Source organism: Rattus rattus, chromosome 4, assembly GCF_011064425.1.
Source record: "Rattus rattus isolate New Zealand chromosome 4, Rrattus_CSIRO_v1, whole genome shotgun sequence".
In the NCBI taxonomy this organism is placed as follows: domain Eukaryota; kingdom Metazoa; phylum Chordata; class Mammalia; order Rodentia; family Muridae; genus Rattus; species Rattus rattus.
In genome coordinates, this window is record NC_046157.1 from 14,801,972 (window position 1) to 14,874,060 (window position 72,089).

The 72,089-nt window shown below is 46.8% G+C and overlaps 1 long non-coding RNA gene across 2 annotated transcripts; it reads right to left on the minus strand.

The window, feature by feature from the left end:
• Positions 1-9,436: 9,436 nt before the first annotated feature.
• LOC116898743 lies at positions 9,437-30,851 on the minus strand. Of its 2 annotated transcripts, none has more exons than XR_004387660.1 (3): positions 30,684-30,851; positions 12,265-12,431; positions 9,437-9,473 (listed from the first exon to the last, which is right to left on the minus strand). It is a non-coding gene; the product is annotated as an uncharacterized LOC116898743 (long non-coding RNA). The 2 variants fall into 2 exon arrangements; XR_004387659.1 differs by having other exon boundaries at positions 9,439-9,477.
• Positions 30,852-72,089: the final 41,238 nt, after the last annotated feature.

Consider the following 72,089-nt stretch of genomic DNA (forward strand, 5'->3'; position numbering starts at 1 on the left):
TCCACAATGAGCTAAATATATTCGGCTAATCCTGTTGGGCTACACAGCCTTCTAGGAAGCAGGTGAAACCTGTTCATGAGACTCAAACTGGTTCCATGCAGCTCAAGGACTATAGATTTTTAAAAGGAAAGAGAGAGGAAAATTGATGCAAGTAGATGGGAACTGAGCAGAGGTAGCATTCAGAAGGTAGAGGGAGGGCCCAGAGACTCCATGATAAAAGCACAGAACTGCAAGAGCCCCTCCCCCCACACGCAGTCCTCGAGGGTGAGGGAGAATCAAGTCCGTGGAAGTGCACTATGCGCTCTGGGGTTTAGTATAAAATCAGGAGGCAGTGAGGCAGTGCGTCTTCCACATGCAAGGCTGAGTCAGTGAACCTGGGCTGTACTAGTCCTCCGGTGAGTTTCCAGCCCCTCCCCCCACAAAAAGGCAGGGCCCAAGATTAATAAAGAATACACCCAAAGCATTCTGCATGCTTCTCAAGGCAGAAGGTGATTGTTACGAGCAAACCAAAGACTCTTGTGCCAAGAGCAACAAGTTAAAAATAAAATAGAAATGGGAGGGGGTGGGGAAGCTCATCAGAAACCAGAATGATCCTCCCCCTCCAGCAAATCCAGAGGGAAGGAGAATGGAGGTGCCCCGCAGGCATTCTCCCGTGGAGCTGGAGCCAGCAAGGCTGTCCTGGAAAATGCTTCTGTCTCGTACTGAGGAACCCCTGGAAACCTGTCAAGACAATATTAGGTGGAAGTAGATACTAACTGTGAAATTAAGTCCTCTGGGACTTGGAGATCTAGGCTCACCCCATGTATCTCAGAATCGGCTCCATGTGGTCCCGTCATATGGATAGGCGGCCCCTGCCCCATCACTTCAGACATCTTGATACAACTTTCCTACATTCAGCCAAATATTTTCCCTGGAGAGTAAAAGAAACGACAACAGGGAAGGTGAGAGAGACCTAACAGAATTAATGGCTCCTTGGGTACACGGAGAGGAGTCTGATGTTCCAAACCAAACATCCCTGTCCCCATGACCTTCTATCATCTGGGTTCCAGTTGCTTGCTCTCCTGGCTGAGATCCTGGAGGTATCTATGATCAGAATGAAGTTAGAAGTAACCGGAACCAGCGTCATTCAAACTGACACCACATGGTCACATTGCGGCTAAATCTGGGTCCTCATGTGCACAGGCTGATGGCAACACCCTTGGACGTATGGGAAGGAACGCCTGATACCACCCATCTCCTTGTCCCCAAAGCCACCTGAAAACATTACGTTGCTCCTAATGCAAACACACAGTGGACAGGGAGGATGACCAAGCACCAATAGCTGTCATCCCTCTCCAGAACCTCCCTTTGTTCTCCCCCCACCTCAACCCCCGTAGTCTGATTCTGACTGGGATGAGATGTAATTTCCTTAGAGCCTTTCTATCATCTCTGGTTCTCAGTTTGGACAGCTCTTCGCTCTCCGCAGGGAATCTGTATCCCATGGACACTCCTCATCCCCAAAGCAGGAGGCTTCACAGGTTCCGCTAAGAGGCACCAAGGAGGAAATATTACTTCCTGGTTAACAGATTGCGATCCCAACCACCGAAGTCGGCGATAGAATCAAGTTCCTCAACTACATACGGTATGATGGACTCATCCCTGGGCCTCCACAGCCCGTCCTACCATTCCCCTACTTCTCAGGAATTCCACCGGCATCTCAGAATGCAGCCATGGGCCAGATTCCTCAAAAAGACGAGCAGTCTGGAGGAATTAGGAAGTTGTAACTACATAAGAAATTGGCTCCCGAAACTGCTCCGCAGTGCTGGAGCACGCCTTTAATCCCAGTGCTCAGGAGGCAGAAGCAGGCGGATCTCTTCTATTGGGTTCTGGGCCAGTCTGGTCTACAGAGTGAATTAAAAAAAAACACAAAAACAAACAAACAAACAAAAAAACCCAACAAAACGGCTCCTCGCCTCATTGAGACATCAAACACTGCCTCGAAGGGCCTGTACTCAAGTATCTCATTTGAATCGAGACAATCCAGTGACAAAAACGGACCTGGCATTGTCTAGATGGGGAAACTGAGGCTCGGAGATGAGAATGCAAATTATCCCCCAATTAATATAACTAACCAGAAGAGGGGTCGACTAGAACTGAAGCCTCCAGTTGCTGTCTGATACTCTACACTAGCTCGCTTACAGTTATAGCCCCGCCCCCCTCCCCAAGTGATTTACGCATGCCTCAACAACCCAGTTAACAGGGGCTTCCAAACAGCCCTTGCCCTGTAGCTCTAGCCCTGAACCCATGATGGCGCAGTGACATCCTGCAAGATAAAGAGGCCCCAAAGAACAGACAGCCACACCCTGAGACACTCCAGGCACTGCTGACTCAGGAGGAACGTTCCCACGGGTGACCACAGCCTGCTCCAGGCTGTTGCCCAGGAGACAAAAGAATCAGCACAGAGCTGCCTGCCCTGCCCAGACTCTCAGGGCAATAGCTTAGCCCCCGAAGCTGGCAAGCGCTCACCACTTGGGTGTGACTCGGCAGGGTGCCCGGGCCCTGGCAAGCCCGTCCAGGTCTCCATTCCTGGTAACACACTCATGCATGTGGGAGAAGAGTCATCAGTCCAGCTGCAGCCCAATCTCAGCAGCTGATTGGAACACGGAATAGCAGAAATCTTCACCGGACTGGGCCCTTTTCCGGGAGGTTATTTGAATGTGAGCTTTAATGCCATTCTTTCATAGGGTTAAACAGCAGACTCGTAAATGCAGCTGTTTTCCAAACAAGCACGTCTTCTCATCCACCATGGGGAGACAGTCCTGTGGTCATCACTGAGTGCATGTGTGCAAAGAGAGATGGAAAGTCTCTGGAGAGGACCAAGCATCCTCAGTTCAAATCCCGTTCTCCTAGTTTTTTGTTTGTTTACTCATTTATTTATTTTTTATTGTACTTACTTGTTTGTTTTTGAGTCAGGGTTCTCTGTGTAGCTATGGCTGTCCTAGAACTCACTCTGTAGAGCGAGCTAGCCTCAAACTCACAAAGATCCGCCTGCCTCTGCCTCCTGAGTGCTGAGATAAGAGGCGTGGACCACCATTACCTGGGTCTCCTTTCTAATGGCTGCCTTAGGTACATAACCCGTTATCAATGTACTTGAGCTTGCCTCTTTCCTTCCGTCCTTCCTTCCGTCCTTCCTTCCTTCCTTCCTTCCTTTCTCTCTTCTCTCTTTATATCCCCCTCACTACTGCAGTGGAAGCTTATACACAGAATGTGGGGAAACTAAGGTCAGGGATAAAACCTACATCACTTCAGAAAGACAATTATTGATCTTCCCTCCTTATATCGACAGCACCAGGTAATCAATCAGCCAGCGACCCAACATGGGTCTGGTTCACCCTGAACCCGGGTGCTGAGCACACTCCTGTGCGAAGCCTGGAGTCTTCCAATAGCTGTTTCAGGCAGAGTTTAGGCAAAGACACAGCAAAAGAGAGGTTGGTTTGGCTTGCCTGCCCCTTGTAGCTCTCGGCTTTCTTGTCTGTGACTGGAGGAGGCTAATATCTAACTCACAGAGCTATGATAGTTAATAAGATGGTGTTGTCAAGGTTTGGAGAGTCTAATGGACCTTCACTGACAACTCGATTGGATTAAGGACATTAGTAAGGCTGTAAGATGCCTATGAGAGTATCCAGAGGGGATTCACAGAAGGAAAAAGACCTGTCCTTAATGTGAGTAGCACCGTCCCACAGTTTTGGGCCCTGGACTAAATAAAAGGAGAAAAAGGAGAAGGCCAGGCAAGTGCTAGGGTTTCTCTCCTCTGTCTCCCGGTCCACTGAGATGAGAGCAGGCAGCCTTTGAGTTCCTACACACCCTCCCCATCAAAACAGACTGTACCCTCAAACCATGAGCAAAAGAAACCTTTCTTCCTTAACTCCGTTCTTAACAGGTATTTTGTTACAGCAACAGAAGAGTAGCTAATACAGAAAATTGTTATCAGAGTGTGGGGTATTCGCCATTATAAACCTGGCCCTGCGGTTCTTAAGCCTTTAGAACTGGTTGACAGGAGGAGTGTGAAAGCATTTAGAGCCTTGGGATAGCAAAGCCCTAGCATGCTGTAAGCAGAGGTTAATGGACCATTTTGGTTGGAGTGTGGGACCCCAGATTCCACAGAGAAAGGCAACCCTCGCTCAGGAGGTTTCTCAGAAGAATAAGGGATCTATTGGGAATTGGACTAGAGGTGGTTCATTTTACATCTGGCAAATACTACGGATATGACTGGAACTTGTCCTGACATTCAGTACAGCATTGTTACTGCTCCTTACCTTCTATCAGATTTACAGGGAGAATTCAAAGGAGAAAGATGGTGAGGTAAGAAGTGTGAACCTGTGTGTGTGTGTGTGTGTGTGTGTGTGTGTGTGTGTGTGTGTACATGTGCACGCATGTGTGTATGTTTGTATCCTGGTGTGGAGTCAGAGAGCAACTTGTGGGAGTCAGTTCTGTTCTACCATGTACCCTCTGGGGATTGAACTCAGGTCCTCGGAGTTGGTGGCAAGCCTCTTTAACCACTGAGCCATCTCACTAAAAAGGTCCAGACAGACTGCGTTTGAAGGAGGACATCTGTACTTAGTGCTATTAAAGAGAAACCAGAGTTTGCAGGGAGAAAACAGAAAGGTTGGAAAGGTGCCTTGAGGGCAAGACCGCATTCAGGGAAAGTGTGTAACATGCAAACTCCTTTGAAAAAATGTTTCCATTTGAAAACAGATTGAACAGACAGCACCAAAGGCATTTTGCTGTGTCAGAGCCCCCTGGCAAAATGTTTTCCACATTCAGTCAGGAAGACACTCAGGGGCCACTGCAGCTGTGATTCAAGGGGGCAGGCAGCAAGAACTTAGTATCATTCACACAGTGACTGGTTTTTCATAAACGCAAAAAAGCAAGAATGAGGGGTCAAAGAGGCTTACACCAAAGTTCCCGGAAGTCCCTGAAGCCAGACACCATTCGGCATGGCTGGATCTATGGGGAGCTCCTGAGTTGCAGTGGGGACACCGTGTATCATGATATCGTTATATTATATAGTACATTATCTAAAACATGGGACATCACCAAGGAAAACTATAGACACTGAGTAGACACTCAACCACGGTCAAGATCTGAGCTGGGTGTTTCCAGACGCTTGACTCACTTTTCCAGAGAATTGACAGCAAGGGCTAACCCAGATTTGCAAAAGAAGCAAGATCAACTCATTGGATCAAAAGGACAGGAGATTACAGAAGGATGGCGAAAAAGAGGGACACTGAACCACACAAGTGACAGAACTCAAGGACCCCAATTATTGTTTGGGGCTTCTTTCCATGGGGTTCAAGAGACAAAGGAGTGGCTACCAAGTGGTCTAGTTTGGGTGGATTCTCCATTTTGACTGCTAAATTAGGTTATATAATACTTTCCTTACTTTGAATGTTCCTTCCCACAATATATCTGACTTAAATTATATGCACTTGCCACCATGTACAGGGATGAGACGGTAAATAGGGTACTATCCCCAAGAGGTTACAAGATGTGCCCTACTGTGCCCGAAGCCCAAACCAGCTCAAGGCAGACCAGCCCTTCCAGCATTAATACTGTGAGAATAGACTAGAATAGAAACTGTACAAATTTGATTATAACCAGGGAAGGAAAAACTTATGCTATTGCTCAGAGACAGGTTACCTGTAGCCCGGTGTGGAGGTGCGTTTCAAGAGGTTTTGAAGTTATTTAGAGGCGTTGTTTAGAGGCAGATGTGAACGTAGTATGTTCAGATGAAGGAACCAGGTTTTGCATTATCACAAGGAGGTGGTGTATATAACTGAAAACAAGATGGGGTCCCAAGCTAAACTATCCCCTGTGCTTGCCTGTCTCAGAGACAGTCCAAGAGAAATATGATATGTGCTATAGGAACACAGTGGGGAGACAGCGCTTCCGAATGCCGTCGGAGCCCAGATGATACCATCGCAAGCCCCAGATGCTGGATGCAGATCCACAGGGATTGTACCTTCCCCACTTGCCTTCAGGCTTGCTTTGTAGTTTTCCTAGTTCTTGCTCTTTTGGAATGGGGATATTCCCATTCCAAGATAGTAACTCTGTGCTTCTGTATACATAACTTATTATTTTATTTTAAAGTGGGCATGGCTAAAAGTTTGTCTCTATTTTTAATGGTATTGAAACTGTCAAAGACTGAGGAAAAGTTTGACGTTGGACTGAATATATTTTGCATTATCAGGTGACCACAAGCCCATGGAGATCAGGAGTTCAATGTTGTCTTAGTTTTCTTTCCTGTTGCTATGCTAAACATCATGATCGACATGCGGTTTGGGGAGGTAGGGATCTAATCTCATCTTACAGTTTAGGATCGTTCATCAAAGGAAGCTGTGGTAGGAACGCAGGGTAGGAACACAGAGCTAGGAACTGAAGCAGAGATTGTGGAAGAATCTGCTCAGGGGATGCTCCCCATAGTTTGCTCAGCTTGTTTTCTAGTACAATCTAGGACCGCCTTCCCAAGGGTAGCACTGCTCACAGGGAGTTGACCTCTCTCATACTTTCCCGGCCAGGATGGGCTTTAGCCTCAAGCCATAAGCCCAAAGAAATCCTTCCTTCATTCCACTGTGTCACAGCAGCAAAAAACGGTAACTAATACAGGTTCACACACACACACACACACACACACACACACACATGCACATGTGCACAGGCATGCGTGCACGCACACACACGTACTTGCACATATATGCACATGCACACACACAGGTACTCGCACATATGCACATGCACACACACACACACACACGTACTCGCACATATGCACATGCACACACACAAATACCGCCTCCCACTTCACCACCCCAACCCTTCCCCCTCCCCCACCATCACCACCACCTACACCACCCCGGCCAAGGCTCATGTACTGACTGAAGTCTTGGTCCCTGATGAAGCTCCTCACAGACAGAGCTTCTCGGAGTTACAAGATTGTGAGAGTTTTGCCTTTATCAATGTATGAATACATTGGTAGATTCAAAATTCGAACAGATTATAGAAAGCAATAGACCTGTGGAGAATGGGGATTTTTTTTTTTTTTTTTTTTGAGAAGAGGGTGACAGGGGGTGTGGCTTTGAAGGATATATCTTGTCTCCCGATTCCTTGTTCCCATGATGCATCTGCATAGTCTCTCTAGTATCCTGCTTCATCTCAGGGCCAAAGCAGGCAGTCTAGCCAACCTTGGACCAAAACTGCTGTGGTTAGTAACAGGTGGCCTTACCGAACCCCTCCCCCCCAATGAAGCAAGCCCTTGGGGGATAGGAGACATCATTATGGGGATGTGTCTGCTTAACTCTTTCCATTCCTCAGTAAGGTGGAAACTATTATGATTCTATTTTACAAGTAAGAAGCCAGCTCCAGAGTCGTTAAGCAAGTTTGCTAAGGTCTGAGTGCTAATTAGAAGCAAGCTCAAGGCCCAGAACAGGTGTGCTTGGACCCAGACCACCAAGGTCTTATTTACTGTGCAGAAAGATACAAACGGTCCGGAACCAGCACTCACCGGGGAAATTAGATGTGTTTCCTGCTTATCAAGTGCAAGACGCTTTGTCAGGCTTTACACATGTTGATGTAAGTAAACAAATTACTCTGGTTTAAATCAAAATGAGATTAGGCCTTTACCAAGTGTTGAAAGCCAGAGGAGGGCAAACAGCACTGCCCTTAGCTCTCTGCCCTCTCAGGGCTCCCCTCATACCTCTGGGGACTGGAGGCCTGGCAAGCTCCTGGCTTTTACAGGCAGCCTGAACTCTCGCTCTTCTCCTCACACTACCCGGTTCCCAGCATACATCAGTCATAAAAATGAGTCACATCCGAGAGTAAGGGGGAGGGGTTGTTTGTGTGTTTTTGTGTTGTTTTGTTTTAGTTTGGTTTGATTTCTTCCACCTTATTCAGCTAAATTTAGAACTATTGTCCTAATTCCCTTTCTGAACAACAACAAAACACAGAGAAACAAAACAAACAGTCAAAAAAAAAAATAAATAAAAACCTAATTTACTATCTTTAAGAAAACTAAAGTTTTGTTTTTTTTTTTTGTTTTTTTGTTTTTTTGTTTTTTTTTTTTTGACACAGGAGCTCAATGGAGTCAAATCCATGTAACTACGGGCAATGAGCTAGAATAATACAGTTCAGGCTACTAAACAAGAGGAGAAGAGACCCCAAGAGAAAGATGTTCAGTCGTCACTAAAACAAACAAAAAGTCGATTTAGAAAAACTATACTTAAAAAAAACAAAGAAATTGATCTAAATGCTTTTCTGGAAAAGTTGGGAAACAAAGTTTTCCAAAGTTATATAGATGTCAAAATAAAGGAGCTTGTCAGGGGGCTGGGACAACCCCCTGAAGAAATTGGGATTTTTTTTAATAAAAGATTTATTTGTTTATTTTGCATATATGAGTGTCCTATCTGCTTGTAAGCCTACACACCAGAAGAGGACGTCAGATCCAGTCCAGACGGTTGTGAGCCTCCATGTGGTTGCTACCTCTGGAAGAATAGACAGTGTTCGTAACCACCCTCCAGTCCTGAGCGTAGACGGGTCTTAAAAGAATACATTTTCACCCACAGTTATATGACCATGTGGAACCTGGAGGTTTAGGGGGCAGCTTAATTGATAGTGACCCCCTCTGGAGCATGGGTTAGTGGTGGCTTCCTTCTTTCTTCCTGCATTTATTTAAAGCTTTATTAATTAATTATTGTCATTATTTGGGGGGGGTGCCCGCAGAAGCCAGAAGAGAGGGTCAAATCCTGTACAGTTGTCAGTACAGGAGGCTGTGAACCATCTGAATTATACAGGGAATGTAACTGGTTTTGGTCCTTTTTATGCAAGAGCAGGAAGTACTCATAATCACCGAGCCATCTCTCACACATTTCGTTTAAAAATTGCATATGATGAGCCTATGTACACTTTATAATCTAGAAATATATGAAAGTTATTATTTTAGTTTAAAATTAGTACCAGGGGCTGGAGAGATGGCTCAGCCGTTAAAGGCTAGGCTCACAACCAAAAATATAAAATTAGTACCAGGGAAAGAAAATGTGTGAGTGTTAATACTCACTAATTTAAATCTATGTGAAAGTTTAAAAATTCTAATTGAACTGAAATAATAAAAGTCCTAGTTAAGAATAATCAAGAGGGCTGGAGAGATGGCTCTTCCAGAGGTCCTGAGTTCAATTCCCAGCAGTCACATGGTGGCTCACAACCATCTGTAATGGGATCTGATGCACTCTTCTGTGTGTCTGAAGATAGCTACAGTATACTCAGATAAACAAATAAATAAATCTTTTTTAAAATGTCTAAAAAAGAAAGAAAAGAATAATCGAGAAATTACCAGGCAGTGGTGGTTCATGCCTTGAATCTCAGCACTCATAGGCACCGTGAATTTGAGGCCAGCCCAGTTTACAGAGTGAGTTCCAGGACATCCAGAGCTATATGGAGAAATCCTGTCTTGGAAAAAAAAACCCAAGAAATTAATAAATAGACCATTAAGTTACACTTAGTCTAAATTTTGTAACAAAGTATTTGTAGTGAATGCATCAACAAGAAATTATCTTCCTGCTTGCATACATTTACAAAAAAAATGCATAAAAATTTCTCTCCCCTTTTAGGAACTGTTGTTTAACCTTGAGGAATGGAGCTAATTGTCACCTTTGAGAATCAAAGGGAAGTTACAAACAATAACCCTTCCCTCCAAAAAAAGAAACGAAATGCATGTACCCACACACAAATTAAGAAATAAACTTCAGTGTTTTCTGGTTCCTAACTCTCATCCATTTCGCCTTCCTGGGTCCCAAGAAACATAGTTGACTAAACTCTGTTTCATAAACTTTCCTCCTTCCCTCCCTCTCTCTCCAAGTTTCACTAAGAAGCATTTCAATAGCATAGATGAACAGAAAGCATAGGACAATGGATATTCATATGTTTAGCAAACTGTCTTAGGCTTTCCATTGCTGGGAAGAGTTGCACCGTGGCCAAGGCAACTCTTAGAAAGGAAGACCTTTAATTGGGGCTGGCTTACAGTTTCAGAGGTTCAGTCCTCTATCCTGGTGGGAAGCATGACACTGTGCAGCAGGCACGGTAATGGAAGACCAGAGAGCTCTACGTTTATCTAAAGGCCACCAGAAGAAAACCGTCTTCTACACTGGGCAATGCTTGAGCACAGGACCTCAAAGCTCACCCCCAGGAGCACAACCTCCAACCAGGAACACCTACTCCAACAAAGCTGTCCCTCCTAACAGTGCCACTTACCAAGCATATGCTAATCACCACACAAATCTTACACGGATTTAGCAATTCCATAGCCCTTTCCTATTCTTTTGTTTATTTATTGTTTACATAATTTGAGACAGGGTCTTGCTATGTAGCCCAGGTTAGCTTCACACTCAAAATGCCCTTAATCTGAGTGCTAGGATTAAAAGTGTACACCACCATACCCATCCGGCAGTTCTGTATATTTCTATTTTAGGTTGATCTATAATACATTTGCCTGAACATTTAAATATTGAAGACATTAGTGAACCAACCCATAAATACTTTAGTATGTGTTTCTAAAAATAAAAGTATTTTTCTTTCAAACGACAAGCCAATGACATTTAGGCATATCAACCATATTTCCATTATATCTGCAGCTGAGAATCCTTGTGGCACAACAAATACAAGAGTATGAAGAACCACAAATGATGTTCTGCAAAAAACAGAATTAAGTAGAACTCCGTCTTGTCTCTCTATGGGATACCAGGGCATCGACCACCTTCCCCAACACAGTACAGATCAGACATAACATTGAATCAAAGCCAAAGTGATTTTCTTGGTGGACAGCAGCTCTGGCCCACGTATCCTTGCAGGGTTATTCATGCTCTGACCTGGAAAGGGTGGCATACCACTGGACTCTAAGGGCAATGCAAATGCTCCTTTCCCAGGAACAGCATTGGAAGCCAATGACCTACAGCATGGTGTCCTAGATCCCAACCATTTATGTCTGTCACCTTCCTTGCTTTCACTACCAAATCCCCAAAACCCCCAGATGAGCAAATGGCTTGGCTGAACTCAACCGTAGATCTGGCTGTGCTATCATCAGCCCTTTTTTATGGACTGAACTTTGATTCAGTCTGTTGGCTCCCAAGGATGAGTTTGAGATGCCAGGAAACTACAGTGTCTCAAGATAAGAAGCATACGCCCTACCTCTGCCCCACAGTCCCCATATCAGCTCCTAACGCAACGCCTTTCAAGATACTCTCAGCCCTCTGAGCTTAGCTCTGTCTACAGACATTCTTTCCCTGTAAAATATACACATTTTAAAGGCTTGTTTTGTCTCAGCGACTTTTCTATTGCTATGATCTGACAGCCTTTAGAAGAAAGGGTGTGTTATGGCTTACAGGTTCAGAGGGTGGGAGTTCATGACCGTCATAGTTGGGTGCGTGGCAGCAAGTGGGCAAACATGGCACTGGAGCGGCAGCTGAGGGCTCACACCCTGATCCATAAAGCAAAGAACACACTGGGGATGGAACTGAATCTTTTGAAACCTCAAGGCTGTCCACAGGGACTTAATTTCTCCATCAAGACCAGACCTCCTAGCCCCTTCCAAATAGTTCCAACCAACTGGGAACCAAGTATTCAAACATAAGAGCTGTCTTAGGGCTTTATTACTGTGAAGAGATACAGCGGTCAAGGCAATTCTTATAAAGGCAAACATTGACTTGGGACTGGCTTTCGGTTTCAGAGGTTCAGTCACTGTCATCATGGTGGGAAGCATGACGGTGTGCGGGAAGACATGGTACTGGAAGAGCCTAGAGTTCTATTTTGACCCAAAAGCATCCAGGAGGAGACTCTGTCACATTGGCCAGACTTGAGCATATATATGAGACCTCAAAGTACTGCCTCCAGAGTGACACACTTCTTGTAACAAGGTCACACCTCCTAATAGTGCCACACGCCATGGGCCCAGCATATTCAAATCAACATAATAGCCTATGGGGATATTCTCATTCAAACCAGCACAGTTTGATAGGGGATTTGTGGAAGCCAGAAACATTAGACCTTCCTAGAGCTACTGCTATAGGCAGTGGTGAAACTCCAGATGTGGGTTCCAGGACCCAAGCTCAGATCCTTTGCAGTGAGCTTCTCAACCACAGAGACATCTCTCCAGCCCTGGCGCTGCTTTGACATTGTTATTTAATTATTTGTCTTTTTCACTAGACTGAGTCCCTCAAGAGCAAGGGACTTGCCTTTTTCTACCTTGCGTCCCCTATGGTGGGTTGAATGCAGGTTGAATTTCTGTGCGAGACTCAGCCCTTATTAAGTAACCTTAATAGGAGTAGAAGTGGTCTTCAGAGATGCAATTAAGTCTTCCCGGTCAAAATCATCTTGGTTTGCTAGGTGGCATTAAGTCCAATGACAAGTATCTGTCAAGACAAGAGATACACGCAGAGGAGACATTCAAGGAGGAGAAACCTGTGAAGACACTGGCAGAGGCCAGAGTGGCACCAGTCACAATAAGCCATAGAATGCTTGGAGCTGCCAGAAGCTGGAAAAGACAGAGAAGGCCCCCTGTCAGAGCCTAAGGAAGGAGTGTGGCTGCCAACACCTTCACTGCAGATTTCTGACCTTCAGAACTATTAAGGAATAGATAGATAGGTAGGTAGGTAGGTAGGTAGGTAGATAGATAGATAGATAGATAGATAGATAGATAGATAGATGATAGATAGATAATAGATAGATAGAAATAGATGGTAGATGATAGATGGATGATAGATAAATGGATGATAAATAAATGATAGAGATAGACTAGATAGATAGATAGATAGATAGATAGACAGACAGACATAGATAGAGATAGAGAGATAGACAGAGATAGTAGATAGAGATAGAGAGATAGATAGATATAGAAAGATAGATAGACAGATAGACATAGATAGATAGATAGAGAAAGATAAATAGACAGAGATAGATAGATAGATAGATAGACAGAGATAGATAGATAAAGATAAATAGACAGAGATAGATAGATAGACAGAGATAGATAGATAGACAGACAGACATAGATAGAGATAGAGAGTTAGACAGAGATAGATAGATAGAGATAGAGAGATAGACAGAGATAGTAGATAGAGATAGAGATAGATAGATATAGAAAGATAAATAGACAGAGATAGAGAGATAGAGAAAGATAAATAGACAGAGATAGATAGATAGAGAGATAGAGAAAGATAAATAGACAGAGATAGATAGATAGGTAGATAGACAGACAGACAGACAGACCGCAGATAGATGACTTTGTACCTCCCAAGGAAAACTAGAATGCCTGAGTTACACCAAGAAGCTAAAGTGCATCTGTCAGACTGAATAACTGAAAGAGCTGAGCCCATGGCTTTGCACCTTCTCCAGACCCCACAGAAAGGAAGGCATCCCCGAAGGCCGCCGGACTCTGGTTAACTAACACCTAAACCCCACTATTCTTGTGTCAGCTGAACAATTTGTTCCTTTTAATGAGGTGCTTTTACCTCTCTGCTTATCCATTGTCCTTCTCTCCCTGCTTTTACTGTAAGTGAATGGGTTGACTTTTGATATATTGCCAGAACACAGTAAATTATGAGTCTCTTTCTTTAAGGTTGGAAAGGTGGGGGGTGGGGGGGTTCTACTTCCCTATTCAGTTACTTCAGGCAAGGGTGGGAGCAGGTTTTGTGCCAGCAGCATCCTGATTTTGATTCAGGATGTGCAACCAAAGGCAAACAGTTCCTCTGTAAATTCAATCGCATAGGAAGAAGCAAAGGCCCAAACAAGAAAGGCCGGGCTCTCTTTGTGTGCACAGCCAAGGGGCCCTGGGAACCTGGCGAGGGATTGATGCCCCATCTTAAGCAAAAGCAAGACTCAAAAAGTGATCTTCTAGAAACTTCTGCGTGTATGTCACATAAGGCTGGGGCAGATCTGGCCTTACAGAACCACCCTCTGGACAATTTCAAACGTGCTGGCGTCCTTCCATAGGTTAAAAGGATGGAGGTTAACCAGAATTAAAGCATATTTGGTGCCTGTGCGTATGAGTGCGTGCATGCATGCATGTGTGCATGCGTGCATGCATGCATGTGTGCATGCGTGCATGCATGCATGTGTGCATGCGTGCAGGTTTGTACATGTGAGTGCAATGCCTACCTACAGATGCTGGAAGAGGGTCCTGAATCTATTGGAGCTGGAATTACAGATGGCTATGAGCTTCCATGGTATGGGAGCTGGGAATCAAACTTGGGTCCTCCATAAGATCTGTAAGAGCTCTGCCTGCTGAATCATCTCTCCACTCCTAAGTTTTTGTTTTTTCTTTGGTTGGTTCGTTGGTTTGGGTTGGGTTTTGTTGGTTGTGTTGGTTGATTAATTGGTTGTTTTTAATTATGTACAAAACATTCACTTTAAAAAAATTCACTTTTCTTTGGAAAAATTTCTGTACATAATTTCCATGGTGTTGTATCTACAAAGGGTGCAGGCGATGAGACCCATGGGCATTGCCCTTTTAGAGAATATAATGCAACTCAGAATGGAGAGATTTTGCTCAGTAAGTCATGACCCAACAACGGATTGAGCAATCAATTTAGCAAGAGGTACCAGAGTTTTGTTTATCCAAAGGAGAAGGTAGGGGATCGACCTGAGTACATTGCACATATTTTGTAGCAGTCTTACATGTCCGCCATTGCCTCTGGCTTAGGATAGAAAATGTACCTTCCATTCTTTGATTACCTAAAATGTGTAGCAGTGACTGCCTTAGGAAATCTGTTCCTTTAACCCAGAAAGCACCCTATCACATCACCCAATTCTTACAAGCTCTATTTCTTGTCCCATGGGGAAATTCACCAGGAACAATTTACCATGCACCTTGAGAGAGGGACTGACATGTAAAAGCCAGGAGTCATATATGTTCCTTCTGGTCATACCTAAAGATCAGGCCTTGGTCTTCATTGCTGTGCCTTGGCAGAACCTCACACAACCCTACCATCCTCGGTTTGTTGCCAGTTGCTGTGATAAATTACTCTGATAGGAGCAACTTAAGGAAGATTGAATTTATTTTAACTCCGGATTCCAGGTCCTAATCCATCATTATGAGGAAGTCAAGGCAGCTGGAAAAGCAGCTAGTCACACCCACAGTCAAGAACATAGGGAGAGGTGCTGGAGAGATGGCTCAGTGGTTAAGAGCACTGACTATTCTTCCGGAGTCCTGAGTTCAAATCCCAGCAACCACATGGTGGCTCACAACCATCTGTAATGAGATCCGATGCCCTCATCTGGTGTGTCTGAAGGCAATGACTGTATACTCATATATAATAAATAAATCTTAAAAAAAAAAAAAGAACATAGGGAGAGTATGAACAAGAACTTCATGCTCACTTTCTCAATTCTTATACAGTCCTGGACCCAAATCTAGGGAATGGTGCCGCCCACCATGGGCAGGTTTTTCCCATCTCAATCAATGTAATCAAGATAAGCCCCCACAGACATGCCCACAGGTCAACCTGATCCACACAACTCCTCACCGAGACTCTCTCCCCAGTTGTGGTTTGAATAAGAATGCTCCCATAAGCACAGGTACTTGAACTCTTGGTCCCCAATTAATGGTGCTGTTTGGAGAGGTGGTCACTGGGGTTGGACCTTGAGAGCTTGCACTTTAGCTCTACTTCCAGTTTGCTCTCAGCTTCATGTTTGTGGTTAAAGATTCGATCTCCGTTTTTCATTTAACTGCCTGCTGCCATGTTTCCTTCCTCTCCTGCCCCAACTCCATTCCAAACTCTCTCTGTCTCCGGAACCATCATCCCAAATACACTCTTTCCTTCTAGACGTTGCTTCAGTCATGGTACTTTATCACATGACAGAGAAATAACTAATACAGCAGGTAAGTTTAGATTGTGCCAAGCTCTCAAAAGTAAGCATCATACCCTCCCTCCCCACCCCACTCTTCCTTAGCTACAGAGGGTTTTTTGAGGGGGAGGCAAACTTTTTTTTTTTTCTTTTTTTTTTTTTTTTTTAAAAAGAGACAAGATCTCACTATGTAGTTCTCACTGGCCTGGAACTCTCAGTGTACATCAGTCTGGCTTCAAACCAGAAATCTACCTGCCTCTGCCCAGATGCAGGATTAAAGTGTGCACCACCATATCCAGCCTAGCCTTTTACAATTTCTGATCCAGACAACATACGGAGTTCGTAAATTAATTCTTCGAGGAGAGAAATGAACCACCTTGTTCCTATCACCATTAATCTTCTTTAGTTTTCTCTGCCAATGGTCCAATCTCCCTCACAGCCATTTGACCCAGGGGAAGGGTGTCCTGGTCTCCATTAAAGATTTTTCTCTCACTTCTCAGTTTACTGATTCTCATAGCCCCGCAATCCAATGTTCTGACAAATGCCCCACGTGTGCCCCATCCCCTGAACACCTGCCATGGATTTTTGGGCAGGCTTTCTGATGGTCCATGATTAAAGGCTAGACCTTCAGTGTTCTAATCGCAGGATTACAGCTGGGTTAGCCAAGCGGCATCGACTGGAGCACGTGCGTGGGCGCCACTGGACCCGGGCCTGAGTTTTGGTGTAACGCCGTGCTATCTATTGACGTCGAGCAAATTGCTTAACAGGCAAGCAAAGCAAACTTTGGAAATATCAGGATGAAGCAGATGCCCATCCACAAGGAGTTGTTGGTTGTTCACTCTCCTAAACGGCCAGGGCTACCTCAGGAATAGCCTTCAAAATGCCATTTTATTCTTTGGGTCCCCTCAGAAACCTGTGCTCGTCAAAGAAGAAGACACATAAAACGGAGGCCTCTCGGGAAAATAGAGCAAGTCTAACGGGCTAAGTGATTCTTGACAGCTTAGAACAGCAGAAAGATAAAGGGGAAGGGAGGGAGGAAAGCAGGAGAAAAATGCTAGCCCTGGGCATTTTTCAATATGATAATGATACGTCAATAGATAGCACGGCGTTACACCAAAACTCAGGCCCGGTTCCACTGGTGCCCACGCGCATGCTCCAGTCGATGCCGCTTGGCTAACCCAGCTGTAATCCTGCGATTAGAATCCTGAAGGTCTAGCCTGGGCTGTAGATTCCCTTACTGCTGCATGAGCACAGACCAGGAGAAAATAAGCCTTGTGGTTTTTGCCAGCGGTATGGTCTTGCTCGCTACAGCTGAAATCCATTCAGGCCAAAGGGCACGTGTAATGGGAAGCAACCATGCAATGGAGCCACTGCCCTGGGTATTCTCTCCTACCTGTTCTGGTTTGGATCTGAAACATCCCCCCCACAGGCTTGGGGGACGCTTGGTTTCCCAACCTGTAAACTTCTTTTGAAGGACTGTGGAGTCATTGTGAGTTTAGAGCCGGGCCAATGGAAGCTAACCTTGGAAAGCTATTCCCGCCCTCCCCCCCCCCCCCACAACACACACACACACACACACACACACACACACACACACACACACACTTTAGTTCTGGCTTGTGTTTTCTGTTTCGTGGGTCACCACCGTACTGGTTACTTTTCCGTGGCTGTGATAAGACACCACAACCAAAGGCAACTTGAGGAAGTGACCGTTTATTCCGGTTTATGATTCCAGAGGGATGAAAGCTGATGATGGGGCACGAGCAAACCAGCATCAGGCACGGTGGCAGGAGCGTACGCTGAGAGCAAAGAGCAAAGCAGAGAAGGCAAACTGGAAATGGCTGGAATCCTTAGCCGCTCAAAACCTGCCTCCAGTGACACACTTCCTCCAACAAGGCCACAAACTCCTCAACCTCCTCAAAGTGCTCCACCACTTGGGGACTAAGTATTTAAGTGTATGAGGTGAGCCTATGGGAGATATTATTCTTAGTCAGAGCAGCACAAGCACAGGGGAATAAGCCCTACCTCACATTTCTGCCACCATACCTCTATCATACCCACACGTTATGACCTCAGACTGGAGTCCGTCTGAAACCGTGAGCCCAGACACATCTTTCCTGCCTCCAGTCTTTCCTGTTAGATATTTTGCTAACAGACAGCAATACAAAACAACCAGGACACCACCCAAAGAAAGGACTCAACACCCAACAGCACCACAGCTGTGCTTGAGAAGATTCCATTTTATATATGGGGCTGGTTTTTCTGAGGGAGCATCAGGAAAATGCCACTAACTCTGTCACAGGGGCCTAGAGAGATGAGTCAGTGGTTAAGAGCACTGGCTGCTCTTCTAGAAGTTCCAGGTTCAATTCCCACATGGCAGCTCACAATTGTCTGTAACTCCTGTACACCCCCGCACAGACATGCAGTCAAATCACCAATGTGCATAATATAAAAAATAAAAATAAATCAGGTTTGTTGTAAAATGATTCTTTTTTTTTTTTTTTTTTTTTTGGTTCTTTTTTTTGGAGCTGGGGACCGAACCCAGGGCCTTGTGCTTTCTAGGCAAGCGCTCTACCACTGAGCTAAATCCCCAACCCCGTAAAATGATTCTTAAGCCCTTCACTGGTTTGTCTGTAGCAGGTTAATGAGAAAAATATTAGCATTGCCATTTTGTATGTGAAAGAAATGTGGACACATAATTCAGATAAAAAATATATGTCACTAAAATATATGCACAATTATTTATTAATGATCAAGAACATATGTAAAAACAAAACATATACACCCTGTCTTAGTCAGGGTTTCTATTCCTGCACGAACATCATAACCAAGAAGCAAGTTGGGGAGGAAAGGGTTTATTCAGCTTACACTTCCACATTGGTGTTTACCACCCAAGGAAATCAAGACTGGAATTCAAGCAGGTCAGGAAGCAGGAGCTGATGCAGAGGCCATGGAGGGATGTTGCTTACTGGCTTGCTTCCCTTGGTTTGCTCAGCTTGCTTGTAGAACCCAGGACTACCAACCCAGGGATGGTACCACCAACAATGGGCCCTCCCACCTTGTTCACTAATTGAGAAAATGTCTTACAGCTGGATCTCATGGAGGCATTTCCTCTAGGGAGGCTCCTTTCTCTGAGATAACTCCAACTTGTGTCAAGCTGACATACAAAACCAGCCAGTACACACCCTAATCACTTTTGTAACTATTGATTACAAAAGGAAGATCTAGTATAGAGATAGTATGTCATGTATTCCTCTCTACTGACAGGACATGAAAGGATAAACCTTTCTGAAGGCAATCTGGTGCTACAAACCCATACTTATAGCATCTCTACGCCCTTCTGATACTAATGTCAACCCTGCGACTATACCATGGGGAAATAACAGACGTGTAGACACGTATATAAAAATTCCCATCACAGTAGTTTTTATAACAACAATGAACAGCGACCTAATGGACTAACAGTAGACTGAGTATGCTTGGGTGATGTGTCAATATGGGGATGCATCTGAACGGTGTTTGGGAAATTGGTAATGGTCTGGGGACATGTAGGTTATACAACTAGGAGTGGGCTTAGAAAATCTCAATGTCGCCAAAAGGTAAAGAAAGGCTAGGCCGGAGGGAAGAAGGTGGACGTGGTACAAAAGAGATGGTTTCGTGACAGGAAAGAGACCCATGGAGTGTCACTGCGTGGAGTGTCAATGTTAGGTATCTTGACCACTTAGGGTAAAGGTGGTTACCTCAGCCAGGAAAGAGATAACACCAACAGAACTAAACACACATGCATATTCTCTCTCTCTCTCAAATTATATTAAAATATCTTTTTAAAATGGCCATAAAGTTGTGAATCAGAAAACATTAAGAGTTTCTCCAAGGGCTGGAGAGATGGCTCAGCGGTTAAGAGCACTGACTGCTCTTCCAGAGGTCCTGAGTTCAAATCCCAGCAACCACGTGGTGGCTCACAACCATCTGTAATGGGATCTGATGCCCTCCTCTGGTGTGTCTGAAGACAGTGACAGTGTACTCATATACATAAAATAAATAAAAGACAGTTACTATTAAAAAAAAAAAAAAGGGTTGGGGATTTAGCTCAGCGGTAGAGCGCTTGCCTAGGAAGCACAAGGCCCTGGGTTCGGTCCCCAGCTCCGAAAAAAAGAACCAAAAAAAAAAAAAAAAGAGTTTCTCCAAAAGGTAATTCCCATGAAACCAGGATGGGCACAGTTGGACACTGAACTCTTCTCTGAGTTTTCTGGTCACCAAGGGCAAGGCAATAAGGTCTTACTTTAAAGGATGCCACAAGCAGAAATGTGGTATTCCGTAATAATTAGCATGTCTCACACTCTGACTTTTTAAAGCTTCTATAAAATTCAGTAAATCAAGAACTTTCTTTTAGAAAAGCACTCTCCCAACATCAGCATTAATACACAAGCCCACAGAAACACGTCCACACAGAACGGCTCTCATGACGTCTTACATTGTGTTCTAGCTCAGAGAAGAACACATGTTTATCACATACAAGACTCGGGGGTTCAAGTTTCAATCGCTAGAAAAACATTCACAGCCAAATTCAACTAACTACAAAACAGGTGGTTAAGAGGTCTCAACCTGAGGGCTTTTTTCAAAACTGAAATTCAGGATTCTAGGCAAGGACGCAGCCAAAGAAATTCATAATGCTGCCCAAGAAATCTAAAATACTCATTTAAAGACGTGAAACTTGGAACCAGGAGAAAAGAGGCTTGCCCCAAACGTCTTTGGAAGCTCTTGCTTCAGTACCTACATCAGCATGCTGGGAGAGCACGCAAAGATTTCAAAGACAGGTTCCCGTGCGCTCCATTTGTGTGACTAGAAGATTCCTGACTTTCTTATCTGCAGTTCCAGGGCCGTGCTAGCTGGGAAACCAAGAATGGTTCATTTCTTAGCCATGTCAAGGTTCTTGCTTACTGTACTCAGTCTGTGCTGATGATCTACTCAGAGATAGAACGATTAAGGCTTGCCTCCTTCCTGGTTGTGTGCCTACATGCTGATGGGCGTGAGTGGATAATGGCTTCAACATCTGACAGCCATTGGTCACAGGGTTGAGTTAATAGGACCCTGGTAGGGAAAGGGGTTTGCTAGTAGAATTGGGCTTGAGTTTTGCTTTTGCTTTCTAATGTTTCTCCTTTCCATACTTAGCAAAACAAAACAACAGAACCACCTTAGCCTTAGTGAAGCAGGGCTCATTCATAACCACCTTCAGGCCTATAGCCTTCTCCTAAGCCTGATGATTCAACAGTCTGGACTCCATCAATTTCTTCCCTTGGGGGCCTTTGAAATAGCTATAATTAGCCCTTAGCTGGTCATTGGGATACAAGAGTGTCACACACAGGGGTCAAAGGATCATAACCTGGGGGAGGTCTGTCTTTGCATCAAGGACTACAGGTCCCTCAAGCAAAGACTGTTTCCTGCTAGCCTCTTGCATAAAGTTGGCCTGGTCTCCTCAGCTTCCAACCATGAAGCAGGCTCTGGCTTTACCGACCTTCAATGAACAAATGTCTGGGATTCCTCCCGGAGTGCTATGGGAAGGGACTCCGCTGATTGAGAGAACCTGGGGCTGGAGGAAGAGGGCCGGAACAATGAGCGGAGCAAACAGAGAAGAAACCAGGAAGGTCCCTGCTGGCGGAAGTGTGTGAACCCGCTCATCCTCACAGCTCCCCAAAGCGACACACTCAGTCTGCCTGGAGGTACACTGCCCCGTTCAGCAACATCACTCTGGTACCTGGACGTCAGTCATAACAGAACTATTTATGCCATGAAAATCAGTAAAAATCTACAAAGGAACACTCCCTCCTCTCCTCTTCCCTCTGCCCTGAGCCCTCTGTGGAACATTTCCCAGCACATAGCAGCATCTGCACACACACTGCATGTGACCACGCCATACCCTGTGAGGGGTGATGAGAGCAATGCCCCACCCCCTCCAGCTGCTGACAGCCCTTACAAACCCCTCTCCAGGAATTGCCTTAAGCTCCAAGGAATAGTCATATCCCCGGCCTGCTCCCTTCTCTGGGGCAATGTCCTTATCAACTAGTCGCTTCCGGGGTGGGACACACACACACACACACACACACACAGAGAGAGAGAGAGAGAGAGAGAGAGAGAGAGAGAGAGAGAGAGAGAGAGAGATCCATCCTGCATAGTAAAGGGAATTATGGCTGACTCTACCACAGCCAGCATTCCCTTCTGGCCTCCGCTGTGCTGTCGTAAGGGGGAGAGGGGAGACACGGTGGCACTGCCTCTCTCCTTTCCTCATGTGATTATGTTTCCTTGATATGGAAGGACGGCTGCGCTTCTTTTCACACCCGGCGTTCAACAGTGTCTTGAGCGAGTTTGAGGACAGGGCTTTCCTTGAGCCTTTCAAGTCCACCTAGCATGGAGATGCCAGTATCCGGGGAGCGAGGGAAGAAGGAGCAAGGCTGGGGGTCAGCCTGGGCTCCGTGGTGAGTTCAAGGTCAGCTTGGACCACAGAGTGAGCCTCTACCTCAGCAAGTAAATGAGAAACGCAGGAACAGACATCTGGCCCAACTCTCTAAGAGAGAGATTATCCTCCTCCTTGTTTATTCTTCCTCACCTGTTCCTATTTCTCTTTCTTCTGCAACTCCATATGGACATCTTAGGTCCCCCGATCCGGTTTCCTGGGCTTTGATCTCTTGATTTGGTTCCTATGACTGGGCTACTTTTACATTTGGTTTTCAAAGCCACTTCTTTTTAACTCACCCAACAGATTATTTTGGTTCAGGGTGCATCTGAGTTCTAGGATGCCTTTTAAATTTCTTGATAATTTTTTTTGCTGTTGTTGTTGTTGTTTTCTTTTGTTTGTTTTTTGATTTGTTTTGTTTCTTAACGTTCAGTGGCATTGTTTTCTTAGTGGTTTTCTCTTCTCTCCTGGCCTGATCCATGTGTTAGCTTCCAGGCAGTTCCACTAGGCTCCTCCAGGGGCTTAGGGAAGGCATTACCTGCTGTGGCCAGATGGGCTGTGTATAAAAGGCCTGTCCAGCACTCCAGCTCTCTTTCTCTGTGTCCCCACGTGCTCCCAGCCAGTCTCTTTCTCCTCATCTCTGTTCTGTCCTTCTCTGTGCCCATCCTCTTCTCTGCCCACATGGCTCTGTTCATGTCTGTCCATCTGTCTGTCTATGTGCACATAAGTCTACTCATCTGCCTCACCCTTTCTCACAAGCCCTCAGACCCTTCCCTTCCCCCAAATCAATCCCGTTATACCAGATCGGTTGCATGGTGTGATTTCTCAGGGGGACCCCTTGGCGTGGGCCCACCAGGTACCTCACCGCATTATATTTCATATCATGGAGACATCACTGCCCTCTGTGGCTCAGCCCCTGAAGTTCCAAAAGCCTGTCACTAAGAATGAGTCTTAGTCACTTTTCTGTTTCTATGATAAAACAACATGACCAAAACAACTTTTAAAATGTAGGTTTATCTTTATTACTTAAGAGTGTTTTTGCCCGCATGTGTGTCTATGCACCACATTCATGCTTGGCACCTCAAGAGCCTCCATGAGGGGGCTGGGAACCAAACCTGTGTCTTTCACAATACCTTTGCCCTTAAACACTGAGCAAACCCTCCAGCCCATGACCCAGACAACTTACAAAAGAAAGCCCTGGGCTTGTGATTTCAGAGGGTCAAGAGTCCACGATGACTGGGTGAAGATGTGGTGACCAGAACTTGTGAACGCTCACATCTTGATCCACAAGCAGAGAGCACGCTGGGGATAATGAGTCTTTTAAAACTCAAAGCTCACCCACAGTGAGACAACCCCTCCTCCAAAGATCGAGGTGTCACCTAAATCTTTACCAGACAAGTTCTGCCAACTGGCGACCAAGTATTCCAACAGATGAGCCCGCGGAGGCTGCTCTCATGCAAACCACCGCAGAGGGAATTGCTTCATGGGCTTTCGGTACCGTAGGAGCACACGGGGCCCCTCCAGTCGCCATGGAGACATCAGGATGAGGAGCTCTACTGTCTCTTTTAGTCCAGCTTCTTCTCAGCTGAGTTGGTGAGGGCAGTCCAACACGAATGTTGACTGGCCTTTCCCCTGGGGCCATGGATGTGAAAGGCCAAGCACAGGCCTCTGGCATCCAACCTCTGGTACCCAGAGAAGGGATCCCCATCCCAGCCATCTCTGTCCAGGCTCCATCAAACCTGGGATAGCCTTCTATAATGGTGTAAATATAAAAGGCTCCCCTCTCCTGGGCTTGTGTATTGAATGCAGGGTCCCCTGCTGGAGGCGCTGTTTTGGGAGCTGGGCCCTAGCTGGAGGAAGTGACTTTGCCTTTGACACTTAGGCCTCGTCCTTGGTCCCATTCTTTCTCTCTGCTTCCTGTCTACCACCAAGTGAACAGTTTCAGCCATAGGTTCCCATAATGCCCTGCCTCATCACAGACCCAGACCCACCAGACCCAGAACTGGGGACCGAAACGTCTTTATCTCTGAGCTAAAATAAATCTCCCCACTTCAGGTTTTCTGAAGTGTTTTGTCACAGCAACAAAAGGTCTAACATACCCTCACTTCTCCAGGGTCTACCTCCATTGGTCCCACCAGGAGAACTGGCTATCGGCAATGAGTCTACCACACTGGCGAAACCTAGGCAACCCCCTAAACGTCTTTTAATAGAAAGGACACACTGGCTCTGCTGGCCCTGGCTGAAATGATTTAACATGTGCTTTCCTCTGATTTCTTTGGGAGAAAAAAAAAGATCTTCAAAGTTGTAAGTGTTAAAGAAATACCCTGGGCTCACTGGATTTCCTTTAAAATTGCGTTTATGGGCCAGGAAGATAGCCAAGTGGGAAAAGCTGTACGCCTCTAAGTCCGACAAACTTAATTCAAACCTCAGGGCCCACAAAGTAGAAGGAAAGAACCAACTTGCCCTCTGACCTCCACATACATGTTGTGGTACAGTTGTGCGTGCACACGCAGATGATAAACAAACAAGCATGTCATTTTAAATTAAAATTGTGTGTATAAGGGAATAAAGTGGTTGAAAAGGCAGTGTATATGGGTGTGTTTTGTGTGTCTGTCTCCCACATCTACAGGCATATTAAATAAAAACAAAACCAAAAACGTGTGCATGGGTAAACACCACATTGCTATCATTGGATGCTATGTTTATAAATATCATATCTTTTTCTTATCTACATCATTTAATAGTTCCTATTGATGAGAGACAAAAATCATCATTCTGCCCAGGAGCTCACTCAGCAAAACACATTAGAAGGAGACCCTGTTCGACTCTCATGGACGTTTTCAGAATGGAGGAGATGGTTAATCAAAGCTTGGCATTTCCATCCCAGAGTCTAGAAAACGAGCTCCTGTCTTCTCAGTGGATTCACCAGGCTGATGGTAACCTGAGGAAGCAAAAGCCCAGAGTCACCTAGGAAGGACCCCACCTAGGATGGCCCTGAGCCAGGAACAAAGTTCAGAGGCAATGATCGCCCAAGTTGCTAGGTCTCCTCCCACCATCTAATAAGAGTACAAGTGTCCCGTGTGGTCTCTCAGAACAGAATGACTCCCTGGCTGTTTTGACTCCAGCACCAGGCAACGTTAAGTTACCTGGCACACAGGAGCTGCTCAGCAAACTCTGGCTGGCTAAATTCATTCTCTGCTCACTTGGTAACACAGCGTGTGTTAATAGACGGTTCTGCTGTGTTATGGCCGTCCTGGGGCTTGCAATAATTCTATCAAGACTGGAGACTGAAGTGCAAGTCGTACGGGGAAGATTTCCGTTCAACAGGAGGGCTCACGCTTAAGGTTCTGTGGGAGATCTTGGGCCCTGTTGGTTCATACAGAAGATTTCTTTTTAAGGAGCTAGGCAATGGGTGTGGCCCAGAAGGATTTGTCAGTCTCTCCAGAGACAGTGACGTAGAATGGACTGAATTGGCTGTAGAGAGAGCTCAAGGTTTTGCAAGTATCCTTCTGATTCCAACCGTATGGCAACCTCAGTTAGGCAATATTATGTAAAGTTGTCTGTTTTTTCCAAAGTGTTCCTCTGCCCTGAGGTCATCTCCAGACCTATTAAAGTTCCCCTTCAAGATTGCCAAGTATGATTCAAGGGAAAGATTGGGTGTGTCCTTGCAGCACTCCCCAGGAAAGCACATAGGTGCTGTGGAATTCGTACAGAAGAATCTGGTGGATCCGTGTCCTTGATCTGTCCCACAGTCATCCGGTCTGGCACAAGGAAGAGATGCTTTTGCAGCACCAGTAATATTTAAAGGGCAGACAAAAATTCTACAGAACTATTAGCCTCTCAAGAGGGAGAGAACATTAGCGATATAGTCTAGAGGGCTGGGTCTGAAGGCTCTCTGCTTTTACTGTTTGGCTCCTCCTGAGCATGTCTGGGGTGAGGGTTGGATAGCTTGGGGCAGCAGGGCAGCTCTCAGGGAAGCTTCGGGCAGTAGTTTCTTAATGATGGCCACAGAAGGTTTGACTAGTTTCGGAACCAGAGTGACCACATGTGCACATACCAGCGAGAGAGCAGCTCCGGTCTGAAACCACTTCTGAGCCAAGCTGCCCCTCTGGCAGAAGCTAGAACCCCATTGCTGCAAGCCACATTTTATGGAGTTCTTTTATTAGTCTCCCATGTAACCCATAGCCACATCATAAAATTAAATACCCCATTCTGTACATCAAGTCCACTGACTTCTTGAGCCCTGATTAACACTGGGCTTTTCCTTCTGGGGTTGTATTACAGTAACATTGTAACTGACAGCAAAGAACTCTTTGCTAGGAGCAGTCAAATCCTTCAGGCTCACAAGGCTTATTCTCAAATCACAGTGTGTCACGGGGTGTGTCCCTCTTTCTCTGAAGTCTTTTTTGGCAGCTTCTCGATAACCCTGTCTGTATCTTTCATCCCCTTTTCTCCTTCCATTCGACCTCTCGAGTTGACTTAGAGCCGAGTGCCCCTAGTGCTTGCCCAGAGTCACAGGTCAGGGTAGCCCCAGCTCACCCCTGAGATTAATTTAGCCTGTGGGTAATGTCCCAGATGGACAAGTTATCTTTAGACTGGCAGAGGTGGAGAGTCAGCCCAGGCCGTGGTGGTGCAAACAGCAGAGTTGGGAGGTGAGGGGAAGGGAGCCAGTCCCCTACCCCTAGCCTACAATGCAGCATTCAAGTGTGGTCTCGGCTGACAGAGAAATAAGAGTCACTGTGCTTTCCAAAACATGAAGAACAACCGAGAACAGTGGTCTGTTTCTCTCCCTCCTATGAACAGAAAAGATGCCTGCATTGTGGGTCAGCCACATAAAACCTCAAACACATGTCCTTTAAAAAGAGCATCGAGCTAGCGTAATTCCCAACCTTCCCTGTTCATATCTGTTTACTGCTTGTTCATTAGCTTTGTTGCCTGCAGGTGTAAGGGTTTAAGACGTTAAGAAAAAAAAAATGTGTGGAGAAAAGGCTCCACGGAACACTCATGTGGCTTGAATTAAGGAAAGGACCGGGAATATTCTATTTTAAAACTGGAGCGCCTCAGTTCACTTCAGGAGCCCCAAGGACTGAACTTGCTCTGATAGCAAGAAAATACTAGACTTTACCCGAGGAGACACTAATAACTCGCCTTATGATCGCACTCGTTCAAGAAATGCTTTGGCCGGTCTGGTGGCCCAAGTCTATAATCCTAGCTACTTGGGAGGCTGATTCGGGAGGAGCACACGTTCAGGGCTGTCTGGGCTACAGCGTGAGTTCAAAGCCAACCTGGGCAACTCGGTGAGAACCAGTGTCAAAAACAAAGGGGGGAAATGAAGAAGATGCACATGGAATATAGCTTAGTACCTAGCAGGCATGAGACCTTAGGTTCAGTTCAATCTCTAGAACTATTAAAGAAAAGAAAGAAAGAAAGAAAGAAAGAAAGAAAGAAAGAAAGAAAGAAAGAGAGAGAGAAAGAAAGAAAGAGAGAGAGAGGTGGGGGGGAGGGAGGGAGGGAAGGGAAGGGAGAGAGGGAAGGAAGGGGAGGGAAGGGGAGGGAAGGGGAGGGAAGGAAGGAAGGAAAAAGGAAGGAGGGAAAGAAATAAGGAAGCCTAAACGGATGGAAGGAGGGAAGAAAAAGCCTTTTTCACGCACTAAAATCCTTCCCTGTCACAGTGTGTACCCAGAGCCTCCTTTTCAGCCTTCATTGTAGAACAATTAAAATCTTTTTTGTCCAAAAACTTCTGAACACTTGCTGGTTATTATTAGCGTAAATCCAGAGCCTAGGCTGAACTTGAGCTGGGTCCTGACATGTCTGAGCATGTCTGACAGCTGTGTGAGAGGCCTTCATCTCCTGGGAGGTAACCTGCACGCTGTGGGACAGGAGACAGAGCCCCAGTTAATCCAGGAAGATAGTCTTCGATGCCAAGGAAGGGCAACTGATTTCAGTATCCTTTCGTCATGCAAGCTTTGGACTCCTACCCAAGTCCCATCGGGAGCAGTGAGACCATGGGAAAGAATTGGAAAGATGACTTAGTAAGACCTTGTGTGGGGCACAGCACAGAGATAGAGCGTGGAGCTCTGACACCATCACACTGTAGGGGGAAAGACAGGGTCTCAAGTGGCTGGACAGCCCCGTAGGACCAGGCCCCAGGGATACTTGGCCTAGCAAGCATTTGCTTTAAGAAGGAGCATAGCACCCCTGGAAGGTCATTGGTACTTGAGAACCCAGGAAGAACAAGCTTACTTTGGTATGGGCCTCAACATTAAACCTCTTTGTAGCCTTTCCTTCTCTGACTGAATGGTGCTGGTTGCAGGAGCCGAACAGAGTTGCCTCTGCTTGCTCTTGTATGAGGACACTCTGGTTCGCCTCCTCATTTCTACAACTCCTCCTCCTGCCAATGCCACATGGCAGAGTGACCACAGAGTGTCTGTGAATACATCGGCGAGGGTCTACTCACCAAATAATTGCTGTTTCTCCATCGGTGATCGCCCCACGAGCCATCCCAAACGTCTCTCCACACGGAAATGGCTTAGCAGTATCTATCCGAGCTGTTTTGCACCTGCCTTGTCTAGGTCGTGAGAAAGAGGTCCAGACCACAGTGGTCCACGCTGTCTTAGTACCTGACATCACTCAGAACATGAAAGGTTAGATCTACGATTCTCAAAACCAATGAACTGCAGTCCTCATATCCAGACCATCAGGTAAACATTGCCTACAAATAAATCAACTTTATAACAACCTTTAGGGTCATCATAAAAATTCAAAATATTGACTCTTTGAAGAAAGAAAGTATTGAGAGAGAGAGAGAGAGAGAGAGAGAGAGAGAGAGAGAGAGAGGTGTCTCACATAGCCTAGACTTGCCTCCAACTCATTGTGTAGCTACAGATGCTGGTTTTATATGATGCTAGAAGTTGAAGCCAGGGCTTCACCCCTGCTAGGGGAATACTATCAACCAAGCTTCATTCTGAGCTCTGAAGTTCTCATTGATGAGAACTCGTACCTCAAAGGTACAAGCAGTATATGACTGGGCATGGAATTCTCTTCGTATAACCACTTTGGCTGATTGTTTGAGACAGGGTCTCACTCTGTAGTCCTGGCTGACCCAGAACTTGCTACGTAGACCAACCAAGCTGTCCTGGGACTCATAGTGATTACCAGGCCTGCCTCTGCCTCCCAAGTGCTGAATTATTATTTTATTTTATTTTGAGTTCGATTCCTGTTAAATCAAAACTGATTCCTCTTTTCATTTTATGGATCTTTTGTCTGCATGTCTGTCTGTGCACCTTGTTCATGCCCGATATTCACAGGAGTCAAAAGAAGGCATTGAGATGCCCTGGAACTGGAGTTATGGCGGACAATTACGAGCCACCATGTGGTTGCTGAAAATTAATCTCTGGTCCTCTGGAAGAGCAGCCAGTGCTCTTAACTGCGAAGCTGCCTCTTCATACCCTAATTCTACTCTTGAGAGTATATTTATATATTAGTCTTCGGACTAATCTTCTAAAAATCTACTTCAAAAAAAAATCAAAACAAAGAACAACACACAACCCTAACCCCCTAAGCGATGGGCCTAGAAAGTGCCTTTTGCGGATGCTATACCCCGTAGGATCGAATGTCCAGCATGCCCTGGCTCCATGGAATGACTCTCTGTACTCCAGATGGATTGCGCAATGACCGGCCTGGCTCATAGCCCTCACAACACTCTCCCCCATAACTAGGGCAACATGACTTCCGTTTGTTGACTGGTCGCTAGGTCCAGGCCCTGGGAGGGATTGTAAGGGCTAGCAGCTTGGATTACTTAGTCTCAGCCGGCTTGGTTGCTAGGTCTGTTCTAGTCTTTGTGCTCTCTTGGCACAGTAGTCTAGGCCTTCCCTGGTGAGGACACAGATGTCCCTTTTTAGCCTGCCTGGTCTTGAGATCCACGAAGGGATAAATACGAGATGGAACCTCCCCCCATGACATACACACCTATGTATTCACCAACCACAGTTACCAAACACCTCTTGTGTGTGACATAGCAAACCTGGGTCAAAGCAAGTATGAAGGGAAAGACTTTTACCAGGGCGGCCCGGTAATACCTGGAGCCCAACTCCAGAGGGCCCTCAGGCAGAAAGGTAGGTTTGGGGGGAGATGGGAAGGAGAGATCAGGTGGTTGATAGATATATGAGGAGCTGGGATTTCAGTAGCTTGCAAACAGAATGCTCCAGATCAAGGAAGTAGTCTATGAAGGCAACCCCACCATCACAGATTTCAGAATCACTGGCCTTCTGCCCTCCCTCCTGCTCCTTAGAGAAGCAGAAGGGGAAAAGACACCCACCCCACCCCCCAGCCAGTTTTAAGCAGGGCTTGCTCTGCCTGAAACGCCTACCTTCCCACCACCGTGTCTAGCGAGCATGGAGTTCTGTGAGTTATATTTCTCTTTGCCGTGATGTAATACTTAGCAGCTGAAGGAAGTAAGGGTTCACTTTGGCTCATGCTCTGAAGGAATGTCATCAGGACATGGAAGGTACGGGGAGTGTGAGGGTCACTTTGCATCTCCCTTAAGAAACAGAGAGGAGCGCCAGTGTTTAGCTCCTTCTTCATAGTCAGTCCAGGCGCCCAGCCCATAGGAGGGTGCTGCCCACATTGAGGGTGGGTTTTCCCCTCTTTAGTTACGACTCCCTGGAAGCGTCCTCGCAAGCCCCAGCCATCTTATCTCCTAGGTGATTCTAAATCAGTCGGGTGGACAACAACCGCATAACCCAGCCCCACCCACCAGCCACCCCTGGTTCTCAAGACCATGACACCTCAGTGACCTTCTCCAGCAGGGCATTAGAGCCTTCCACCGCTCTCAGACATTAACGGAGTGGGCTCTGATTCTATTTATTCAGATTAGCGTGTGTGTGTGTGTGTGTGTGTGTGTGTTGGTGGTGGTTGTGGTGGGGGAGGTACTGGGGGAATCAAACCTTGAGCCACCACCACCGAGCCGCACTTCCTGCCACTAAGGTCCAACTGAAGTTCAGCCACTGCCTTTCTGAGTCATTTTATATCACTCGGTGAAATGTTCTGGCTAGGAGTGTCACCTCCCTGAGGTCACCACAGATTAAGGAAGTCAGTAAGACCCAGGCAAGAGCCAGCCTCGGTGCCTGCTTGGAGCTTTATAACCTAGGCTGTGGGTTACAATGTAATCCACCTTTGAGACTCTGAGAGGCTCCGGACGGAGCTAGTAATCCTGAATTTATCTCTGCAAATATTAAAGGTCTTCTCACTGCAGAGATTGAGTGCCCAAGGAAAGGGAGGGGCCCAAAGGCACACTGAAAGAACAGGGAGGAGGAAAAGTTAAAAAAAAAAAAAAAAAAAAAAAAAAAAACCACGGGATCAGAGCTGCCACATTCAGAAGAGAAATGGCTCCCGAGCCCCGGTCCACGGCTTCAGCTGGGATCTGGGCGCTGGATTTTCCAGGCTACCCTGCGCCCGCCCCGTGCCGGGTCACAGCGCGGACCTCCCACCCACGCGGGCCAGCAGCCCGCCAGGCTGGGCGCGGCAGGAAGGCGAGCCAGCTCCCGGCACCCTGATCCTTAACTGCCGCTTCCAAAGTCCCGGCTGATCCTAATCAGTGTGGGAAAGGAGCGCCCGGGCCCAGCCCGCCGCCGGAGACGCCGCCTCTTTTCATAAACTTTATCGCCGCGGTGCACAGCCCCTGATAAAGCACCATAAATAAACGAGCAGGCCGGAGTGTGCGGCTGGCCGGAGGCTGCCTGAGCGCACGCCCTGCCTCGGCCCGCAGCTCTCAAGGGGAAATGAATCATACGCCAAGCTCAAGAGGGATCCGAGTTCCCCCCTATCCCTCATCCCACCCCCCCTGCAATCTCAATGCTATAAATAAGAATGCAAGCCTCCCCCTCCTTGGCAGCATTCAGAAAGACTAGGAGTTCCCTTGTGGCTGCCGGCCACCCTTTTGGCCCGGGAGCTAGGAGTGTTCTTGCTTACCCTCCTGCTTCAGGTCAAGTTCCTCGGGCCTGGGTTGAGCCTGGGCTTGTGGCTCCATTATCACAAATTCCTCTGGCCCTTGCACAACACCCGGGCTGGAGCCCGGAAGGGAGGGGCGAGGAAAGGCTTGAAAATCTCCGAGGGCAGGTGATCAAGAGAAGTTAGGTCCACGAGATCAGCAGTGGACCCTTCTGCTTGGTTAGCCTGTTACAGTCGAGCCATAGGAGAAGCACAGGGTGTCGGGCTGGTCTGGGTCCAGTTGACTCAGGCGGAGGAAGAGTGAAGATTCAGATGGACAGGAAAGGAAGGGGGCCTTCCTACCTCAGCCCACCCCAGGGAGAATGTGTTCAAAGGCTCCCAAGAAGCTATTCAACGTCTTTTATCCTCCAGTCCTTAAAAATAGCTTTTAACTTTATTTTCTTGTTTTAAATTATGCATATATATGCCTGTCTGTGTGTATATATATGTGCACGTGAGTGCAGGTATCCCAGGGCAAGGCATCAGCTCCCCTGGAGCTGGACTGTAGATGGCTATGAGCTGCCTCTGTGGGTGATGGGAACCGAACCGGGGCCCTCTATAAGAGCAGTATGAGCTGTTAAGTCCTAAACCCTCTCTCCAGCCCCTCGTCGTGGACATTTCTTTTTTTCTTAGTGAGTCTCTACGTTAACCAATAATACCTCTTGAAAACAAGCTTGTGGTCTGTGTCAGGAGTCTGGAGACGTCTAGAAAGACAGGTGTTTGGCACAGCGTGTGCCAGCCAGCTCAGCACTAATGCCCGGTTTTCAGACTTTCTGATCCAGCTGCAGCCACCTGGCTCCTGTGGCCTCCTAGCCTTTGCTTCTCCCTGGGCCAGAGTTTCCTCGCGTGTCTGATGCTCTCTAAAAGCTCCCGCAGCTTTCCTTGTCTCTGGAAAGCACGTCTGTCCTTATAAATAAACTCTTCCATTTCTGGGCTATCTCACCGGAGTTAACTCTGATGAAAAACTGCTTTTGCCTAACTGGAAGAAACCAGAGCTGGGAGAGTTTCCATAACCGATCCCTGCTTGAGGTGAGCACAAGAAGGTCCCTCGTAGTAACTGCTGTTATCCTGTGAGGGAGGGAAGGAGCTACAATATAAACGCCAATAAACTCTACCAGCCTTGGCTCAGCTCTTCTCTGAGCAAAAGTATAAGCTTCGCTGTGGCGAATGGCTCTGCTCCCTGTGGAAAGGAGGCACCAATCGGCCCGAAGCATCTATTCCAGAGAGTGCTAATGCTGCCCTGGGTGGGGGCAGAGTTGGGGGTGGGGGTGGGGTGTCTCTGGTGCCAGAGGACAACCTAAGTGTCCTCTGGCTGATGCTGGAAGAACGGGTTGGGTGCCAATCCTGCTAGACATGGCTTAGAAGAGGAACTCAGTGAAGTCGGCTGTGAACAAAGGGCTGGTTCTTCCAGGCCCCATTTGTGACAGACACTGTATGTCCCTGGGAACATGCGGCCCCAGACTGCCTTCACTTCCTGCTCTCTGGACAGAAGGGCACTCAGTCTTGTTTCCTTCATTTGCATAATGTCAAAAATGAGTCACGTCGTACTGTCATTTGTTAAGAAATATTGCCAAGAGGTTCTAATCATGGTCGGAGTTCAGTCCTTAATAAGGAGCAAAGCCCTAGACAGGACTCGGTCCCTGGCTTAGCATCTGGACATGATCCACTCTCTGGGCCTCAGTTTCTCTGTCTCTGTAGCTGGAAGATTTTAGATTTCTTCCCGCTCTGCATTACAGTGACTCTGCTGTCCACGGGGGTGGGGAAGGGAGGAGTATTTGAGATGAAGCAAAACTTTCCAGAACAGAGATAGGTAAGGAGACACTTGAACATGTTTCTTCCAAAGAGTGTTCTTGCATCCGATTTCGCCTACTATTAGAAAGGCTGGCAATCAGAGAAAACACACACCAAAATGGGGGCTTGAACCTCCACAGGGACCCACTTGCTGTGTTAGCCGGTTCGACACTGTGATAAGATATGACTTAGAAGGAGCAAAGTTTCCGTCTTACTGGGTTAGGTTGTTCTGTTCGCTTTCAGGGCTTTCAAGCATGGTCAGCTGACTACACTGCTTTATGACGAAGCAGAAGCAGCACGGCTGGAGGGCACAGGGAAGGAAAGGCTGCTCACGCCAAGGCCATAAGGGAGCAAAGAAAAACTGGAAGGGTTAGGGTTAGGGCCACGCTATCTCTTTCCGGGGCATGTGCTTCCTCCAATAAGGCTGTACCTCCCAACGATGCCATCATAGTATGAATCCCTCAAGAATGGATTAATCCACTAGTTAGTCAAAGGCCTCGGGAGTCAATAAATTCTCAAATGACTAAGCCCACCAAGCTGGATAGCAAGCTTTCTACACATAAGGAGTAGGAGGCAGGGGGATTCATATCCAAAACATAATAGTTACTAATTAGTATTAGTATTGCTAATTGCAAGAGTAGGAGTGCCACCATAATGGCTCAGAACCATTGACAGTCACAGAAACCTGCAGAGGAAAACCACACCCACCCTGCACCCAAGGACAAATCAATGACCTACCTGCCTTTGCAGATCTCCTCAGGAATTCTCAGTCACCTGAAGCCTCAGGGATGTTGTTAAGAATTCCCGCTCTGGGAGCTGGGGAGATAGCTCAGTGGTTAAGAGCCGGCTGCTCTTCCAGAGGACCAGGGTTCAACATGGCAGCTCACAACTGTCTGTAACTCGCACTCTCACATTGACATATGTGCATGCAAAACACCATTGCACATGAAATAAAAACGAAAATAACAATAATAATAATGATGAAGGATTCCTGCTCTGGAGGGTAAGAAAACGCTGAGCCCGTGTTTTCCTAATCTATAAGGAGGAAATACCACTGCCCCACAGCCAGACTTCGTGTGGTGGGGGGTACTGATATAGATAGATCTGTGCTATTAGAACCCATTGGTTCTCTGCCTAGCAGGCATGTAATATTAATACAATTCCCGTTACCATCATCTACAACCGTTCCCTGTTCCGCTGCATGGGGTGTGAATTCCTTTAAGAGAAGCAGTTCTGTCTGTGAAATTCCCGTAGCAAACCCTTCTGGTAAGCTAGCGCTATAGGATTTCATACTTGCCTGCTGGAAACATAACGAGTCCCCACGGAGACCAAGGGGAAAGCAGGAGGCAGCTCGCAGGCTCTCAGAAGGTAATAATTGCTGGGGCAGGAATGCACCAAACGATACCCCTGTGACTTTAAAAGGCAAAGTAACTTGCTCAAGCATCCTCCTCTCTCCCAGAGTAGACTGTAACAGTAGAGAAATTAGCTTGCGGAGAGCAAGATTCGGGGCCAAGCTCTGGATGGAGTTGTATTAAATAAGATTAGTCCGTTTGGCACAACGAACGTTACCTCCGTTCCGGTGTCAACAGTTAAAAGAAGAGATTAGGTTGGACAACCTGGTCCTTAACCTTCTGGGGTTCATAAAGCCTTTGGGACTCTGACATAAGTGGTGGGTTCCTAACTTCAGAAGATACATATGCACCCGAAACAAAACCCATGTCATTTCTCTTACAGCGCAGGGACTTCATCTTTGCAGAGGAAAAGAAATTGAACTTGCCTCTCTCCAGGGTCCTTTAGGCTTAATTGGCTTCAAGCAATTGAGGAAAGGCCTCTCCCAAAGCCTCTATAAGTCGATGAAGGATGTTGTGAAAATTATTGATTTAGGCACCCATTTGAGGCTTTTTTTGTCCCTCCCCCCCAGCAAAAAGCAGTTCAGCAGATGGGCAGCATGAAACTGTAACTCAGTTGTTTTCCTTCCTGGGAGAAGGGGAATGGGGCCTATGGCGATAGAATGTACAAGGAGGAAGCCAGGGGTACGGTCAAAACATGCAGGACTGGGGACTCACCTAACACACCCGGGAGAGCAAGCCTGGAGGGGAGCAAGAGGGCATCTCAGCAGGCCATCTTCCCACAGCACCCGTGCAGGCCATATTGAGAGTAAGTGATTTGACAACTTGACACAAGGTAGAGTCATCTGAGAAGAGGTAGCCTCAGTTGAAAAAAAATGCCTCCTTCAGATTGGCCTATGGGACATTTTCTTGATTGACCACCAACATGGAGGAGCTCATCCCACCGTGGGCGGTAGCACCCCTGGACAGTGTCCTGAGGTGTGTAAAAAAGCAAACCGAGCAAGCCATGAGGAGCAGACCAGTAAGCGGCACTCCTCCATGGCCCAGGTTCCTGCCCTGACTTCTTTCAGTGGTCGATTATACATTGTAAAGTGAAATAAACTCCTTCCTCCTCAGATTGCTTTTGGTCACAGTGTTTCCCCAGCAAACAGAGCCCTTCTTCCTGCCCTAGGTCACCCTATCTCAGATCTATCTCTCCATCAGCCAGGCCGTACAGTGAAGGTGACCTACAGCAGGGCTGTGGTCAACCTGTCGGGCCTCAGGCAAGAAAATTTTCTCGGTATTATAAACCTTGGGATTTGGAGACGTATTTATCCTTACAGCAGCGACAAACCCAATTTACCAATAAATCTTCATCCCTGGGAAGAAGAGAAATGTGCATGATCAGAGCAACCCTCACTAAGTTGTGGAGTAACAGATTCTAGGGTGAGTAGAAAGTCAGCAGGGTCACGTGGACTCTTCCTACTTCTTGAACCCTCCTCTCCTCTTCCTGACACTGTCAACTGGGTCCTGTAACCACTATCACTAGGGTCCCCTAGAACTTAGGAAACCCAAGGGGCCCATCAATCCTGCCACGTGTAGTGGATTAAATGGGGGCTCTAAGACGATATGTCCAAGAATGCACAAGTCGACTTTTATTTGAAAAGGGTACTTGCATATGTAATTAAATTAAAGCTGTCCTAATGACGTCATCCTGGACCTCTAGATGCAGCCTAGACCAATGTTCTTAGAAGAGAAAGACTGATGTCAGAAGCAAGGATGGACTAGTCCGTCATGAGACCAAGAGACTCCACAGCCAGCAGAGCACAAAGACTCAAAAGAAGCTTCTCTATGACAGCCTCGGGAGAGAGTTTGTGACCGTGCGGACAATTAGCTTCAGACTTCTGGATTATGGACTGTTTCAGAATAAAGTTCTGTTGGGCTGGGCTGCCCAGACCATAATAATTTGTTCTGGTAACCCTGGAAAACTAACACCCTGACTAAGCAAAATACCCTTTCCTCCTCTTCTCCTCTTTTGGATAGAATTCTTAAAGGAAGAGGCTACTGACCGGCAGGCACACTAATGGACTCGGAAGGAAGCCTGCCTTTCTCTCTAGCTGGTCCCCAGGGCGGGGCTTCAATTATGTTTTGACCGGGTGGGGGATGCAACTCAAAAAAAAAACCTGACTGGCCTGCTTCCTCTCAGGAGACACCAGGCACGAGAGAGGCTGAGTCCTTGATTATGGGCTGTGTAGAAAGTAACGTTCTAAATAAGTAACGCCTGGAATCCAAGCTCAGGGAGGTGTGCAGCCTCAGACCCTAGGGTGGAGAGGGGTCCTGGAGTTTGCCATCCTAGCCTAGCCAGGGGTAGGGGGTGGGTGGGGGTGGAATTGGGGACAATGGGGTGGGGTAGGGGTGGGAGTTCTAGAGGTGTAAGGGAGCCAGAGATTTTGTTTGTTTGGTAATTGTTCCTTTTCTCAGGGGACCATCTAGGGGCTGGCTGATCTCACAGTCCAAGGCTCTCACTTCCTGCAGAGCTGTGGTATTTGGCCTCTTCAGTTCTGCCCTGTGGGATATGAACTTGCTAGGCATGTACAGCTGGGCTCAGGGGAGGAACCCTCACTGTATATCTTTTTATTTCGTGCATTTCGTCTTAGTTTGAGGGAGGGTTTTATTCCATAGCCCAGCGTGACTTTGAGATAACTTTGCAGTCCAGGTTGGACTGAAACTGGACATCTCCCAGCTTCAACCCCTTGACCAATAGAGTTGTGAACGTGTACACCCAACCCGGCTTCCATGCTGGGGCGTTTGCTTCCATTTTGTTGCTCGTTTATGGGTATGGGCATTTTCCCTGAATGCCTCACGTACATTCCTAGTGCCCAGAGAGATCAGAAGAGGACATGGGATCCTCTGGAACTGGAGTTAGGAGACACTAGGCCAGGTGCCGTGGCCATAAACCCCTTTAAGGCTTGAAAGCCAAGATGGGGAAAACCAGATTGCAGAATTTGACTTTGAGTGTCCTTCTTACCTCTACCTGCCACCTGCACCTGGAAAGCCACAGGGGACATTCCTGACTGGATTCTTGCCTCTGCACAACTGCCTTGACAGGGCTGGGAGTCCTGTGCCTTCCCACATCTCCCTCTATCAGCTTGTCAGGCTCAGAGCCAGCGGCAGATGAGGCTTTGTAAGGGAGGGAAGATAAAGAAGATACCACTCCAGAGCCAGGGGCGCTTGGGATTCACCCTCCCAGGAAATGAGCACCTCCCAGGCCAGAGCACTTCTGCAGAAAGCATTCCGGCCATTCACTGCCCCAGGACATGAAAGGGGCCACTGAAGGACACTCACTGGATGGAAATAAACTCAGGCTACCAACAAGATAAGAACACTGATGGTCCAAACGGTACCTCCTCAACTGACTGGGCCATCATGAAACATCAGTGCATGCAACGATTCTAGAAGTTTCTAGGAAAGGGAGTTAGGTATATTATAATCTCCACTTCCCTCAGACTGAATTTCACAACAGCCGCTCCAGATGGTTGCAGGCAGTAATTACCTCTATTTTAAGCCTGGAGCAGAAGGACAACTCCCTCAAGGAGATAGACTAGGAATGAAGGAAACAAAGGAGCTGGTGGCATAGGTCCTTGGACTTTGTGAAGAACCCCTAATCTACCAAACTCAACAGAGAATCACCCTAAAGACTCACAACCTTTAAAAAGTGGAACCAAGTCAAAAAAAACACAAAAACAAAAAACTAGCTCAAAAAGGAAAAAGGCACTCACCAATCAAATCATAGACAATCTATCAAAATAATAATTTTTGATTGGGGCAACAGTGGGTCATAACCATGATAATAATATATTGTAGTTGCCGTGTAACACAGGAATACAGGCCTATACAACAAGCATGAGGACAGTAAACTAGAAAAGACAGCTTTCCCTCGCAATAAAATTCCAATCCACAAATAAGAAAGGATGAACATTTTAAAGCCATCTCTTGGTTACTAATATAGAAATAATGATTTCAACCCAGAGCATCTGCAAGCAGCGAAGTTGGTCAGTGGAAATTTAGTTAAGCAACACAAAATGTGCATGGCTTCAGAGCACCTCCACCCCCCACGTTCTTACAAACTTCACAGAGAAAAGGAGTGAGGTCACACTGAAACACCTCTACAAACACCATCTTACTTGCATGGTCAGAACGAATAACCCCAGAAGGACTGGGTCACACTGAAACCACTCACCCCCTTCGCAGACACAACAAGGACACTATAGCACCGCCCGTGGTACACTCGCCCAAGACGAATGACCTACATCCAGTCAGGAGGGAACATCAGTCACATTCAAACGGAGGGACATTTACATAAAATCCATATGCAGTAGTCCGAGTGACGAAGTTACAGGAGCCTAGGGAAATCTGAACGACTCTTCTGAGTGAAGGAGACTAAAGAGAGTGGACAGGTACATGTACCTGATGATTCCGGCCCACCCTTCATCCAGAACATGACCGGATGCACAGATAAGACAGGAGTAGCAACTGAAGATGACTGGCCATGACATTGTATCAGGAGTTGTCTTATTTTGCTGGTTACATTACCATCATAAAGTAACATATTCTCCAGGGTAGAAACTAGGTAGCAGGATATTCAGACTTGCGTGTGTGTGTGTGTGTGTGTGTGTGTGTGTGTGTGTGTGTGTGTGTGTGTGTGTGTGGATGGGGGTTGGCTTGAAGGGGTGGAAGGTGGGGGATTGGGGGTGGGGGATTGCTCTATTACTTTTGCAAGTCTTCCAAGTAGCAGGCTTCAAACATTCCTTGGTCACCTCCTCTAGGAAATGGCTGCCTCGATCTCCCCTTGGCAACAGCTCTCTCATTTTACCTTCAGTAAGCTTAAAATATTGAAATAGCTTCCATTCGGAAGATGCTTTAATACATATTTTTTTTCCGTTGATGCTTTTCAAGCCATCCAGTGTGAATGCTGGGTTTCCTAAGAGGGGGGCCAGCGGGGATGCATGTGAGGCACAGGAAGCCAGCGCCGTGGCATACCTCACTGTGTCCCGCCCACTATCCTCTCTGCTGCTCCCTGATGCTGATGCGCATGTCTCTTTTCGCCTCTCAGTGTCAGGCTTACCCTTGCTTTCTCCCTTACCCCCTCTCTATTCCTCTCCATCCCTTCAGCACCCCCACGACCCTCCTCCCTTCCTTTTCTGAATGTACATTGTCTGGAGCAGTTCAGAAAGGCTCTTTTTTTTTTTTTTTTTTTTTACCTCGGTGCCAGTAGAATTCTCCAACACCTACTGAATCTGTTATTGAGCTGGATATATCCTGACAAGCGCAGAAAGGGAAAGTGAAGCCGTGCCTCTGAGGACGCATGCGCCTACCACATGCTCCTTTCCTCCGTGGAAGGCATGAAGTGCATGGAAATGTTCCAAGTGCTCTATATAGCTGGCCCTAATGTGGATCGCAGCTACTTTAACCCCTTTCTCTCAAGGAGACGCCAGGCCCAGGGGGGATGCTTGGAGTATTTTATTTCTACAGCATTCCACGAGGACCACAGTGGCCTTCCATTCTCTCTAAGAGAAACAGGCTGGGTCCCCAGTTCAAAACTCTGCTATGTTCTGAAGATTATTATGAAAATTATTATCTAGGGGGCTGGAGTTAAAAGCATTGACTACTCTTCCGGAGGACCTGGGTTCGATTCCCAGCCCCACATGGCTTCTCAGAACTGTCTGTCATTACAGTATGAAGGGACTCATTTCCCCTTCTGGCCCTACTGGGCACTGCATGTACATGCTAAAACAAACATACGTGTAGGCACAACACCCCATAAATAAAATAAAAGCCATAATGTATAAAAAATTATTAGTTGGATCCTAGAAACACCGTACATTGCAGTTTAATTTCCCAATCAGCCACAAAGTCCCCACAATTAGTGTTAACTGACACACACCATACATATACACGCAATTGGGGGCGGGGTATAGAATATACTTCCTACATTAATTATGTATGTGTTATGGGTACATGGGTATGTCCATGTGAGTGCAGGTGCCCATGGCGGTCAGAGGCATTGGGTTCCCCTGAAGTTGGAGTTACAGGTGATTCTGGGCTCCGTGACATAGTTGCTGGGAACTGAATGCAGGCCGCCGCCTAGAAGAAGAGTGCACTGCTCTTAATGTCTGAGCCACCTCTCCACCCCTACAGAAAAAGCTTTGTGGGGTTGGCCTGGAAATCAAATTCTTGCATTGTTTAACCAGGGTGTGCACGGAAAGTCAGTGGGATCCACAGCAGAGCTCAGGCCTCTGGACACATTGCTGTACTCTCCTCAGCTTCTCGGGCTCAGGGAGGAACTCTCATCACTCAGAGGCCCTACTCATGTCAGCCACACTATTTGCTCTAGTCACATGTCAAATGAGGCAAGCGCTCAGAGTTCATGGACCTTGTGGCTCTAACGACTGTAAATGCTACAAGATAGTGTATGACTTCTGTCCCCCTCCCCTGGAATTCTGGTGTTAATGAGAACACGGTGAGAGATCCTTGCTATGCTAAGCTTACCCTTTGCCACAGCTCTCTACCCTAGCCCTGTACCCAGTTATTGTATTCTGATCATTGTTTTGCTATAATTTAATATCCTGTCTCTCTGTGTGTGCGAACTCATGTGTGTACGTGCACATGCACGAGTGTACACACACACACACACACACACACACAATCTGTGCCACTAAATATAGAAAGATTACCCTTGTATGAAGCCTGAAAGGAAATTAAGGAACACAGATATTAATTCACAACAAATACATATTTCACAATTTCACATACATTCTCACTCAAGACGCTTAGTGACACATGGGGAAGTTCTTTTATTTGATATTCCTTTGGAAGTCAAGCATGAAGGTATGCACCTGTAATGAAGCGGGAGGATCATGAGTTCAAGGCCAGCCTGTGCTATGTAGTGAGTTCCAGGCCAGCATATGTGCAAATAAACAAAATGTGGACTACTACATTTTTCTTGATAGTGAAGAGGAAAAGGAGGCACATCGGTGACCACAGGTACCAACTCACAGTTGTGGCAGAAACGGATAAAGCCGTCTCCAGGATGACCTCACTGAAATCATCCTTAAAGTTCTTATTCTGTGACCAAAACAGCTCCCCTATGTGTTCTTCAAAACAACTTTTCTCAAGTACTCTAGGACTCAGTGTAACATCTGCCAGGCAGCTGTTGTAGAGAACGCCAAGGAGATAATCTCTGAGTCTATCGTAATCTTTGCGTTTCTTTTCTCTCCTCATCGATTTTGGGTCCAAGCCAGTAGATAGACACATGTTCTGAAATTCGAAAAGCCTCCCTTATTTGCCAGGTGGTCGCCTGAGGACGTCTAATGTCTCTCCTGTGAAGCTAGTTAAGAAGTCAGGTTTTTGACTTCTTGGCAGAGAGGTGTTGACCTTAACCCTGTTCTAGCGGGCAGCTGTCTGTAGAGATGAAACCCAGCCTGGAATTCACTACCCAGAATGCACTTGGCCTGTTTCCCGGATCCATCAGTGAGAGAGCTCCCCTAAAGGAGCAGATGAAACTTAAAGCAGAGAGTGGTAGACTTCTGGATCTTAAAGCTAGCAGAAAACAAAACAAAACAAAATAACAACAACAAAAAACAAACAAACAAACAAAAACCAACCCGCTAGAGGTCACGTGATTTGCTCTCCTCCATTCTGACTCGCTGTGAGGTGGAAGTGAGCTTGCGGGAAAACTAATACGTTCTGCCGAAGAATATTCACAAACTCTCTTGGGCATTTAATCCATGGGACTCTGTCATTCTTGCATGGTTAACGGAAGACTTCAAGATAGCAAAAAAGGAAGATTTTCTGTATATAGATTTGAAATCTTCAGGAGGCCTCTTTTCTCACACTACTGCTTCTTAAATCATCATCTATCAGAGAGCAGAGGGGAGCGCAACAGAACTGGAGATACAGGAAAATCCAAGATGAATATAGAAGCAGGAAAAAGAGCATGGGCCCAAGGCAGAGGCAGAACAAGAAATAGTCCAAGTTATCTTTGGGTTGCCAACAGATGAACGCAGGAAGCCCACTTTCCGGCCATCGGTTTCTTCTATCCCCGGACTTCCTCCAGCTCTGCGTTGGTCTGTTAGGACTGCTCCACGGTGTCCCCCAGCCTGAGTGGGTTACACAATGGGAATGTACGGAGAAAGAAAATTTAAAAGGGGCGGGGTCATATCGTCTCCCAGCTATGGAGGCTAAAGAGTGATTAAGGATGCCACAATGATCGGCACCTTCTCACGCCTGCGTCACTGGTTTGCAGGTGACTGACTCCTCCCTGTGATCTCATACGATCTTTGTTCTGTATGTCTCCCTGGGTATCTAGATTTCGTCTCCTTATAAGGAAGGACATCAGTCAGACTGGCTTCTATAGTCCACCTAAATGAACTCATTTAACTCAATCCTCCAAATACGATAACGTTCTACAATATGGGGGCTTCAATATATGGTGTGTGTATGTGCGTGTGTGTGTGTGTGTGTGTGTGTGTGTGTGGTGTGTGTGTGTGTGTGTGTACAATCCAGCCTATAATAGTTAAAAGAGTTCTTTTCAAAAACATGATGTTAACAGCCAAGGGTGCCATAATTTCTAAAAACAAAGTGATTAGAAGTATGACTGAGCTTATACATTGTCCTGTACCTTGAGTGACAGATGACCCCATTCAATTAAATCTCTTCTCAGGATTTAGATACCGACAGTCTTCAATTAGCACCCTAAGAATGAGGGCCAGCACCCACCTAAGGAACAAAATGTGAGCCTCTTGGGCCCTTTAAATTTTAAATATACTTAATCTAACTCAATATATTCAGGGTTGGCTTTTTTTTTTTTTTTGCTTTTTTTTGTTTTGTTTTTCAAGACAGGGTTTCTCTATGTAGCCCTAGCTGTCCTAGAACATACTCTGTAGACCAGGCTGGCCTCGAACTCATAGATCCACTGCCTCTACCCCCCAAAGTTCTGGGACTAAAGGCATATGCCACCACCACCCTGCTCAGTGTTATAAAATTATCAGTGACATAGTCCATATCCTCCTGTGGTAACATGTCGTCAGACTCGGGCAACTCTGACTTATAGACTATCTCAGTACAGACTGTCCAGTGTTCATAGTATGGGGCCAATGGCTGCCATATTCCACTGTGCAGATCTGGGGACTCATCAGGTTCATGATGGTTCAGGTAACTGGCCTATAGGATGACCGAAAAGGAAGATGAGAAAATGAGCAAAGGCTGACCTTAGATCTCTGTAAGTTCTCAGGAGTGACCAGTGCCTTCCGAGGTGTCCACAGAACTCTTCAAACGGCCTAGTGCTCCTGATGCCAAGGGGCTGTTTCCAAACTCAAGACCTTAGCAACTCATCAAGAAGCTTAGTAGCCTAGAAAGGCATTGGCCTTCCCTGTGCCATTCAGCTCAAGACCAAGAAAGAATTGGTGCCTTATTCCTCAATGCTGCAGTCAACTGGTCAGACTTTGCCCATCAGGAATCAAATAGGCCTAAAAAGAACTATGAGATGTTTCACATGTCACCTCCTCGTCCCTCTTTCCTTTCAGCCTAGACTTTTCACGACTTCAACCCTAAAGGGATGGAGAGATGAGTCTTTAATCTGAAGACCACAGTGGGTTAACATTATGACAGTATGAGACCAGGAAACAGTTACTGAGACAGATAATAATAATAATAATAATAATAATAATAATAATAACATAATAAGCCACAATTGGTGGAGAACTTTGGAAACCAGTAGAGGGATGAGTAATGGGGAAATATGAGAAGAGATGTGGTCCCAGCTCCCCATAGGGTTTAATCCAGAGCTGAAAATGCAGCAAACTTCCCACCGGACAGACAGAGCCTGTTCTCCACCACAGCACGAGAGGCTGTTACCTGTCTCCTGTTACCTGTCCCAACACAAGTTGCTTGAATGTGATTTCAGTCAGAAAGAATCCTAAGGTTATCAGTACTTAACTAAGGCTTTCTCTTAAAAGAAATTTCCCATATACATAAGGACTACCTAGTCAATGACCCCAAGAAGATCCCTGTGACGGGACCCTAAGGCACCCAGAGTTGGAAAAAAGTGGGTTCAGATGATATCTGGTCTTACAACCTACAATATACGTAAATAATACAGGGACACCGGCATGTTAGTACCTCAGCATGAAGGAAATAGTCTTTTTTTTTTTTTTTAATTTTTAAAGATTTATTTATTTATTTATTTATTTATTTATTTATTTATTATGAGTACACTGTAGCCGTCCTCAGACACACCAGAAGAGGGCATCAGATCCCATTAAGGATGGTTGTGAGCCACCATGTGGTTGCTGGGAATTGAACTCAGGACCTTTGGAAGAGCAGTCAGTGCTCTTAACCGCTGAGCCATCTCTCCAGCCCCAAAGGAAATAGTCTTAATGTTGTTGGTTGAATGGATAAACCAATGAATGAAAATAAGAAAATAAATTTTCTTGAAACCCCTCAAAGGATACTTTCTAAACTTAAGTATGTGATCATAAACCCTCAAGAAATGGACCAAAATGCCTTTCCTTGATTAATAGTTCTTAGGAACTTCAGAAGGCTTGTCTTCTAGTATAACTCAGCGAGACAGCATTTGCCTAGAGTGTGTGAGAGACTCTGGGTCTGGTACTTCCCTAATCAATATGTAGAAGATGTTTGAAGACACCCATCTGTTTCTTACAACAATATACAGTCATCCCAATAGCAGATGCTTACCATTAGGCAAAGCAGTCTCTACGGGGAAACCACATTCACCATGTGAGATTTTAGCCACTCAGAGACAGCCTGCCACTTATAGAGAGGCTGGCCTACTCAGCCTGTGCTTGGAGTGAGAATTTCCAGAGAAGGTACCAGACGTTATTTGTCTTTCAAGTTCCAACCACTCTTTCTTCTGGACTGATGATGAATCGTTAGAAAGATCTAAGACGCCATGATTGAATGTAACGACATTGAGAGTTAACTATAAGAACAAATACTCACGTGTCCAGCATATGATCTAAGTGCTGTCCCTGTGTGAACTCTTCCAATCCCTCACCACAAACCCATTATCCATTCTCTCTTCAGTGACCCCCATGTGACAGGCCCAGGTAGCATTTTTTCATACTGTCTTTGAAACTTAAGGCACTTTGTGTCCTTGTAGGTCCACAGCAAAAGAAATATTGCCTGGTCGTTAAGTTCACTTTATTGATGGAGAAGCTGATATTGATATCTCACTTCATAGCATGCTATGGACAGAGAGATGAGTCTATGAACTGGACTCCTTAATTTTGAGTCTGGTGCAGTCGGACATGAAGTACATTTGTAGAATGTGGTAGGTATTTTTCTTATGATTTATTTGTATTTTGGTATGTGCATGTGAGGGTGTCAGATCCCCTGGAACTGGAGGCATAGACAGTTGTGAGCTGCTGTGTGGGTCTCGAATTGAATCCAGGTCCTTCAGAAAAGCAGCCAGGGCTCTTGACACTGAGCCAGCTCTCCATCCCCGAGTGTGGTGGCTTGAATCATAATGACCCTTATAGGCTCCTATATTTAAGGTCCCCAGTCAGTGGAACTGCTCGGCAAGGATTAGGAGGTGTGGCCTTGTTGGCAGAGGCATGTCACTGGAGGTGGGTTTTGATTGAGGTTTCAAAAGCTCATGCCATTCCCACTTAGCTCTCTCTGCCTTGCCATCATGTTTCAAGGTGTGAGCTCCCAGCTACTACGCTAATGCCGTGCCTGCCTGCTTGCAGTCATGCTCCCCTCCACGATGGTCATGAACTTAGTCGCTGAAATTGTGATTCCCCCAGGGAGCTGTTTTATTTCTATAAATTGCCTTGGTCCCGGCGTCCCTTCACAGCAGTAGAAAGGTAACTAAGGAGCGGGGAGGGATCTCCCTTCCTAAAAAAAAAAAAAAAAAAAAAAAAAACCACCAACCACAGTGTGAAGGGAGAATCATGAAGCCAACAGAGGACACTTCCACCCCCACGTTCTGTGAAATGATTACCGTTGGTGTCCTTTTGCTCGAGTGCCTCCTCCCCAGTGAGCACCACGCCTTTCCTCCTAGCAAGTGTCTCTCCCTCAGGGCCTCGGCTGAAAGAGCAGAGATACAGAAAGAACTAACTCCTAGGGAAGTTTTCAAGAACTAAGCGAGCCGATGTTTCTACAGCAACGAAAATGGTGGACAATTCCGGCACCACATGTGGAGCACAGTATTGAAGCATTGCACAAAATGCTGGATTCACTACCAGGTACGGTGGTGCACGCCTTTAATCCCAGCACTCCGGAGGGAGGCAGAGGCAGGTGGATCTTCCGGAGTTTGAAGCCAGCCCCGTCTAAATAGCAAGCTACAACCTTTATAGGGATACAGAGTGAACCAATAACACGAAAAAGCCAAGTCACAAAACAACCTCGTCAATTTGTTCTCCTTCAGTATCAAAATACTCTTGCTAAAACTCCAGTCTTTAAAAAATAAAATAAAATAAGAAATTTAAAGTCCAGTCTCCTACTTGCAAGACTCCATAAACATTCCCGGTAGTGTTTCTCGGGACAGTGGTCAGGGGAGGTGGAGGGTGAGGGGGGAAAAAAATTCTTCATTTTTCACAGCTAAGTGTTATGATGCTACAGTCTGAGAAAGAAAGGTTTCTTGGACAAATCTGTTTTAACATGTCATTTAGCAATTCTGGTTATCTGGTGCCCGTCTACCACTCCCAACCCCATTGCTCAAAACCCAGTGGCCTAATCCTGTAGGACCCAGCCCATCCTCACTAAGTCAAACCCACTCACTTCCTCTTATGACTGTTGTGTTATTGGGGGACAGAATAGGCTCCCACCTCTGGAGGGTCTCTGTGGGAACCACATCTCTGTGACAACGTAGAGAGTTCTTAAACACGGAGAGGGACAAAACAGCTAGAGCCCCTGTTCCCTTTCCGAATCTCCCTTAGAGACCACACTCCTTATCCTTCTCTTCTCGAAGTAACTCAAGGGATGTCGGTTCCGCGTTTGAGGAAAGGAAGTTGAGAAGAACAGGCAGCAGAAACAAAAGCGGTCTGCAGCCAGTGAGCGCATGCTGGTGAGAGCAACCAGAACTCTCAAGGTCTGGGCACACCCACACCCTGCAAATTTATTAACCCATCAAAAGGGGAAAAGAGGTTTGTCTTTCTTTCCTCATGATAGAGCAAACTTAAACTGACTCGAGAAACCGAGTCCCGACATAGCCAAGGCCTAGTCTGAAACCTGCACAGCTTTCTTAGAGAGTTGTGAAATCCCAGCACCTCTGGAAGGTGTTTAGAGCCAGAAGAAGGAGGAGGAAGAGGAGGAAGAGGAAGAAGAGAAGGAAGAGGAAGAAGAGGAAAAAGAGGAGGAAGAAGGGAAGGAGGAGAAGGTGGAATTAGTAAACGTCCCTGGGGGAGGCTTCACTTGTTAAATATCCATGATCAAAAACATTTTTTTTTTTTTTTTTTGTTCTTTTTTTCGGAGCTGGGGACCGAACCCAGGGCCTTGCACTTCCTAGGCAAGCACTCTAACCACTGAGCTAAATCCCCAACCCTCAAAAACATTTTTTGTTTAAGTTTCTTTAAATTGACTTCCTCCAGCACCAGAGGGGGAACAACCTCCATTCTCTATTATTATTGGGTCTCCTAATTTCCTCTAAGGAGCATGCCTATCTGAAAACGGTATTTGTAGATATAAATTGACACCTGTTAAAAGTCATTCTTAGTATGTTATAGTGGGCCCTACATCTGGTTGCTAATACCCTTTAAGAAGAGGAAAACACCTCGTGAAGTCACAGACACACGAGGAAGCATCCACACGGACAGGGGAGGCAGCATCTGGAATAACACAATGGACTCCAAGGTTTACAGACAACCACCAAAACCTATGGGGATGGACATATAGATTCTCCCCATAGCCTTCAGGATGAACATGACCCTGCTGGCGACCTGGTTCCAACTGCTGGTCCCCATACTCTAAAGTGTATACATTTCAGCTATCTGAAGTCACCCCCTTTGTGATCATTTGTCATGGCTGCCCTGAGAAGCCCAGACACCGCCTCCTGGGCTCCTTTTTTGATCATGGACCACTGGGCAATTGTCATGTCAGTTAATCATGAAACACTCCCCAAGATGATTCAGACAAAGAAAACCTGCAGAAAGCAGGATGTGGTGTTGAATCCATGAGTTTTCTTAAAGTAAAGCAGTCTGGGCTGGCACTGAGTTTCTGGCTAGAACTAAAGCTATCACAAAGGGCATTCATTCCAACTTCGTTTAGGGCCTCCTCTCTCCCAGATGAATGACATTAGGTTTAGGAGTTGTCAAACTTCCTCCCATGCCCTAAGCCAGCAGGTCTCAAACTTTGGGCTGCAAATTTTGTGGGGAGGGTCAACTATCAGATATATATCTGATATATATATTACGATCTATAACAGTAGCAAAATCACAGTTAGGAAGTAGCAATGATTTTATGGTTGGGGGTCACCATATCATGAAGTAGTGTATTAAAAGTTCACAGCATTAAGAAGGTTGAGAACCACCTCTCTTAAGCAAAGAGCAGATACGGGATGTGAGCTTTGACACCTGGGACCATCACTGTGTTCTGTCCCGAGCACAGGGATGCCAGGACAAAGAGCTTGTATGTCACTCCTCTTGTTTATGAGCTCAGAAGGACTGTCCACCAGAGCTGAGAGCCACGTGGCTCTGCCTGAGCGCTGGCCAGTAACCAGGAATGGTTCCACTACTCTACGCTCTGAAAAGTTTACCTTTCTGCTTGAGTTGGCTAGAAGCTGGTTTTACCATCAACAACCAAAACAAGGCAGAAACCCGTGCATCCTCCTTTCACCCCCAACTGTCTTCAAGCACAGATGGAGGATAAAGAAATTCCTAGAGGCATCGAATAACACAGTTGCCTTTACACACACACACACACACACACACACACACACACACACCAAACAAAAGCATTGCTAAAGATAGTCCTTTGTCTACTAGTGTGTTTTGTAGACAGATCTTTCAAAACGTTTTTTTGTTTTTTCTAGAAATCAAAACAGTGCCGGATAAAACGTTCTCTTGCCTGAGTACCTAGCCTAAATATTTTTTCCTTCCCGACAAACCACATACTTTAACCTGCTGCTTCTCTCTAGCTTTCGCCTTTTGGTTTAGAGCGACCACTAGCAATGTAGTGTAACCACCCGCCTCCTGAGTTCATTAATCATGCGTTCTCTCTTCACCTCTGCTCCCTGTTGTCTTCCTGTTTCAAGCATTTTCTCTTAGACCCCGAATACATTCGGTAGAAACAAAGGGACTATACAATCTGAAGAAGGAAACATGCAGAAAGGTCATGACAGATCCATAAGGAATCTCAACTTAGCTTCCAGAAGCATTTGATACACTGTGTTCCCTGGATACTGTTTCATTAAGACTAGGAAGAGCGTGGCCATCAATTACCCCTCCCACCCCTCTTCTTGGCTGATGTTACATTGTGACATTGTCCCTAAACTCTGACACTATGGCCCCTGAGGATCTACTTGGACCCTGAAATGTGTCCCTGCACATATGTTTAGCTATATTTACAAAATAAACCTAAAGAATTCCTAAGCCAACTGTCAAAGGCTCTCAAGGGCAAAGCCAGGGGACACCCTCAGAAACCTGGGAGCGTCCATGTCATGTCGCTTTATTTAGGTTAGCTTTTTCTTCCTTCCTTCCTTCCTTCCTTCCTTTTTTTTTTTTTTTTTAAATTTTAACTTTAACTAAATCAGTGTGCTCACCTGAGAAAGCCAGTCCACGGGGAAGGCGTTTCACTGGGTGACCATTTGGCTACAGAGAAGTGAGCTTTGTTTTCCAAACCCTTGTCCTGTCCCCAGGGCTGCAAATAATACCAGTGCCAACTTCTCTCAAATCTGAGGCACCATTGTAGCAGACTGAATAAGTCAGTTACTCTTTCTTTGCCTTGGGGAATAGGAAAAAAAAAAACCCAAAAAAACAAAAACACAAAACACAGAAAGGACTGTAGCATAAACCAGACCATGGGACCGAAAAGATTAATATTTTCCATGGTCAGATGAAAGAAGGTATGTAGTGTAAAAGGCTGAGCGTACCGTATTACATTTCTATTGCATTGAATTAGTTATGGGGTGACAGTTTGACTGCTTCCTCTGTAATTCTCATAACTCCACCTGTCTGACATTTCCTTCCTCTCTGGGGTACATGTAGAACAGGTCCCACTTTGTGGAGAGAGGCCACCCTGCAGAGTCTCAGGAACACATTGCAGAGCAAGGTGCTGGCAAGGCACGTGCAGGAAGTCTCCAAGCCGGCAGAGAGCAAGAGGGTAACTGCCCCAGGACCTGCTTGGGAAGAACAGAAAAAGTGCCTCATAAAAGGGGAAAAAGAAATTCTTTCGCTGCCTTGTAGCCCTTAGGGACAAAACTTACTGAATCACCAAATGGACCCCTTCCTGATGTGGGTGGCCACTCAGAGACAAATCACAATGGCTAAAGGCTTAGCCTACACTGTCCAGAAGAAATTCGCACAACAGTAAGTGTGCTGAGGGGAGGAATCAGGATGCCAAGGGTGGACGCTGGTGGGGAGATGGTACTAAAACAAACGCACTCATAGGCACAATGTCTAGGAAGTGCCCCATCCCCATCAGCACCTTGGGTCCTAGGCAGAGGTTCAATTGATATCACGTTTGAGAGCAGACAGATGCTAGGACCTGCCCCCCACTCCCCCTGCACAATCACCAGCTCAAACCCAGGTGGCACACAAGGGCGACATCTTCTATGTGTTACAGTTGGGCCCCGTTCTTCCTCCCATCCCCATGCTCCCAGAAATAAGACTCAGACCCAAGATATATTTACAAACACCTTGGCCATACACTAGCCTCTTCTCTGACTAGAATCGTAACTGAAGATAACCCATCTATCTTATCCTACATTCACCCTGTGGAGGGTTTCCGGTGCTAGGGTACAGACATCTGTCTCCTCACATCCCTCCAGGCGTCCCTCCTCCCAGAGCCTGAATCTATCCCGGAATTCTTTCTCCTCCCAGATGTTCCTCCTTCTATTTCCTGTCTAAGCCATAGGCCATAGGCTTTTTAATTAACAGGTGATTCATCCATAGAATAGTAAGATATTATCTCTACATCCACGTTAGGTAAATTTAAGGGAAATTCTGGAAAGTTCTGCGACCCTTGCCATAGTGTGTTGAAACAATGGTAGGGGCTGAGGGGCCTCTAAGAAGTGTTTGGGTTCTAGGAAATCTGCCTTTGTGGAGGAACTGCTTTTGGAATGAGGCTTTCTCTCTAGACTCGCTTAGTTAGCTGGGTGCTGACTGTAAGTAGGTGGGGCTGCCCCGGTATCTCGTCTCTTGCTCATCTCCACTTTTCTGTTTTCTGCCATGAACTAACTCAGCACAAGGCCCTCATCTATGTGGCCATCTGATCTTGGGCCTCTAGCACTCCAGAATCATGAGTCGAAGTGAACCTCTTTCCTTTGTAAATCACTCAGCGTCAGGTGTTTTGTTACAGGAACCTTGAAAATGTTTAAAGACTGACACCAAACAGGAGCTCGCATCGGAACCGAACTTGAAAGAATCGATGGGTAGATGCATGGAGCGTGGGATGAGGAAAAGAAGAGAGAAGATGTGAGACGGCTCAGCAGGTAAAGCCTGCGCTGTACAAGTGTCAAGAGCAGAGTTCAGATCCCCAGCCCCTGTGTTAAAAAACCTGCGGGGTCTCCATGTAAAACTGAACGCACCACACACGCACACAAACACTCAGATACACAGGCACACACGTGTACGCACACATACACATGTGAAATGATAACTATAAAAGAAAGAGGACGAAAGATCTGGATTTCCTCACAAGAGAGTGTGTGAAGGGCTTGAAGTGAAAGCAAACGTCATGCCGTCACGCAGTTAAGAATGTTCCTGTGATATGTCAGGTCTAAAGACTGCCACGGAAAACCCGGAGAAGCTACATCCTGCCGGTCTCGGTCATTTTAAAATTAATCACAACCTCCTGGAGAGAGGTGGTTTTGAATAAACGATGTAAACACAAGTTATAGGAATGGGCACGCTAGGAGCCACAGCACAGCCTCCATGCTGACCCCACACTCCTGAGTTCATTCCTCTCTAATCCAATCGGGCTGGGACTGACACATGAAGGCATCAGGACAGAGGCTTCCGGAGTGAGCCAGGGAAGCCTCGTCTCATACCTGTAAAGCCTCCAGACTTGTGGATTCACACCTTCGTACATCAAAGCCAATATACTCGACAGATTCTAAACTCTGCATAAAACGCAGAGACAGCCCAGAGACTCTCTGTGGCTCAAAAGCTTGTGTCTATATGATTTACCGTAAGTATACTGCTCTAGAAAATGGACCCAAAATTCCTAAGAGTTTAAGTCCATCACTTATTTCTGGTTTATGTAGTAGGTCAATGAGTCAACTCGGTGCAGGGACTCAGCCTCTATGGCTACTGCCTGTCTGAGCCATGGTTCTGAGTGACAACTTGGCTAACATTTTCATTTAGCCAAAAAGGAGAAAGAGGCATATGGGCATGTACCTGAGATATTGGACTTGGGCGGGCAGTCTGCCTGGGCTGTTGATGTCTCTGCCGTTGTGTGATTGTTTTATGGAGTCGGGTTCAGACCAAGACCACTCACTGCCTGCCAATCATCTTCTACTTCAGTTCTCTAAATATTTGTGCTAAGCTGATTTTGAGGTACAGCTGAGTTCTTTGAGGGATATACCTCAGCCTGTAGAAATTCTGCACAAGTCCCTGCTCTGACTCCTGATCCACCCCCGGATCTGTTGGAGATTGTAGACCCTTTCTCAGGATGCCTCAAAGCACAACACTTTCCTAATCCTCCTGTGAGTCATAGCCTATGAGTGCAATACAGCCCAAAGGCCGAGGAAGGGTCCCCAGGCTCTGAGGAAGAACTCATGGAAGAATCTTGCCTGGAGTAACCAGACTGGCCTAGCAAGCTTAAGCCCTCAGAGAGAGGTCACCTGGTTCCACACAGAGTACTGAGAGACAACGGCTTCTACCTAAGGCATGGGGTAAGGTCGCATCTGGTCAGGCAAGGCTTTAAGCCAGATCCGGAGTCAGCTTTCTAACTCCCTTGCCCTACCATAAAGATTAGCAAGAACTAGGGGACAAAAGTAGCCTCAACAAAGACAGGGAAGGAGGGACCTCATTTCCAGCTTCCATCCTAAGAAAGAGGAAGCCCCTCTAGTGTTTGGAAGCATGCGGACATACAGCCACATTGCCACTTCTCACGTCTTACTGTCCCCATCCACTCTAGCTGAAATCAAAAGAGACAGCCGGGTCTCACAGAAAGGACGTATGGATTCTTTACACTCTTGTATCTCTCCTGGGTACCGGGGGAAAAAAAGAATTCAAGTTCTGTAAAGATTCTGGTTCTACACACCAGCAGTTTCACAGTCTCTGGAAACGACCCCTAAAGGACAAAGACAATGGCGATGATCTACACTGGGTACCAGGCACCTCTGAAAAACATTTGAAACATTGTTGTATTAAAGTCCCACTCTGATAAACATTTGAAACATTGTTGTGTTAAAGTCCCAGCGATGACCTATGAGTTGGCATTTTAATCCCCACCCTCCCAATAAGGAAGCTAAAGCTCAAAGAGTTAAGTAACTTGCCTGTGCTCACACAGGTGGTAAGAGGCGGAGTCAGCCCTGTCTGACTGCAAAGCCTGAGTGCTTAAGGCTGCTGAGCCGTGGGGCCCTCACACAACGGGTCACTCCTAGGAGAACCAGAGGACTCCCTACCTTACCTGCCTACTTACTGCACCAGCAGCCTTCCACCTCCCCAGCTAGGACCTGTCTCCTCTGTGCTAACAGTGACCTCTCTGTCACCTCTTTTAGGCCTGTAGGTTGTTGGGCCTCCCCTACCCCTGAAGAATGCCCTGTTGGGCCCCAGCTTTTCTTCTTGCCCATACCGGCTGCATAGCTGCCTGAGCTCCCACACTGAAAGAGTCTTGGAAATGGTCAGTGCCTCCGGGGCCCCAGTTAACATATACATGTTCTTCCGCCATCCCCACCCTTGGTCACTTCTCCTCAGGAAGCTCTTGAGGAGACTTGGAATCATGCCTGCACCTACCCTGTGGCTTTCTGTCATCTCTCTCCTGGAGCCCGAAAGCTGGGGAAGGGAGTTCATTCCTACCCTGTTATCAGGCTGAGGTCAGCTCTGTGCTGTCACCTGGCAGGCTGCCAAGGTACCTGCTTGAGCAACACAGAGGTGCAGCCTTGATCTTCACCCAGGCAAACAGCCACATGGTGAGGTTAAGCCCTAGACAGGCAGGAAAGACCAGGGGCTGCTCTTGACCCTGCCACTACCTCTGGCCTCGATCTCAGACAATAGCCATCCCTACTGGCACAGGCCTTGTGAGAGGGCCTGTTCCTTCTAGAACTCTCTGGTGAAAGGTAACATTTTTAAAGCAAGTCTTCTGAGTGATTCTTTTCTGTGGGAAGCCTTACTTGATCAGTTAAGTTAGTAGTGGTCTCTTGGCCCGTCTCTTCTGATGCAGTCAACAGGTCTGGCCCTATTTGAATTCTTCCTCTTTTGTATTTTTTCCCCCTGGAAGTTAATTCTATGGATGAGTGTGGGAAGGCGACGGTGAGGGTCTCTCTGTGAGGATATATCATTTCGTACATTTCTCTTTAGCACTCTGGTCAGGGTTTATGCCTAGACCAAGCCTTTGTGAAGGTGTCAATAAGCCTCCTCAAACCCTCCATGGCCGATTCTTCCTAAGCCGTGGACCACTTGCCAGGAGAGCGGCAGTGGGCACCACAGCTGGTTTCTCAAGGAGCTGCCTTTTGAAAAGCTGGAGTGAGTGACAGCCCATTCAAGACATTTGCCAAAAACCTCAAAGCTGGGTGGCCTTCCCAGAGTCCGGGGACAGTAAAAGTAGGTCATAGGGTACAGAAGCAAATCCAGAGGCTGAGAGCCTCCTGGCAGCCAGGGAGAGTGCACAGTTCACACTCTGCTGACTGGCTCCCAGGAAGACCTCCGATGTCTCACCACACCTCTCAGACCCCCCATTTCTAGAACTGTAAGCCTCACGTCGGATTCTCTCAGGTCGAGTGGATGGAAACCTGACCCAAGATCGCTTCCAACTTTGGGAATCTGTAACTACTTTGCAATTCGCACTCTGAAAAACTGCCCCCCTCCCACCTTCCCACTGCAGAGTGCTGAGGGCGTATGAAACCCAGCCTCCAGCACAGCAGCAGCCTCTGCCTCCCCTAACAAAGCCCCTCCTCGCCTCCCCTTTTCTCCCAGCCTAGCCTACCACCAAGAGAATTGGAATTCAACCATTGAAGGGAGACCACAAAATAAATGGCCTTGCATGGGGGGGTGGGCAGATTGTGAATGTCATCAAAGCCACAAGAAGCCTAACGTTCAAGCTCAAAAAGTTTAGGTGCACTTGGAACAAGCCCAGGAGCCTGGATCTTAGAGAGGCATCTTCTCCCAGCCTTCACCACACACCTCCCAAGGAAAGGGTGCAGAGAACACAGGTCACACCCACAACTCCGTGACATTCTCATCCTCCCAGAAGGGAGAGCCAACCGGTCCGACAGGTGTCAAAGTGTCAGAAGAGATGGCTCAGCGCTTAAGAGCACGTACTGCTTTTGCCTGGGACCCAAGTGTAGTCCCCAGCACCCATGTCCAAAGGCCCCAGGGAATCCAAAGCGTCTGACTTCCACAAGCCTGCATTCGAGTGCGGGAATGTTCTCAAGCACTGGTATGCACCCGCATGCACACACAAACACACATGGGCATATTCACACACACGCACACATGCGCATGCACACACACACACACACAGGCATGTGTACACACACATGAAAACACATGTCAGCATATTCATACATACACACACAGGCATGTGTACACACACACGAAAACACATGTCAGCATATTCATACACACACACACACAGGCATGTGTACACACACATGAAAACACATAGCATATTCATACACACACACAGGCATGTGTACACACACATGAAAACACATGTCAGCATATTCATACACACACACACACAGACACACACACAGACACACACACACACAGGCATGTGTACACACACACGAAAACACATGTCAGCATATTCATACACACACACACACACACAGAGACACACACAGAGACACACACACACAGGCATGTGTACGCAAACACACATCAGCATATTCACGCACAAACACACCGGCATGTGCGCACACACACATGCACAGTTAAATAAATATACATCTTTTTTATCTTTTTTTTTAAACATCAGAGCATAGCTCCTTTTCCGCACACCCTCTCCCTGCTCAGATTGTAGAGTCGTCAGGAAATGCACACTGTCTAGAGCCACACACACTCCAGACAGACAGACAGGCCTCTGTGCTTGCGCCCAGATAGTTATGGATTCTGGGTGTCAGGCAGTGACGGTGTGGGGTGTCTTTTCCACTAGGCAGAGGACTTCCTTTGAAAGGGAAAGAGTCTGTTGGGCAGATCAGTTGCCGTTGTGGGTGCTGGTGGGTGTCTCGGGGCTCGGTAACCTTCCCTGAGTGTACTTCCAGAAACAGTCTCTTTCCTTCACCTGCCTGTCCCACCCTGCAGGGAAGCTGGTCCCTGGGACCCAGCAACTCCTGGTGGTCAATGACATGGAACCAGGGGTCACTTACCTCATGCTACAGGCTGAGGCCAGTTTCAGAACTCGGCTTGTGCATGTGTCTTCTGCTACGGTGCCTGCCCTTTATGGGAGATATTGACCCCACCACAGAGGCAAAGTTTCCACCCCACCTCAAACTGCCAAACAGGACTTCCGGAGCTCAGAAGTATGAGGTGAAACCTGGAGTCTGGGGGAGAATGGAGTGCTCTTTGGATAATTTTCATCTGATCCACCACCCATCTCCTTCCACCCTGGCCAAGGCAACAGGGGAGGTGGCCTGTGTTCGGTTCACAATGTCCTTGGCCCTGTGTTATCAAAGGCAGAGAAAGAGATTTGGCTCACCAATCTAACTGGTTGTGGCAGTGAGGTTTCATTCTTAGGGGTGGGAAGAGTAATAAGGTTGCACAAAGCAGAGAAGTCTACCTGTCTGAAGACAGACCTCCTTGCTTCTATCAGACACAGTCTGGCAGCTTGGGATAGGATGAGCCATTCTCCATCTTGCAGCCTGGGAAATTGGCAGCAAACCAAGAGGGGTGATTTGCTCAGCATCAACTGACCACCTGGGGAAGAGTCCTGGGCAGCCCCTGGGTCTCCTAACTTTACATCCATGTCTTTTCTCATTGTGCCTTTCCTTCTGGTGGCTTCGGATCTTCATCTCTGTGCACACTAATATACTCCGAAGAACTCTGAAAACGTTCTGTGTCAGTCTTTACCCTGAAACTCTAAAATGCTTGAGTAATTACCACTGTTTCCCCTTTCCCATACATTTCATGTGCGATGTGTATTGTGTGTCTCTGAGAGAGAGAGAGAGAGAGAGAGAGAGAGAGAGAGAGAGAGAGAGAGACAGAGTGTGTGTGTGGTGTGAGTGTATGTGAGTATAAATGAATGGTGTGAGTGTGTATGTATGAAGTGACTGTGTGAATATATACATATGGTGTGATTGTGTATGAGTGTCTATGTATTGTATGAGTGTGAGTGTGTATGCATGGTGTGCGTATGAGTGTGTATATATAATGTGTGTGAGTATGTATGTATGCTGTGAGTGTATGTGATTGTGTATGTATGGTGTATGTGTGTGTGAGTATGTATGTATGCTATGAGTATGTGTGAGTGTGTATGTATGGGGTATATGTATGTATGGTGTGGGTGAGTGTGTATATATGATGTGTGTATGTGATATGTATGTATGGTGTATATTTGCATATATGGTATATGTGTGCATATGTATATATGTATGTATAGTGCATATATGAGTGTGGATATGTATGGTGTGTGTATATACATGTACTATGTGTGTGAGAGTTTGTATGAGTATGTATGTATGGTGTGTATATGTGTGCATATATGTGCATATATATGTATGTATATGTGGTGTATGTATGTATATGTATATATATGTGTGTGTATATGTATGCTATGTGTGCATATGTATGTATGTATGTATGGTGTGGGTACATATGTGTGTATGGCGTGAGTGTACATATACATGTATGATGTGTGTTAGAGTTTGTGTGAGTATGTATGGTGTGTATGCATATGTATGTATGTATATATGGTGTGTGACTGTGTATGTGTGTGTTTGTGTGTCTATGTATGGTGTGTATGTGTGTATGTAGTGTATGTGAATACACATTTTGTATGTATGAGAGTATGTATGGCCACATGTGTGTGGGAGTATACATGTGTGTGGGTATGACAGTATGTGGGGCTACTGTCCGAATCATCCTCCACAGCTCTTCCACTTTATTCACCAAGGCACAGTTTCTAAATCAAACCCAGAGCTCAGCCATGCAACTAGTTCTGCCCTGTTGTACCTTCTGAGGCTGGACTTACTGGTGCTATGCCATGCTGGCCCTAACTCCAGTCTTCATGCTTGGGCTGTAAGACCCGAAACCACTGAGCATCTCCCCAGCTCCACACCCATCATTCCTGCTCCTCGGGTGAACCTCATATACAAGGACCTTGAGAAAACCCATGAAAACTAGAAAGACAAAGGACAGATGGGAGAGAGGTCAGGAGAAAGAAGGAAAAGAGAAAGAGAACAGGAAGAAGCTGAGAAGAGGGAGGTCAGCGGGTGAGCACACAGAATGTGGGGCCCGCTGGATCTGACATGGAGTAGAGGCAAAGTTCGGGGAGGAGGGGTGTGAGCTTGAGAATGAGTGGTGAGGGGGCTGTTCCACACCCGAGGTGAGAGGAGAGGTCCGTGCAGGGTTGCACCAGAGGCTGGCACAGAAACACCGACCTTGGTCTCAAATCCCTGGAAAGAGCCCAACCTGTCCCAAGGAGAGGTTAGCCCTGATCCCCTAATAGTAGCTGGGTGTGTCCTCTGACTGCTACCCTCCGTGGGGTGGAGACAGTCATGGTGGGGAGGGGCAGCAGGATCCTTACTCGCTAAGCAGTGTCTTGGGCTGTGTCCCACCCAGACCTCGGAACAAAAGGCCAGGTGGGGAGCTGAGTTCTCAGGTTCGAATCTGCCCCAGGCTTTGGCCTTTCACTGCCTTTGGGAGAAGGGAATGTGACTCCTGAACAATGGTGTCCTCCCTGGCTGCACACCGAAGCCATCTGGGAAGCTTTAACAGGATATCTTCCAGGCCCACGCCCATGCCAAATTACAACCACCTCTGGGTGGGACCCAGGCGCTGAGCTCCTAAGGAACTCCAAAGAGTAACAGCTGAGAATCCAGCCCTCTAGGGCGTGCAAAGAGGACCTTAAATAGAACATTATGAAAATGGCATTTCCTTTCCCAGAATACGGTTTGAAGGTATCTCACTCCGACTGCCCCACCCCACCTTACCCTGCCCCTACCCCACCCTTCCTCCTGCAGCAGCGATCAGGTCAAGGGCAGGCCTGGCCTCTGTGACCCACGGGCTGTTGTGCAGCTGGGCAGGGCCTGTTTCCCACAGCTGTGGTTTGTGAGACTGGAGGCCATGTCTTAGAAGGGAGAGGCTCGAAGGCCCCAATTTCAGGCAGAACCTCATTCCAGGAGGCTGGAGAGAGAAGGACGGAGGTGGTGGATGATGTGTGAGGAGGGAAGGGGTGTGGCTTGAAGCCAAAACCAAGAGGGTGATTTTGAGGACTGGAGAAACCCCGTGGGAGGAACAAAAGGGTGTGGGCTGTAGGAGGGGTTCTGCATGCCTTATGGGCAAGGCAGGCCTGGCTAGCTCACCTCACAATAGGCAACTTCCCAGGCACTAGTGAATGGGAAGCCAGGTGAAGACAGAACAAGTCAGGTCTCATCTGAGGGTCCCAGAGGGGAAACGTAGATAAGGATGCTGACCAGAAGTGGCACAGATATAAACGACTTGGAGAGTCAGAGCTCTACAATTTGGAGGGCTGTTCTTGTTGTGTGGGGTTTTTTTTTGGGGGGGGAGGGGGGTTGCAGAAGATAATATGAGGAAAAGGCCCTTGAAGGTTCCTCGGCACACGCAGGGACCCAGAGCTGAAGCCAGGCTCACAGCCAACAGGCTCATGATTTGTGACGAGACATTTTCTTGGTGTCTGGTGTGTAACCTTATCACACCGTAAATCATGTTGTCTGTGAAAGACTGTGGTCCTTGCGACACCCTGTCAGGCCAGGGAGACCGATCATCCAGTTTATGTCTGGGGACCCAAAGGAGTAGTAGAAGAATGTGTGACCATGGTCAGTCAGTCACCCAATATGTGAGTGCCATGCTTCAATTGGAGTCCCCAGCGTTGGCCCTGCACACTGTACACACCAGGTATGAGACCCACTGTGTGTGTTGGGCAGGGCCAGAATTGGCAAGATTCACGGCAACATAGGCATTCGATCATGCCTGTCCCTTCCGTTGTTTTAGGCAGGTAATCCCAGTGGGAGGAGTCCAGGTAGGAGAGGTTCTTGTCACCTGTGAAGGTGTCAAAGAAGAGGGAGGTGCCTGCCTGGACAATTAGGGCAGGATCCCCCTGAGCAGCAGTAGGGGGAAGAAACCAGGAAATCCATGTGAATGTTCCAGATGAGGGAAGGGAAGTCTAAGTGCCTATTACGTGCCATGCCTTGGGCTAAGCTTTTTGTATATGAAACCAGTGATTCTACACAGGAAAGTACAGAAGGGGGAAAAAAAAACACAACCCCAAAGATCACATGACTTACCTAAGGAGAGTATTTTTAATTACAAAAAGGAGCTTTCTTCCTTCTGCCTCGCTGGGACTGGAGACAGGAGGACCACGGGAGGTCCCTGCAGTAGTGTTTTTGCGTGGTCGCTTTTCTCAGCTTCAAGTGTCAAGTGTGAGTTACATCCCCCCAAATTTGGGGGTGGCTACAGCATCCAAGGCCAGCTCAGGGAGTAATGGATCTCTGTTTGTTTGAGGCTCTTCCAGACATTTCCTTATCCACAGTTCTTCTAGAAGGATCCAGGCAATCGACTCTATCACTGTGCCCAGCTGTTTATTTTAAAAGGATGTGGTTTGGGGATGTTTGGGAATATCATCTCCTCTCTCTTGGCTGGGCCAGCTGAGAGAAGGCAGAAAATAAAACCCGGTCTTGACACAGGGAATGGGAGAGACACAGATCCTCACGGATGTAACCCAGTCCCTCTGTTACCCCTGCTAACTTTTGAAAAGTGCTTCCAGTGGTCACCTAGGTCAGGGCTGGTCATGATATTGGTTCCACCAGTGTCTGCAGGGGTCTTTCCACCATCTCCCCTCTGCAAGCCTGAGAAGGTATGAAACAGGTCAGATTTTAAAAAATAAAAAAATAAAAAAGGCCGTGAACAGACACAGGCATGTAACCAGGAGGTGGTGTCTGTGGAATTCAGCCGTCCTGTTGGTTGCTTTCAGACCCGTTCCCCATTCCTGTTTCTTTTAAATCAAGTTACCGCTTGCCCTTATGCCATCCAGGAAGTTCAAAATGAGTCCCTGGGAGCCAACCTCTTTGCATTATCCCTCCTTGGCAGGGCGTGGAGGTGGCTACCGATGTGACGGGAGTATTCGTAGTTTCAGTGGACCTGAAATCTGGGGACAGAGGTGGTTCCTGCCTGGAAAAAGCCATGTGTCTCCCCCAAAAGTCAGGGTCTCCTGATCCTGGCCTTCATTGCGTCTTCTCCAGAGAGGCACTCAGGTTTACCGAACCACTTCTTGTCACTCCACAGTGCCCAACTCGGCTCAGTACCAACCTTTACAGGGCCTGCGATCTTCCAGAACCCTCGCAGAGGAGCTTTGGAGGTTAGGTGGGGGGCTGACAGCCATACCACCCAAAGCTCAGGTGCCTGTGGGAGCCAAGGAAGGGACACATGTACCAATGCTAGCACACCGATTTAGGAACGGACCCCCACTTGTTGCTTCTCCTTGAGCCAGAGAGCTCACACCTAACAACCGGTGTCCGGCTTTCCTGAGTGTCAGGAGAGGCAGCAAAAGCAAAATCTGCAACCCTACAGCTGGGTCAACATCCAAACCCCTAAACCTCTAAGCCGTGATTACCTCTGCCAACAGCTGTACCCAGAGGCAAAACACCAGGTCTTTCACTAAGGCAACCCTATTCCCAGCAGCAGTTCTAAAATCTTCCGGTTTCTGCGATGCCTTGAATGAGAAACTAGGAGGTGGGGCCCGGGAAACCGCATCTTAGCAGCATTGGTGATTCTTTGATTGGCACTTTGGAATACAAATGCTGGAAGATCAACGGTCTGGAAGGCCCACCCAATTCTTCCTAGCAGCCACAGAGACCTTCTTTCCTGGTATCTCTGATCAGCCATTCTCTGGGCCTGGGAAGAGTGGACTCAGGTTCATAGAAAACATCTGGAGCTCAAGTCATGTGGCCCCAGCCTTCCTGCCCCACACCATCACTCTACTGGTGGTGGTGGTGGTGGTGGTGGTGGTGGTGGTGGTGGTGGTGGTGGTGGTGGTGGTGGTGGTATGCAGCCCTTCTGGAATCCCTTCAAACCCCTGTGTAGACCACAGCAGATTCCCACAGGATAGCACAGCTGGCACATGAGAGAGAGGAGGGTGGCCAACAGGTGACATCAGAATCCAGGCTTCTCGACAGCTGACCCAGAGTGCTGGTCCAGCAGTGAAGGGACAGACAGGCTGTGCCTGTAAGTGAATCTCTACAAGTCTTGAAATTCAATCTTTGACTGGTTTATGGGTTTCATATGAACCAATCCTAGTTGCCTCTGGGTTTGGGGGTGGGGGGGATAGTTCTCAGAACCTGGAGCCCTGGGAAGGGAGGGATATGTTCTTTTGGCACACTGACAAGGTCTGTGACTCCTTCTACATGGTATTGTTGTGTCCCCATAGGAAGCTGGCCTCCCACTTCCTGCAGAGGTGACCTGGACCTTGCCACCGTCCGTGACAACTGTTGGAATCACCTCCAGTCATCCCTCAGGCACGCGGTTGACACCTGCCGAGGACTACGGTTTCTAATTCCACTCTGACACCTGACATCGCTCCTGTAGACCGGGATGAGCTACCAGCTTTGCTCTCGGGTGAGGCAAGCACGGCTCGGAGAGCTAGAATCATTTCCAAAGTCACACACGTGCAAAGTGCACGCAGGAGACTCCAGGTCCTATGGTTCTTTCCATGGCAACCTTCCATGAAGCCTCAACAGCGTGGCCTTGGGAATAGGTATACAAGTTGTTGTGAGTTTTGTTTTCTCAGCATCATTATTTTGGGATGGGAGTCTTGGTGAGCAACCAGCACCACTACCCCCAGGGCCATTCTGAGAAGTCTCACCTCCTACAAAAGCCCTCAGTCCCAGGCCAGCTGTCACCATGGTCATCTCCACTGTGAGCAACCATGCCTTCTGATCTGCCCCCGTTCGTGCCCTGACCCGCCCAGCTTCTGGCTCCTCAAGAACACACACCTCAGAACACCTGTGACACCAGGGGAAGTGGCGTGTGGCTATTCTAGCAATCTAAAAGCAAGGAAGCCCAGAGCGTGAATTCTAACACGCAACTTCCTTCCCCTAAAGGACTAAATGCAATTTATGGTGAAATTGAATATTAGACACCAAATGCAGCCGTGCCTGCCTATACTCTCGGCACTTCAGAGACTGAGGCAGGAGGACTGTGAGTTTTTAAATAAGCATGTCTACAAAGCAGGACTCTGTTTTTAAAACTACACACACCAAAGCCAGGATGGGGGTGGTGACAAGGGGAGGGGGGAATAATTAGAAACTGAGAGGTTGAATTTGGAAACGCCAAAGTGTAAAATTGGAAATGGTTTCTTGGTTCTCTGGTTTAATAACTGAATTATTAATTTTCCCACAGGGCTGTCACTTAGTCATCAGCATGACCTAGACCTTACATCTTTCATGACAATTATTCGGTCCAGCTTTTAGTCACCTTACAGGAACTTATTTTAACATTGTCCCAGAACTGGGTGGGGTGGTGAGCACCTGTAATCCCGACAATTGGGAGGTGGAAGCAGAAAGTTCAGGAGTTCAAGGCCAGCCTCTGTGTAGTGGGTTTGAGGCTAGCTGGGGCTACAAATTAAAACAACACACTAACACCCCAGGCTGCGCTGTGATGGCACGTGCCTTTGATCCCAGCATCTGGGAGGCAGAGGCAGGTAGATTTCTGAAAGTTCAAGGCCAGTCTGGTCTGTAGAACTAGTTCTAGGACAGCCAGGACTACACAGAGAAAAAAAAAAATCCCAGGCTGATGATTAATCTCACCTGGTGCTAAAATAACAACGTGATAAGAAGATCCTCGCTTTTCCAGATGACTTATTACTTATGTTTTATATCTCGATTCATTGTTCTAAGTTTGGGGTTCACAGTAGGCAGCCGGTCATTTCAGCTTGGTAGACCAGATAGCCACGACAGTCACTGGGTCACCAGGTCACTTATGTTTCCCTCCTGCCAACAGTCACTGACTGCTAATGTCTCCCTACGGCGTCTGACTTTAAACAGCACAGCCTTTTCAGCTATTCTCGAATTCCTTTGTTGATGGGAAACCACTTCACTTCGACAACGTTCCTATAATGAGACTTTGCTATGGTTGGGATGATGAATTTCCTCCAAAGCTGGGTGGCACAAGCTCAGTCTCCAGGATATTAGCACTCTGAGATGGGCCTAGGGAGAACACTCCAGACCATTGGGAGCTTGCCCTTGGAGAGAGTCATGGGACCCCTCCTCTTCTTCCTACCATGAGCTATGTGTTTTGGCTACAACATATCTTCCCACCACAATGTGCTGGCTTACCACAGGGGCAATGGTGACAGGGCCAAGTGACCATGGGCTGCAGAACTGTGGGCCAAAGCAAACCTTTCCTAAGTATAGGTTGGTGGGGTTGGGGATTTGGCTCAGTGGTAGAGCGCTTACCTAGGAAGCGCAAAGGTCCTGGGTTCGGTCCCCAGCCCCGGAAAAAAAAAAAAAAAAAAAAAAAAAAAAAAAAAAGTATAGGTTGGTTATCTCAGACTTGTTCGTGGTGGCAGGAAGCTGACTAACTCGGGCACCTGCAATAGATTCTGAGGTTTGGGGCTGTCCCTTTGCTTTGTTGGTTTTCTCACACACACACACACACACACACACACACACACACACACACACACACACACACACATATATATATATATGGAAAGAGGCTGGGATTGGTGACTGATCAATGCATTCCCAGCACTTAGGAGGGCAAGGCACTATGATTGGGAAGATTTGGAGGTCAACCTGGGCTATTATAATCAGTTCCTGGTCAGCCTGGGTTGCAGAATAAAACCTTGTATCAAAAAGCAAATAAAACAACAACAATAACGGTGAATCAGATTAGGAAATGTCTGTAAACAGTTTAAGGCTTACATTTCTCTTTTATTACCAAAAAAAAAAGTCTAAAACTCATGCATTTCAAGTGTGGATCACAGTAGGTTTTGGCGTATTCCCAGTCATATAAGCATTATCACCATCTTTTAGAATAGTTTCCTCACCACAAAAAGAAACCCTGTTCCTTACCAGGGAAGCCCCCCTCCCCCAACTCCCTACCAGGACATCTATCCATCCATCTCTCCATCTGCCTGCTGTCTGTCCATCTGTCTGTCTGTCCATCTGTCTGTCTATCACAGCTTTGGCCATACTTTCTATCTTTCCCAGCGTCTGAGCCCAGTGTCTCTTTCAAATGGAGTATGTGACGTTTTCGAGCTAGGCATATATAAATGCTTCCCTTGCTGAACACTGGTGCTGAAAAGGAAAAACGCTGCTGGAACAGACACCACACCCTACATTTAGTTAGAGAAACGGAAGCAGGATCAGCAGTCACTATCTCGGCCACTGGAGCAGACGGGATGAAACTCTGGTCATTTGTCTGCTAAGTGAGCGCTAGCCCCCAGTCCCTTGGTCATCATCTGTAGAACGGCAATGCCAACAGAACCGTCCTTCCCAGAGTTCTTCCCCAGAACGAAGCTACAGCTTCCTCAGTGGTACCTGACCAAGAGACAAACACTTTGCAGGTCTGTCCTCCTCCTTGCCTTCGTCTCTGTCCATTTTGTCACCAGCCTCTTGCTCCTTCCCAAATGAGTCCCTCATGCTCACAACTTCTCTCAGGGGCCATAGCTAAGACATCATCAGTTGCCTGTGAAATTGACTAAGACTGCACCCATTTGACTGATGAGAAAACTGAGACCCAGGAAATATTTTTTTGCCCTCTTTTTGCATACTGAGAGGATTATACTCATAAGTATAGGACTCAACTGTGAAGATCCTGCCCAATCCAATGCTCACCCCAATCTACTCCAAATCAAGGCTAAAAATTAGGTCAAGGTATGGTCCCAACTCTAACTTCCTACTGATTTTAAATGTCTACACCTCATGTATCTCTTTAAAATAGAGAGCGACGAAGTTACTAAGAGGGGGATGGGGACAGAGGCACTGGAGCTCCGTAATTCCAGCACTTGAGACTAAAGAAGGAAGATTACAAGTTCAAGGCCAGCCTGGGCTACCCAGTAAGACCCTTTCTCAAAACAACATTAACAGCCTGTACTGCACCTGCTGGCAAGGCAAGCCAAGAAACAGGAAAGACCCATGCTGGTATGTGAAGTTGCTGGGGAAATGGCCCAGGTAGTATATCCACGTACTCTGTGGGAAGAACGGCTAACTGCAGGCTCCTCTCTAACTGGTGGCTGTTTTCAGAAAGCACTGGACAGAGGCAGCATGCAGCTGTGGTGCTGGGTAAGTTTGAGTGGGGGTGGGCATGCCATTTGCTAACCACCAAGCCATAGGTGAGCCATCAGAAAGCTTCTGCAGACCAGGGGGGACCCTGCTCAGGGAACTCTCGGTAAACTCAGGTGAGGATCTGGCTCCGTGAAGCAGTCACTTGATCCGAGCTTTTGAGCAAAACGGAATCATCATGGGCCAGAGCAGATGGTCGGGTTAAATCCCATGGAATCATCCTAAATTTGTCTAAAGCAGACGGCCAACTTTCTTCTATTTATGTCTAGTGTTCTAGTTATCTCCTGCTGCATAATCAACTCCCCCTAAACTTAGTGCACTAAAACCATCACCATCTTCCCGTGTCTTGTGATTTTGTGGGTCAGGAATCCAGCTGAACTTGGCTGCGAGATTCTGTTCCTTGTTGCATTAGCTAAGGCTACTACCACACGTGGGTCTGAGGTGGGTCACTCCTTTGCTGCAGGGCTGGGCTCATTGGGAATCTATTGATCAGAGAACTAGACATGCCCTGATGGCCTTAGAGTCACTGAACTTCTTACACAGTGACTCGTACTCCAAAAGTGAGTGTCCAGTGAGAAAGGTCATAGGGGGTCACTTCTGCCATCATACCACCAAAGCAGTCACAGGCCCACGCAAGTTCAAGGGGGAAAGGACTTAGAAGCACGCTGTCAAAGAGAAGAGTGATTTCAATTCAATGTTCAGTTTGGTTCCGAAGCAAAAGAAGGAACCCAGGCTGCAGGCTTCCTCCAAATCTCAGACTATAACTAACCAAAGGCTCTGTGACCCAAAGGGCAGGAAGAGAATCCGAACGACATTCATCCAGGTGAGGTTCCTGGAAACCAAGCCAAGCTCACAATGACCCCCTGGTTCCAAGCACTGGACTTTCCCATGCCTCGGGTGCTGCTGACTGGTTATGTGGGGTCACTGCCTATCAGCGGGGTGAATTGCACATGCATGGGAACACTGGTCCCTTGGAAGAGAGAGAAGGAGATGAGGAATTTGCCACGGAAGGATCCATTTAACCTGGCTCTCTCAACCAAGGGGACTCTGTGGTCCTCGTTGCTGAAGGCACAGCCCTGTCACAGACTCACACAACTGTGCTTCATTCAGTATCTGGAGCAGGTATGTTCTTGGAACAGTGAACTCCGTAGACGCAGGCATGAATTTAGCTGAGGATGGCCTTGACATACATCATGTTTGGAGGGTTTTGCTTGTTTGTTTTTGGTTTTTATTTTGTTTGCTTGTTTTGTGGTGTCTTTGTGGCAAAACCTTTGCTGAGGGGACGAAGCACACACCTCTCACCCTAGATAGTAAACCCACAACAGACCAAAGTATGAAGACCACCCAAGTCCAACTCAGTGAACCAGGAGTTTTATTGGTGTTACTTAACAGGAATACAGGTGAGGGGTTACTTACAGGAGAAGAAATGACTTAAAGACAGCTGCATCACCAAAGCCTGTCCTAACATGACCGATAGCTCACAAAGCTGGGACTCTGGAACATCCTGTACAGCCTGCAGGCAGCTCAATGGGTTGGAGAGTGTTGTTTTGGTTTTTTTTTTTTGTTTGTTTGTTTGTTTTATTTTGTTTTGTTTTGTTTTTAGGTGTCTCAGTTGGTCTAAACCTCTTCCCGGTAGCTTGGCTCTTTTCTGATTCTTCGAGGTCACTGGACTGGTCTCAGAGTCTACTTTGTAGCTTGTCTTGTCTGAGAGTGACTCTTGGCAGCTTTATTGTTTACTCTGGCAGGGAGGGCCTTAATGAACCTGGTCAGTTTCAGGAACTTCCTGAAGCTATTTTGAGTTGTGTTTTCCATCTAGGAGGAAACTGTTATGGGGAATGGGGATGGGTTGTCACTATGATAGAGCTCTGTATATAAACTACAAGAGATGGGGGAAAGAAGGGAGAGAAAAGAACCTACAGAGAGCCTCTCTGTGAACCATTATCTCTTTACTTAGGTACTGTCCACTGGGTTATTTATTTATGGGGCATTTAGAGGCCTATAGACTTTCACAGAATTAACAAACAGAAGCATAAGTGAAATGAATGTTTACAAAGAGCCGACTGTGCAGCCTTTTCACAGATACAATGCATTGGTTCTTATGAAACTCGAGGTACAGGCTCATTCATTCCTTTTCTTCGCCTTTATTTTCTCAAAGAAAAAGCCAGATTTTTCTCCCTTTCGTGTTTCTGATCAGTATGTGAGGGGATTCCTCAATGGTTGAATGGAAGGAAAACTTCAGAGCAAAATGGCTCCGTATGGGCTCTGTGTGGTTCCTCCCTTCCCTCCTGTCCATTCCTCTGCTTTTTGTTTGTTTGTTCTGTTTTTGTTATTGTTATTGTTTAAAAACCGTCTCACTATGCGGCCTTGACCGTCCAGGAACTCACTATGTAGACCAGGCTGACTTCAAACTCACAGAGCTCCACCTGCCTCTGCCTCCAGATCACTGGGATTAACCCAAGCGCTGGGATTAAAGGCACATGGTCTTCGTATCCCAGGGTCCAGCCTCACACTGTAACAGAGGACTCAGGTGCTCACTCAGTCTAGGCTGTCACAGTCCTGGTAGGTGCTCAAGGCACGCTGATCTCCCAATCAATGCTTCCCATCTCATAGTCCACTCAGCCATTTTGTCATTGTTTCTCAAAGCAGAGGCTGAAGGACTCTGATTCTGGGAAAGGTGAGGAACTCTGTATGATAAATTTGGAATTATCTGCCTCTGGTAATTAGGGGGAAATAGACCAGACACACACACACACACACACACACACACACACACACACACACACACACACACGGCATCCACCTTCTGCTCAATCCTGCCTCTCTGCTTTCATTTCTATCATGTATACTTGCATTTACAAGTCTAATATTAAATTTTAACTCTCAGTGCAGTCTCTCAAACCTCAGGGATTATAGTTTTCTGGGTCTGATAACGTTTATCATCCCAATAGATGCTCTGGGAACCCGGGAAGAAGGCTACACTAGATTACTAGTGGACATGGGTCAATCACACATTCCATTCTGACCATCCCCCTGCTTTATCTATGTGATCCCTTTGGCTTAGACTGCCTTTCCACATTCTCCACACTCAGCTCCCACTTGGCGACGCTCCCAAGCTGGCCCACGCAGGTCCCTAGGACAGCTCTGCTGTACAGCTCAGATTTCAAGATCTTCCCAGCTGCAAAGGACACTGTAGGTCATTGAGTCAAAGATACTGAATGATGTTCTTCAGTTTTAGTGCCCGCCTTGCCCTGGGTTCCAGAAATGGCTGCATGCAGAGTCTATCCTTAGTTTTCCTAGAACCGTGTCTGACGGAGCCATAAAACCGTAGTAATTACGACACACGTTCATGGGCCTGAGTGCTCTGATGAACTCTCATGAGGCCTAGTTCTCGTCCCTGTGTTGAGCGAGGGAGATGGCTCCAGTTAATGCTAATCAGACTCATCCTCTTGAAAGAAATCCCAAATCGCATACTGGTTTATTGAACTTGCTCAGATGTTCCGAAATCATCTGAAAAACACGGTGATGTGGCAGTTAGTTCCGCGTTCTAAACCCGGTGGCTGGTCAGTAAGTGTAATCTGAACGCATAGATGTCCAACATGCTGGGAGAGAAGGTTTGTGAATTCCAGTTTCATTCCCCTCCAAGTGCATTACGATATCTGGGTGGTGGGGGTGAGAGGTGTTCTATTCACCAAGCCTCCTGTTCATCTGGAAAATGAAGAATTTGGAGACCTGAAGCAACCCAAGATTTTTTTAAAATTTATTTTATTTTATTTTATTTTAGACAGATTTCTCTGTATAGCCCTGACTATCCTGGAACTCCCTCTGTAGACCAGGCTGGCCTCAAATTCAAGAGACCCACCTG